Consider the following 60,948-nt stretch of genomic DNA (forward strand, 5'->3'; position numbering starts at 1 on the left):
TCTCATTTATTAGTTCATTTCAGTGTAAAGTATCATTTCCATAGTCAGTCCATGTGCATCCTAAAAATGATAATAGTTTGGCTTTGAGATTTCCTGCGGATCTGTGGCATGTGACCTTGGTAAAGTTGCGTTTAGTGTTTAAAAAAGTAAATTTATAATAAGCCAAATCTAGGAACTCTAGAGCTAAAGGGGCTAAGGATATTTTTTTATAATTCTCTTTTCCATAATTTTTGAGAAGCACTGAAGGTTAAATTTGCTTTGTATCCCCAACGTTACTTTTGTAAAAATTTAAAGTTATGAGAGATGTGAGCCCAGGTACTGATTTTAATTTTCCACCTTCCAATTTTCCTCATTGGGGGAGCGAGACAGTGCTGTTGAAATAGGTAAGATAGAGCAAAGTGCAAAATATTCACCTCTAGAGCACCGAATGGTTGGGCAGTTTCAGTGTAGTTCATTCTTCTGAAAAGGTGAGCCTTTGTTGTACTTTACAAGGTCTGTGGGATCCTGTTTTTGTTTTAAAGGAGTAGGAGAGGAACTAGCTTGTTGGAACTATTTCATAAATATCGAGTGCTTATCGAGAAGAGCCCATTAGCCAGTGAGTTGTTACTGAACTCAGCTCCACCTGTCCCGCCGCCGGAGCTCCGCAGCGTGGCTAACACGGTTCCGCGGCGTCCGGGACACCGCCGGCTCCGGGCGCAGCTGACTAGCCCACTCCCCGCCGCCCGCCGCCCCCACCTGCCGCCCCGCGCCGGGCCCCGCCCCCCCCCGCGCGGGCCAATAGGCGGAGCCCCGGGGGGCGTGGCGGGGTTGGGGCGTGGCCTCTGGGAGGGCGGAGCGGCTGCGGTCGGCGCGGTCGTGGCGGTAGCTGCTGGGGCGGCGGCGGCGGCGGGGCCCGGCGTCCGCGGGTCGTGGGGGATGGGGGCGGCGAGTTGGAGCCCGCGGCGGCGGCCGCGGCGGCGACCGTGAGTGCGGGGCGGGCGTCCGCTTCCGGAACGCGGGATGGAGCGCCGAGGTGAGTGCGGGGTCGTGTCGGAAGCCAGGGCGCTGGTGCCGTCCAGGGTCGGAGCGGCCCCGGCGCGGGGCTGGGGGCGGCTGCGGGCTGTGCGGGTGGTTGGTGGTTGGTGGTCGGGGGCCGGGGTCAGGGGTCTCGGGGGCAGTGTCCTCCGGGCGGGGTCGGACGAGGAGTGCCCGGGAGGTGCAGCAGCTGCTGCTGCTGCTGAAAGCCCACAGCGCGTCGCTCGGTCCGCGTGCGGTGCCGAGAAAACCCACTATTTTTTTTTTTTTTTGAGACCTTTTTAACCATCGCGGCAGATCCCCGACTGCAAAGCTTTCCCCCCGGATGCTCCTCCTCGCGCGGCAGCTGCGCCCGAATCCGCGCCCTTGACCCCCCGCGCCCGCCGCGCTCCCACCTGCCCGGCGGCTGCGCACGCTGCCCCTGGGCCCGTTCCCGAAATAGGGGAGGATATCCGCGGCGCGTCGTTTCCTGGTCCCTGTCTTTGGGGGCCGAGGAGGGAGCTTCCTTCCCCAGCCTCCGTGCTAATAGGTCTTTCCGATTCCGTTGCGGACCCGGCTGCTTGTTGTTTGTTTTCTTACTTAAGTCCCTGACGCAGGGAACCCAAGCCTGGGACGTTTGAAGTCGGAGCCGCAGACACTGCGCCTCTTGTGCACTGTGGATCTTTTTCCTTTTTTCTTTTTTTCCTTAACTCTCACCCCTCCCAGGTTCCCTTCTCCCGGGGACAGGACGGCTAGCGGGTAGCATCGGGGTGGGGGGATTGAGGGGGACCTCCAGCTCGGATCCTGGAACCCCTGCGTTGTCCGTGTGGGCATGTGGCACGGGGCGCGGTTTGGGAGCGCTGGCCTGCAGGAATGCTGGACTCCAGGCCCGCGTGGGAGGCCGCTGCCTCCTCGCGGCCACGTCTGTGTGGCGCGCTGCTGCCCAGGAATGAAATGTATGTGATCGCGTGCCCGCCTGCAGAAGTGGCAGTTATTGGAATACTCCGGTTCATTTTTCTACACGTCACCATTCCGTTTGCGTGGGTGGGTGGCACCAGTTTTTAAAAATAGAATCAAAGACAATCCTCCATACCCCTCTGAGTTTTTCTGATTTTTAAGATATTTTAAAAGTAGATTTTTTTTTTAAACCAAATTAGAAATTGGACTGACAAGAAGCAGATCTCTAAACATATCAACTTTTTTCCTGGAGGTAGAAATCATCAAAGTTAAAATTCGTACTCTTAGGTACGAATATTCGGGAGCAGTTTAGACTTCAGTGAGACAAGCCAGTGCCTGGAAGTGAAAATAATCCTATAATGATTCATCTGGGGAGGCAGGACACGGACATTTAGTTAACACAGGCTGCTTAAAGCCTAGGACAGGCGGTGTTTCTGGGTACCAGAAGACAATGGGAGGTGCTGTGCACATTCTGTTGCACCTCGTACTAGGAACATTGGATGGTACAGAAAGCAGTTTTGCAGATTGTTTGTTGCTACGTTATTTGGGAATTGATAAAATAGTTTGGTTGGAGTTGGAAGAGATAACTTGGTTAGAAGAGTTATTTCACAAATACTTTGCTTAGCTGTTTGCACAGTTCAAACTTCATTTGGAAACAAACTTGACACATAGTTACTCCAAGTAACTGAAATAGATGCATTTCTTTGTTTGAAGCATACAATATTTTGTCTTTTTTTAAATCAGTGACAGTGATCAGTTTTCTAATTACCAAACTAAAAGCATTAATAAGTGACCCTATAAAATAAGTTACATAAGTGGTAAAGTGAGGTTAATAATTGCCTTTTCAATTAGACTTGTAAAGGCTCTGAAGTGGACCGTTTTTGATGTGAGAAGACATTATTTTGGTATAATAACATGCTTAAAATATTGACCTAGATTAATTTGGAAATTCTCAAAATATTGACATCAGTTTATTTGAAAATTAATTTTAAGTTAATATAAAGTTAGTTTTAGCATAGAAATTAAGTTCTCAGAAGTACTTTGAAATTAAAAAGAATATTCAATAAATTAACTTTAAAAGCTGTTAAAGTATTGTGAGACTTTAATAAACAGAAGTAGGGAAGCAATAATAAAAATCTAACTTTGATTTTAGTTTTATATAATCTTACATTCACTCAACTTAATGTGCTTGATTAAAACTCTTTCGATTTTTGGTGGTGCACACATGGAATCCGGGACCTTCTGAGCCATATACCTGGAATAGTGACACATAGAAAAATGCCCTTTGATTTTTATTTTTGTGTGTGTGTATGTGCTGCTCAAGTGGGCATGCTTGGTTATTTTTTGAAAGGTACTTTTCTTGTAGAAATAGTTTTAAAAAGCAAACAAACGTTTGTTTTCAATCCCGAAATTTCAGTAAATAACCCAGAGTGAGCCAGCTTCACTTTTAAAACATTTCACAACTTCACGTATTTTGTAAGCCCATTATTGATTCATCAAACAGTTCTGAGTACTTCATCCCCTATATGCCAAATGCTGTACTGTGAATAGAGAATAAACCATTAGCAGACAGACTGGGTCTTGATTTCCTATAGGTTATCATCTAGATAGACATGAATAATCTATTTGAACTTTGATAAGTACAGTGATAAAAAGCATAAAATGCAGTAAAGCATCTAATAGGAGATTCTGTTGTATGGGGACAGGAGTGATCCGGGAAGTTTTCTTTGAGGTAATCTTTATGCTAAGATTAGAATGAAGAAGAAACGAAGGGGAAAGAAGTAGAAGAGGCAAATGGAACTTAGATGGAAACAATCTGTATCTCAAGCTTTAGGGTCATTTTGAGTATGAAACTAATTTGGTGGGTTATAACGAGAATTTTTTAAAAAATGAAATGGGACAGGATAGAAATCTGAATACATCGTCGCCTGGCTTCTAACCCAGAATCTGTTTTATGTTTAATAGATTCACATATATTGCACAGCAACATAGCAACATAGTTAACATTTATCCTGACTCATGATGTAAAATTATTTCCTGTGGGTCATAGTAAACAAATCCTCTTGGAATAGTGAGAAGGAGATGTGGATGGCGGGAGTGTTGAGAAGGAATTGTGATTCCAGGTGACATTGCCAAGGCAAGATAGGCCAGTTCTCTAGCTGAGCTTTGTGATGCACAATTGCTTCTTGCTGTTCCTTGCAAGTGTTTCCGCTGCCACATTTGGAATAGGGCAGGAATGGGTGTGGAAAGATCTTTAGATAATTAGTAAAAGCTTAGACCATAAATGATGGTAATTGAATGAATGTGATAGTAGACATAGACATTGATAGATGAGAGATCTGTGCATTAGGAAGCAAAAAATCTTCTGAAGTTGGGAGAGTTAGAGGAAATGGCAAATGATACAATGTTATATTTTACACAGGGTGTAGAAATGAGTGTTAGGTAAAAAATTTATACTGTTTTCACAGTCCTTAGTGATTGCATTTTAAAGGCACCCAGACTTTCAAGTTGAAATATTTGAAAAGTACTTTAATGATAATGCTGAGCTACTTTAATTCCTTCACTCTTTATCGTCATCATCATCATTATGTTTATGTTTATTCAAAGAGATCAGGACTTTTAAATCTGGATTGTGGAAAGATGAAAATGAAAAAGAAACAGGTTTCCTTGAGCACCAGCTGTGTGCCACCATCAGGTGGTGTTTTAGCATAACCTTTCTGTTTGGCCCCCTTTGTGATCCCTAGGTACTCAAGAGGGGGAGGGATAGGTGAGAACTGAGTAAAGGGGAGGCCCACAGCAGGAGACTATGGGGCCAACAGGTAGGATGGAGTGTGGGAGGGATTTTAGGAAGAAAACAGGTTGGAAGGGGGCCATGGCTGGGAAAAAAGTTGAGAAACACTGTTTTTAACATCTTTTAGTTTTGTGTTTGCAAGCAGTGGTACAGTGCACATGTGTAGAAAATCTTAAGCTTTTCTAATTAAACTCTAAATCTCATTAGTAAAGATTGTGGTTTTTACTATGCGCTTCTGAAATTACTGAAAACACTGCTCTAATAATCATGTATTTATGTGTTCAGTTAGAGATGTCAAATTAGTGACCCTCCTTAGAATTTGTTTTCAAGGAGAAAATATTCTGGGTGAAAGTGATGCCTTACAATATGTATGTGTGTGCCTGAAGGGTGTACTTTATAATTGAGAACTATAATTTGACTTACCTTATGTGCTGAACATTTCTATACATCGCCTCATTTAATACTGACAATAATCCAAAGGATTAGGTGTTGTCAGATTGTTATTTCCTTTTTATAAATGAGGATGCCAAAATGGGGAGAGGATTTAGTAGCAACTCTCTCATCCTCTTTCTCACAATAATTGGGGGTGGGAGGGCGGATTTTGAAAACAGGTCTTTTTGTTTTTGTTTTGTTTTTGAGCCTTACCTGGGGCTTACTCCTGCTTCTGCTGAGTTTCCCTTCTGCCCCCCAGCCTGCTTCTCTGGTGGGCACTTTTTCCTTTTCCTTTTCCTTTCTTTATTTAGAGGTACTGTGCCTTGCCAAACTGTTATTGAAAGGGTATCATGCACATCACTTTACCTCCTTTCAGCACCCAGTTCTTGTCCAAAGTGACCATTCCCCCTTCCATTGTCATGGTGTCACCTTCCCTGTCCTCACCTGCTACTTCCACTATGGCAGAGCTTCCTACTAAGGGCCAGTCCTCCTGGCCTTGGTTTCTCTTCTCTTGGGGCAATGTTCTTGTACTGTTTTTCCATATATCCCGCAAATGAGTGCTTTTCCATCATTCTCTGTCTATCCTTCCTCTGACTCATTTCACTCAGTATGATACTCTCCAGATCTATTCATGCATCAGCAAATTTTATGACTTCATCTTTTCTAACAGTTGCAGAGTATTCCATTGTGTAGATGTACCATAGGTTTTTTTTGTTGTTGTTGTTGTTTGTTTTTTGGGTCACACCCGGCGATGCCCAGGGGTTGTTACTCCTGGCTTCGCACTCAGGAATCACTCCTGGTGGTGCTCGGTGGACCATATGGGATGCTGGCAATCTAACCTGGGTCAGCCGCACGCGAGGCAATACCCGCTGTGCTATTGCTCCAGCCCCTTTTTATTTATTTATTTATTGTCCAGTCATCCTTTCTTGGGTGCTTAGGTTGTTTCCAGATTTTGGCTGCTGTGAATAGTGCTGTAATGAACATAGGAGTGCAGATGTTTTTTCTGCATTGTGCTTTTGGGTCCTTAGGATATATTTCCAGGTCAGGGATCACTCTTGGTGGGGCTCATGGGACCATATGTCGTGCAAGGGATTGAATCAGCAGTGTGCAAGTCTCCCTGTGCCCTACTCTCTGTCCTATCTCTCTGGTCCAACAAGTGTTTGTTTAAAGCTCATATTTTATTTATTTACTTATTTTTGCCTTTTGGGTCATATTTTATTTTTAGTTTTGAAAGTGATAGGCCCTTTCACTAAATGAGATTTCAGAACAATTTTTTTTAATTAAAAAATTGTGTATCGTAGGAATTACGAGGACATTGAGTGTGGATTTTTGTGGGAAGGCAAATCTGGGTTTAAGTACCAGTTCATCATATATCAGTTCAGAATTTATATTTAACCCCCAAATTTAATGTCCTCACTTGTGAAATGAAAATAATGGTTTGCATATCAAATAATTGTCTTTATTACTGATAATAAATGGAAATTGCTGTTATTAGTAGTACATTTGCTGATTTTTTTTTTTTTGTAAAACACTCACGTGGGTTAGGGCTGTTTGTGAAAAGCCTAGAATGTTTCCCCTAGTTGATGGAATTTTTGTGTTTTTCTCTCTCCCCCTCCTACTCCCCTTCGCCCTTTAATTTCAGTTTTTATGACTGCTCTGTGAAAGGATGATTGCTCACAAACAAAAAAAGACAAAGAAAAAACGTGTTTTGGTACCAGGCCAGCTTTCTACTGATGTTACAACTTCTGAAATGGGGCTCAAGTCTATAAATTCTAATACCATTTTTGATCCGGATTACATCAAGGAGTTGGTGAATGATATCAGGAAGTTCTCCCATATGTTGTTGTATTTAAAAGAAGCTATTCTTTCAGGTTGGTCAACTTTTTCTCTTAGCATTTTTACTGGGTAGTTTGTAAAATTTTAAATGTCAAATTTTAAATGTTGTCCTAACAACAAGTAAATGTGTACTTAATAGTTAAGGACAGGGTATTCTGTTTTACTTTGATTTTTTTTTTTCCTTTTTGGTCAAAAGTTTGATGTTTGTGGTGTAAACTTTACAATCAGATACAGTGTAATACATAAAAGATACTCTGGTAAGTGTAATGGAACAAAATATAAAAAATGAAAATCAGTCTTTGGCTCTTAGCAGCTGTACCCATTTGACAAAGGAAAATTTTATTTATTTAAAAAAGTTTTTATTTTTTATGAATCACTGGGAGGTACTGTTACAGATTTACAAACTTGTGTGATTATGTTCCAGTCATACAGTGGTCGAGTACCCATCTCTCCACCAGTACCCATTCTCCACCACCAATGTTCCCAGTATTCCCCCTGCCACCCTGCGCCCCCCCCCCCCCCCCCCGCCCACCTTTGTGCAGGCACATTCAGTTTTACTCTGTCTCGACAAAGGAAAATTTTAGATCAGTTGGATTTTCACTTGGTTAATGGTAACACAGTGTGTTGACTTTCATAAATGGAGTCATGCTTATAATTTGCATTCTTTCACATGGCTGCCTAGATTTAGTTTTTTACATTTTTTTCCTAAGGCAATCTAAAATTACTATATACAAGTAATTTTTTTTTCAATAATCAGACTTAATTTTTTCTGTTCTATAGCATCTTCTTAACTAAGGGATAATTATAACATTCATTCCCCATCTAGTTAGAAGTGGATAGTGGAAAATGTGATTTGATTGTCCAAAAGTAAAAAATTGCATATCTGAACTTCCTGATTTGATCTTGGTACCTAAGTCTTTAAACTTGAGTGTTTCTTAAGGCTAGAACAGTATACTGAGAAGGGTCCTTGCCATGCACATGCTGACCCGGGTTTGATCTGTGCTGACCTGGGTTTGATCTCTGGCACCACATATGGTCACCCATGCATTGCCAAGAGTGATCCTTGAATTCAGAGCCAGGAGTAAGCCCTAGATACTAGGAGCTAGATATGGCTCCAAAACAAACAAAACTAACAGCAACAAAAATAAATTTGATTGTCTTGTATATAACCAAATTTGATGGTAGTCATAAATATTAAAGATACAACTCCTATTCTTCTAAGACAAAGCATTTCATGACTAGTGTCATAATATAATTGGATGTAGAAAATGAAGACTTACAGTGTTAGATGAGCTAATATTTCATAGCTAATATTTCCTATGTTTGAAACTTAAATACTCATTTTCTGACCTACATTTTGAAAGTAGAAATAAAGACCATATCTTGTAAAATGCTTTTAAGGTTTTAAAATCAGTAGTTAGAAATATATTTAGAACTTAACTGTAATTTTGAAGTTAATGATCCGCTGATGTGAGGTTGAAATGCTCAATAAGTATACATTTGTTAGTGATGTAAACATTTTAATATTTAAGTTTTCTTTACACAAGACTGACTGTGTAAAGTTAGTCTCCTGTACTTCATATAGTCCCCGAGGCTGCAAGGAGTGATCCCTGAATGCAGAGCCAGGAGTAAGTGCTGAGCACAGCTAGGTATGACCCAGGCACCAAAATATTTTTTTCCCTTAAAGTGGCAATATATAGTTTATTCCTTTAAAGTTGAATATCTTAGTTGGATTCCTCATTATGCTTCATAGGTAGTTAAATAGCTATACTTTTATTTATTTTTTTATATTTTTGGTTATGAAGCCACACCCAGTAGTGGTCAGGGTCTATTTCTGGCTCTGTGTTCAGAACTCCCCCTGAGTCCTGGGGTGCACAGGGCACCATGTGTGGTGCAGGAATTTGAACAGGGTTGACTACACACAAGGCTAGTTAGTTCCTTGCCTCCTGTATGATCGATCCCAGCTTTAGAGAATACTTTTAGACAAATTTCATTTTCATTTCATCATCCTGTTATTCATCGATTGCCTCGAGCAGGCCCCAGTAACGTCCCTTTCATCCTAACCCTGAGATTATATTCAAGGCTCTTTAGGAGAATGAGACCCATCATTGTTACTGGTATTTGGCATATTTGGCACGCCACGGGGAGTTTGCCAGACTCTGCCCTGTGGGCAGGCTACATTCGATAGCCTGCAAGTTTTTAGACAAATTACTCATCATTTCTCTCCCTCAGTTTCTAAATTCTCTTAAAAAGGCATAAAAGTACTCACATCATTGTGTGATTATGAAGATTACTGTGTGTAAAACTTTTAGAATAAAGATATTTTGAATGTCCATTATTTCACCCCCCAAGTAGCTAGATAAATAAAACCGTATTTCAGGCTTTATTTTTATCCTAAAAATTCAGAAGTTATTATAGGAGGAAAAAAAAGAAGAGGAGGGAGGATTCTAGAGAGATGTTTTAAAACTCCGCCTCTCCCCTTTGTTTTCACTGCTTTCCCAGGGAGGTTAGACTGAATTAATAAGACTGAGTATTAAAATTACTGTCAATTTTTAAAATCTTGGAAAACACCATGCTTTTTCTCTTTATTTACTTATCTATTTCCATGAAGTGTTTGCAGTATAAACACTGTGGTATTGTGTTAATGCATGAGAACCAGAGAGCTCCTAATCTGTTTTCACTTGATAAGCAGAATGAAGCAGAAAATAAATTGCACAAATAAGTGAAAAAAGGCACAAATTCAGATTACCATATTCCAGAGATGGTAGATAAACCAGGTGGACTTTGGGATGTGGGATTTTTACTATTGTAGTTAACCGATGTTAAGACTTTGAACATCTTATTAATATACATGATACACTAGTATACTATAAATTAAATTTTGTTTTATTTATAATGTAGTCACCGTAACATTTTAAAACTGGATTGGGTATAGCATAGTGATAGAGCTAATTTATAGTCTCATCTGAGGTTTTATCAGTAAGTTATAATATATACTGATAACCTAGTCATTGACTCTTCTATTCATATACTTAGGAAAGTTTATAAATCTTTGTAATTAGAACTTTATTTGTCTTACTCCTGTGAATTTATAGATTTCAAAAGTATGTTCAGTTTATGAAAAATTGGAGTTACTGTTAAAAATTACAGAATCCCATTGTGTTTGTAAACAAAACATTTAGGGTGGGGAATGTGGATTTGGGCCATACCTGGCTGTGCTCAGGGATCACTCCTGGCAGTGCCTGGGGGACGGTATGGGTTGTCAAGAGACTAACCGGGTCAGCCTTGTGCAAGGCAAACACCCTATCTGCTGTACTATCACTGTGTCAAAACAGTTTTAACTGTTTTTGTTTATGGGCTATACTTATTACTGTTTACTCTGTTAGAAATCAAAACTAAGAAAATGAAATGTATTTAATAATTTTGAAATACGATTTCAACATACTTAATTTCCTTAACTCTGAAATAACCAGTATTGCTTTGATTTAATTGGCCTTTCACACCATTAGTATTTTACAGTTAATACACAGTAGTATTTTTCTTAGAGGTAAGGAACTGAGACACAGCATAGGCAGTTCAATCCAGTTCTCTCAGCCATGGAGTTGGGATTCAAATTTGGGAAATATGATTCTACAAGCTACACTTTTGTGGAACAATAGCACAGCGGGTAGGGCATGTGCCTTGCACACGACCGACCGACCGGGGTTTGATTCCTCCATCCCTCTCAGAGAATGCAGCAAGCTACCCAGAGTATCCCACCCGCATGGCAGAGCCTGGCAAGCTCCCTGTGGCGTATTAGATATTCCAAAAACAGTAACAAATCTCGCAATGGAGATGTTACTGGTGCCTGCTCGAGCAAATCGATGAACAGTGCTACACTTTTGACCAGCTGCTAAGTAGTATTGCTTTTGCTAAGTAAAACTACCCATCTAACAGCATAGTTTTTTTAAAAAAAACAGTGATCATTGCAGATAATAGATAACTGAATAAAATTTTCCCTAGAAATTAAAAGTTATAAATGACTTTTTAAATTATGAAAGCATTATATGTTTATGTGGGAATTCTAACAATATAATAGCTGTTGTTTTCGGTTATTGGACCATACCTTGTGGTGCTTAGGATTTACTCCTGGTTCTCTGCTCAGGGTTTACTCCTTGGGGGACCAGATATGGTGCAAGGGATTGAACCCAGGTCATTTTACCCTCTGTGCTGTTTCACAGGCTCATATATTCTAAAATTTTTTTTTTACAATTTTTTTTTTTTGCTTGCTTTTTGGGTCACACCTGGCGATGCACAGGGGTTACTCCTGGCTCTGCACTCAGGAGTTACTCCTGGCGGTGCTCAGGGGACCATATGGGATGCTGGGAATCGAACCTGGGTCGGCTGCGTGCAAGGCAAACGCCCTACTCGCTGTGCTATCTCTCCAGCCCCTATTCTAAAATTTTTAATTTAAAAGAAATTTACTTATTTACATATATTTATTTATTTGGGGGTCTTGGGGGACCACATCCAGTGGTGCTTACAGGCTAGTCTTGTCTCTGCTCAGGAGTGACTACTGGTGGTGCTCAGGAGACCATATGGGCTGCCAGGGATTTGAATTGAGATTACTAGGATTTAAGAATGCAAATCAAGTGTTTTTAATCCCTGTTATATTCCCTGGCATATGTGTGTGTGTGTGTATTTATATATATTCCCTGGCATATATATATATATAAACACTAACCCTGCCATATATATATATGGGGGGGTTAGTGTTTCTTCTTGGCACTGCTTGGCAGTTCAGGTACCTTGATCATGCAGAGCCTATGGTCCACCCCTTTGAGCTATCTATCTCTCTGCCCCTTCAACTCTTGGGCCTATAAGTACTTGTCAAGTAGATTGTAGGGTGTGCCATAATTATAATTTGATATTTTCCTCATGATTGAACGGGGTCACTGGGCTATTGGAAGAAAGATGGCACATATGAAGTGTCATTTGGATCATGTCAAATAAACATGATTTTACCACTCTTGATGATGACATAGCTCACCTCTGTTTAGCAGTAATTTTCAAGTATCTCTACTCCTTTTGTCCCCCTTTCCAAACTATATGCATGTAAGAAGTCACTAGGTATATGCTTCACCTGCTTGATAACAAAATTGTCTAAATTATACAAAACAGCTTTCTTATTTTCTCATTTAAAATTTATTCAGTTATTTGTATCACTATGGATTCATGAATACTTATGGTTCAGATTATGATCTAGTACTCCTTGCTTTATTGCTTAACTTGTTCCTACTGGGCTATTGGGAACCAAAGTAATTTCCTTTGTACCCTTGTCATAACATGTTTAATGTTTGTTTGTTTGTTTTAAAGATATTTCTGCTACTATAAGATACTCTTAACTGATCTTGTATTTTTGCCAATGCAAGATACTCTTAACTCATCTTGTATACTTTTTGCCTTAAGCCTAGACCCAGCCATTTCTTTTTTTCCTTTTTTCTTTTTTTTTGGTGGGGGGCGGTCAGACCTGGTGATGCTCAGGGGTTACTTCTGGCTCAGCATCGGTCTTTACTCCTGGTGTACTCAGGAAACCATGGGGTACCAGGAATCGAACTCAGTTCAGTCATGTGCAAGGCAAGCACCCTACCAGTTGTACTATTGCTGTGAGCCCCCAACCCAGCCATTTCTTTATAGAACGTTGGTTTATTTTATTGGTGAATGGTAAAAATAATCAAAATTAGGATGCTAGGTTTGTTAGTAGCATTTTAACTGTCATTTCTTTTAGAGTCTTTCAGCTAGTAGCAAAGACGTGCTGTTTGTATACACAGCTATCTAAATATTTCTATTTTAGACATCTACCACCTATGTCTGTTAAGCTAAACATGACTTTTTTACTAAAGTATTCAACCCCATTCATCGCCATTTTATGGCATCTTTTGCCTGTTTTTTTTTTATAAATTCTATTCCTAATGATGAGATTAGCTCATTTCCACCATAAAGTATCCATTTTCTTAATTGTTGAATGAAAATATATATGTGTGTAGATATATAACAGAATGCTAACCTAAACACTCACTAAAAATACTTTCTTGACTACTGTCTTAAGTGTAGGTGTTTTGTGTGTGTGTGTGTGTGTGTGTGTGTGTGTGTGTGTTTGCCTTTGGTATTTTAGATTCTACTTCATTCCAGAGTCACGTTTTCACCAGCATCTTTTTATTCCTCTGTACCCATTTTCCTATCATTAAAATCACTACCTGAACTGGGACCCAGAGCGATATAGTATAGCGGGTACGGCATTTGCCTTGCATGCAGCTGATCTGTGTTCAATCCTCATCATCTCATATAATCCCCCGAGCACAGCCAGGGGTAGTTCCTGAATGCAGAGTAACCCCTGAGCATCACTGGGTGTGGCCCCAAACCTAACCAAAACAAAAAGCTACCTGAATTATTCTTCTTTGCCTTTTCCTGGAATATCTACCTGGATAGGCCTGCTCATGTCCCACTTGCAGTTCCTCTTATCCACCATATTTTTCTCTCATAGTAATGTTGTTGATGGGATATTTAATGGATGGGTGATACAATATTACATTTTTCTGCTTTTATCCTATTGAGTTTTTCTAGTGATTATCTTTGAACATCGCCAATAAATTGGGCTATTAGCCCTTTTTTATATGTATGGCTTTCAAATATTTTATCCCATTCAGTAGGATACCTTTATTTTCACCTGTTTCTTTCGCAGTACATTTATCCCCACTGCCCCAAGGGCGTTGAGCTCAGAAATCACTGCTGGTGGGCTCTGGAGACCATTTGGGGTGCCAGGATTGAACCCAAGTCAGCTGTGTGCAAAGCAAGCTACTTTACCCATTGTACTATCTCTCTGATCCCAGCCACACACACGCTTTATAGTTGATATAATCTCATTTGTTTTTTGTTGATGTTGCCAATGGAGTTATGTCATTAATGTCACCTCTATTTTCCTGAGTGTATTTTATGGATTTTAATCTAATCTCAAGGTCTTTAATTCACTTCAAGCTGATTTATGTGTAGGGTGTGAGGTATAGATCCATTTTGTGTTTTTTTGCACATGGTAGTTCAATCTTCCCAACACCTTTTGTTCTGTTTTTTGGGGGTGGGTGGGCGGGGTAGGGGGTGGGGGGCTGGGGGTTGATTAGGGCCACACCTGGCAGTGCTCAGGCGCTACCCCTGGCTTTGTGCTTAGGAGTCACTCCTGGAGGTGATCAGGGGACCGTTCAATGCTGTAGCCGGTCCAGGTCATTTGCATTCAAGGCAAGTGCACTAACCCCTGTACTTAATGTCCATTCCCTTGTACTGTTTATTGAAGAGACTTGACTTGCTTTTATCTGTTCCTTTGTTATAGATTGGCGGAGTGTACATCTGAAGGCTTGTCTCTGGGTTCTCAATTTACTTCATTGTTCTGAGAGTTGGCCTTTTCTCTCCTTTAATGTGCCTAGTATGCTGGCATGCTTACCTAGGAGTAGCTCCCCCTTTTTCACTCGCCCAGTGTTTTGACTTGGATGACTACCTTATTTAAAGAGTAATAAAACTAATACATCCCTCTGATAATAAAACAATACATCCCTCTGATAATAAAACAATACATCCCTCTGATGAGGTATTAAGAAGTTGCGCAGATTTGATGTAGATTTGGGGACTGGGAAAGAACCCATCCTCACTTTAGAGAACACCACTGCTTCGTCCAGCTGCTTATGGCCAAGGGTCTGTCTTGTGCAAGGGAAGTGCTTTACCTGTTGTAGAATCTCACTGGCCTCACAGAATCAGCTTTAAAGTGGAAACTTAAATTGTTATGTTTAATACTGGTTAATATAGCTAACTTTGTAGGACTTGTAAGCACATATAAAGTTCAGTGAAAACTTTTAAGACAGGAGAAATTTTACTTCGAGGGAAATCTGAAAACCATATTTAGATTGAAAAAATTAAAAAGTACTCCAAATTGACCTAAAATGTGAGAAAATTTTGAATTTTTTAATGAATTAAAATAATGTAAGGGAAATAAATTGCGTGTAGATGGAATAGTAAAAACAAGAGAAACATAGTAGGCAGATAATTGAGGCGCTGGTATTTCTGCTTGGAATACGCTTCCAGATGTGGTGTTTTCATAATTTAGATTCAGAAACTTGGTTTTGGAAACATTAATTTTCTTTTCCGTTTAAGATTGTTTCAAAGAAGTCATTCATATACGGCTGGATGAACTTATCCGTGTTTTAAAGTCAGTAATGAATAAACACCAGAACCTCAATTCCGTTGAGCTCCAGAATGCTGCAGAAATGCTTGCCACGAAAGTGAAAGGTAAGAGATATATTTAAAGTGTGTTGGCATGGGCAGAAAAGATCCAAGTAATACCTTTTGGTCCATGATGATTATAGGGCCTTCCTTTCCCTGGCAGTGTATGACAGTGTGACAGTGTCACAGGAGTTACACAAACCTCAATATTTAAAATAGTCCTAATCACACCTAAAATTCTTGCTTTTAAAACTCAAAATTTCATTTAGCAGGATGCACTCTAATACTAATTGAAAGAAACAAGCGACTATAATGTATTATCTAATGACTACATTTAAAGATAGAATCAAACGGAGAAAAAGACTTGAACTGGCAACTTATTGTAGATTGAAAAAACAAGACTTGTAAAGTAAGGATATGTGTGTGGCATATACATATTTATATACATATATATTTATGTATTTACATCTATGGATACATAAATATATACATACATGCATATTTATTGATGTGTACCTTTTATATATATGCCACACTCATACATACATTCCAGTGCTGCAGTAATCATATTGGGACATTGTCCTCTCACGAAATGATTTACCAACCAGAAGTGTTACTGTGCTGAAGAACATAAAGAGGATTGAGAGTGAAGGGAGTCTTTGAGGATAGATGAGACGGAAGGCAGGAAGTTTAGTTAGGAGACTGTTTAGAATACCGGACTAGATACAGGTTGATTGGTCTAAGTAAGAGGCTGCGGTATTGTAGAGGTGGGGTGATGGTTGTTAGGAAAGAGGCTGTGATTATTAAATGTTTGACAGGTTTAATGATAGAGACCAAACTGAAGGTTGGAGTTGGAAGACCTAAAGAGTAACTGATGTGTGAAAATTATATAGAGTATTAAAAGAGAGAAAAGCATCTCAGTGCAGAATAAATAAAGAGAACCAAGTATGAAATCTCAGGAATAGAGAAAAGAGCGAAAACAAACCTACAACGACAGCAGCAAAATACTTGTAATACCTAAGACTTAGGTTGTTTTGGGAAAGAAGTCATGGAATTTAAAAAGTGCGAAGGCAAAGAAGAGCTCCTCAGAGGCGGGAGAGATAGCAGCAGACTAGAGTGTGTGCTCTGTGTACAAGAGGCCTGGGGAGGCCTCTGCTCCCCAGCCCTGGGAGGGATCACTGAGCACTGAACCAGAAATAGCACTGTAGCCTTCCCTACAGGAAAAAAAAAAAAAGAAGAAGAAAGAAAGAAAAAAGAAAAACTCCCGAACAAAACAAAACACCCCAAAAAGATGATCATCAGAACTCAAGGTTACTGCTGGTATGGCTCGAAGGTGAGGTATTATAGAAAGTGACTTGCTATATGTTGAGTAAGAAAAAGAAAGATTACTTAGCACAGCGGTAGGGCGTTTGCCTTGCACGCAGCCAACATGGCCGACCCGAGTTCGATTCCTCCGCCCCTCTTGGAGAGCCGGGCAAGCTACCGAGAGTATCTCGCCCGCACGGCAGAGCCTGGCAAGCTCCCCGTGACGTATTCGATATGCCAGACACAGTAACAATGAAGTCTCCAATGGAGACGTTACTGGGCCCGCTCGAGCAAATCGATGAACAATGGGAGGGCCTTTACCTTTACCTTTACCTTACTTGGTGGGGTGGGGTGGCAAGGTTACATGTCCTGAGTTTTCAAAGGTTGAGTTAGGAATTTACTGGGTGGCATCTGTAGGGGTGATGGAGGAGGCCGTGATACAGGAAACTTGAACGAGAACTCTGGATGTGAGGAACATCATGCTGTTGGTGATTACATATACTCAGAATTAGGGAGCGCAAAGAACAAATTTGAGAAATGAGGCTGAAACAGAGAAGTCTTGCCAATAAAACAAAATTCCATGTAATTTATAATATTCCTTTCTTCTGGAAATGGATTTGTGTGATTCTTTTTCCCTGTATTTGAAGCATTTTAAAAAATGTAGGTGGTTTAAATGGGAAAAATGAATAGCTTTTCTTGTGACTTAAAAACATTCTCAAGCTAGAGAGAGACTACGGCAGATTATACAGCTTACCTTGCACAATGCTGACCTGGACTTGATCCTTGGTACCCCAGGTGTACCCCTGCAACTACCGCCAGGAGTGAACCTTGGCCACAGGGCCAGGAGTAAGCCCTGGGTGTGCCCCCCCCACACACACACAAAACTTTTTAAAATAAGGAAATAAAAAGTACTTAGTAACAAGATTCATTTTTAAATAGATTGTTTATAAGTACCATTTAATTTAACTTAGGGAAATTTGTGTCTATAGATAGTAAAATTTCCATGCTTGGAAATCACGACCACAGCTCATTCAGTTGTTGTCAGTAGCTATTGTGTGCAGGATGTCCTGGGGAAGGAGTGAGCCTCTGGGTCATTGGTATTCACATTCCAGAAGCAAACTTGAAATAAGTAGCCTTTCAGCTCCCTTGAAGATCTCTTTTCTTTGAGATAAAGCAGTTTTTTGGATATTATTTCCTAACTATGACTGTCTTTGCCCTTGGGATTATTGTTATGATTTTGCGTTTGTTTTGGTGAAAATTAAAAGATTACTTTGTTGTTGGTTGACTGTTTCAGTAAGACTCCATGAGACTACAAGACTTTAAAGATTTTGTTTTCCTTAGTGTAAGTTTGTTTTTAAATTAAGACCTTTCCCCCTACTCTTATTGTTGAAGTGACCTAAAAATACCTTTGATACCCCAGTGCAAAATATGCAGCTGACTGACCTGAAAAATTAAGGTCAGATCAGAGGTTATTTAATTCTTCTATTTTAGTAATATAAAACTCTGGAAAACTAATGGGGAGGTAAGTAGGAGCAGTTTAAAAGTATTCATTTGGTGCAGTCTAAGTGTTTTGTGCATAATGTTTTAATGGGTTTTTTTTGTTTGTTTGTTTTTTGCTTTTTGGGTCACACCCAGAGATGCACAGAGGTTACTCCTGGCTCTGCACTCAGGAATCCCCACTGGCAGGGCTCAGGGGACCCGATGGGATGCTGGGAATTGAACCCGGGGGTTGGCCGCGTGCAAGGTGAACGCCCCACCCGCTGTGCTATTGCTCCAGCCCCTGTTTAATGTTTTTAAAAGACTTACAAAGACACATTTTTTGAATTTCTTTAAAGATGAAAATATAAAAAATAATAGGATCAGGAGAACTCTCAGGAATATGGAGATTATTTTGTCTCAATCCTTTGGGTGTAGATACAAAACAGTGGTGAACTTGCTTTTGGAGGTCTGTTTACAAGTATACCAAGCTTGAGAAAAAAGTAACTTTAGAATCCAAGTAACCTTTAGAAAAGCTCCGAGGTGCAAATTGTGTTGTGTTGCAGCTGGTCTGAATGCATGAAATCTTATTCATCTCCTGTACACTAAAGTGAAATTATTATAGTTGACTCTTCTTAAGTGTGGAATTTACCTTTCCGTATCTTTAAAAGAAAAATTTTTAGCTTTCCTCCACTCATTCTAATTTTGATTTGTATTTCCTGTGTCTCTTCTTGTTTCCAAGCAGGAAGTTCAATCTGACAAAATATTTGCAATATGGTCAGGGAGATACAGCCTATTTTTGAAAGAGATAAAGGCATCTTTAGCTTTCATAATTTGTTGTATATTTAGTTATATATATTTCCCTTATTAATGTGTATTTTGGGCAGTCATTATAATATCTATTAAAAGAGCCCTTGTGTAGATTTTTTATCATGGTATTTAGCCCAGTAATTAACATTTGGCAAGTTAAAAACAATTTAATTATGCGTCCCAAACTGTTGAGGTCTTGTTTGTTCTTTGTGTTTTGAAATAGCTTTTCAATAGTCGGTGCATTACTATGATTCATAATCAGATGGCACAAGAGTTCACTGGTGAAAGGCCTTTCTTACTTCAGGTTCTTTGCTGTTATTCTTTTCCCTAGATAAGCAAAAGCTCTTATTGTTGTACTTTCCAGCGCTATATCAAGTACTATACACAAGTACTGTACACAAGTACTATACACAAGTACTATAATGTGATCTCTTTTACACCTTCTTCTACAAAAGCTAGTACTTTCCCTGCATACTGAGTTATTGGCATGGTGTTTTCTGATTCTTTTATTAGGTTTTTCAAAGGTACATAAATATCCATTATATTGATAATCCAGTAATTTCTTTAACCAGTTCACTACTAATAGATCCTTAGATTGATGCTTTTATTTTACTTTCAGTTTTTTTCTGGAAGCTGCACAGGAATATCTGATGAATTGTTTTCTCTTTCTTTTTGGTTGAAGGTCCCAGCCCACGAAGCTCCAGGGTCACTCCTGGCAGTGTTCAGGGAACCGTTTGTGACTCCTGCATACAAAGCTTGTACTCTTACCTCTTGAGCTCTCTTTGGCCCAAGTTGGCTTTTCTAGATTTTAAAGGCTGTCTATACGTCTTGCCTCAGGGCTCTGTCATACATTTTTTTTTCCTCTCTTTTATCCATTGTCTTTTGAATGAGGGTCCCTGTTAAGTTAACTCAGTTAGCTCAGGATATCATTAATGTAATCACCTCTGAGAAGTCACATTCACAAGTTTCAAGGGATAAAGATAAGGACTTCCCGAAGAGGCCCTTTTAAGTTTACCATATCTTAGTGTGATTCTGTGGTCTCTGGATCCAGAAAGCTTCAGTTCAAATCTTGGTTTTAGCTTAATACCAGGTGACTTAAGAACTCATCTTTGCTGCAGTTTTTTTATTTGTATGATAGAGAAATCTCTGTTCACCTTATTTGTTTCAGTATCATCTACTGTTTTAATATAACTCCAGATTTTTTTTTTTCAAAAACAGCAGTGATTTGAAAATTTTTTTCTCAGAGTGGGCAGTTATTCTATCCTTCACGACACTAACTTTTGTTTACTAGTCTGCAGCTACGTTCATCTGAAAACTCAGCTGGGATGAGAAAATGTGCAAGCTGGTCTCGCTGAATGTGCAAGCTGGTCTCGCTGATACTCCCGGTCTTGTTCATAGCAGAAGTTCACAAATACTTCTAAAATTAGTTACAACTGTTGTTGTTTGTATCAGGAACATTTAAGGGATCTGATAAAAGGCATAGACTTGTTTCTATGCAGCCTCAATACTATAAAACTAGGGTTTCATACTTAATTAATCTCTGCATTAGGAATCCGTGTTTCTCATCCATCATTTTCCACCTTAGTTGCTCTTTGGAATCACCTGGCTTTTTTTTTAAGCTATTTTAATTTACTAGAGTGTCTCAAAGAATAGCAAAATTACATACAGCAAATATAGCATTGTGAATAGTAAAAGCTGTTGGCATGGTTTTTGTAACAAATATCTGTGGTTCACGCGATCAGTGAAATCTGAATTTTTGGTGGTGGGACTCATGCTTTGTTTTTAAAACTCCCTAGGTTAGTTCTGGTATGTAGTCAAACTTAAAAGCAGCTCTGTTTTAAGTAAAGGATGGCTTTCTCTCCTTTTGGTTTTTCTATCTTCCCTTTCTTGGTAAGGACCCTTGCACGGAGGTTAGGATGTAAGGAATTAGTTGTTCTAAAACTCAAACTAAATGGAATGGGTAACTTAAAGTGTCAATCAAATTCATATTTTACTTAATAAAATGTAACTGAGCTCTTAACAAATATACATATAGAACAGTTAAATATTTTTCACTTACGTTGCACAGTTAGCTTTAACCAAGTGTAAAATGTTAAAATACTTGTATGGTAAATAAAAGGTAGTTATGTATCAATTATCTCAGAACTCAAGATCCAATAAAGAATAAAACTACAATAATGGAAGTTTAAATTTTCTAAATGATTAGATTTTTCTGTATATATGCATTGTACAAGGTTTTATGTTATGTCAAATGAATATGATTTCAGTTCTTGATAATTCCTGTGAAAATTTTACTCCGTGTTGACTTTCATGAGCCATATTGTGTTTGCTGGTTTTTCTAATGCCATCAACTACTAATAAGAGAAAAAAGTAGAGTGCTCTTAATGAGAAAGGTCTGGTATAACATGGACTCTGTGAGTCTGAGATGATTGATTCACACTGAGTCATGTTTTAGATGTGTCAGATTTATAATGCATGGAGTAGTCAGTTTGGAATGCCCACTACTTTAGTGAATACTTTTTTGTTTTTTCTTTTGTTTTGGTTTTGGGGCCGTACCCAGCTGTGCTTAGGGCTTACTCCTGGCTCTGTTCAGGAATCATCCCCTTCAGTCTTGGGGAACCATATGGAATGTCAGGGACTATACCTGGGCCGCCACATACAAGACAAGCACCCTACTGTCACTGTTCTATTGCTCCAGCCCTAGTGCTTTGCTTTCTTTAAAAATAGAAAAAAATGAACATCTTAATACATTTTTTCATATTACTTTTCAGTTTCTGAATCTTCTGCTTCTAAAAGCAGTTGTGAATCTTTTAGAGGAATAAATGATTATTTAAAAATAGTTTATTTTCCCTCTCAATGGAGCGATAGCACAGCGGTAGGGCGTTTGCCTTGCACGCAGCCAACATGGCTGACCCGAGTTCGATTCCTCCGCCCCTCTCGGAGAGCCCCGCAAGCTACCGAGAGTATCTCGCCCGCACGGCAGAGCCTGGCAAGCTCCCCGTGACGTATTCGATATGCCAGACACAGTAACAACAAAGTCTCCAATGGAGACGTTACTGGGCCCTCTCGAGCAAATCGATGAACAACGGGAGGGCCTTTACTTTTACTTTTACCCTCTCATTTATTATCACTAATATTTTATTTTAGCTGTGAACTTCACTGAAGTTAATGAAGAAAACAAAAATGATCTCTTCAGAGAAGTGTTCTCTTCCATAGAAACCTTGGCTTTTACCTTTGGGAATATGTAAGTAGAGGAACTGTCATAAAGTAGTATAGGCTTAGATGTTTTAGTTGAGAGTATATCAATCACATAATCCAGTAGATATATAAAAATAAAATATTAACTATTACAAAAAAAACCCTCTGGAAAAGCTGCATTCTGTTAATCTAATGCTATGTTTGATGGTGGCTTTATAGCGTTTTAGAAGCAACATTTGCAAGTACTGTGTTTGTAGTTTTATGACTGTATAAGCTAGGAGTTTATTTCTTAAGTTCTTTTGTTTGTTTGGGGGCCACACCTGACACTGCTCAGGGCTTCCTCCTGGCTCTGCACTTGGGGAGCACTCCTGGCCCGCACATGATGCTGGGTGGGCTGCGTGCAAGGCAAACTTTCTATCTACTGTACTCTCTCTCCATCCCCTCTCAGGTTCTTAATTTATTTTAATTTCTAAATGATAACATTGACTGTAAAGCCTGTAACAGCAATATAATGACACATTTTTATTTCTATTCTTTTTTTTTTTTTTAATTCTGGATAGTCTTACAAACTTCCTCATGGGAGATGTAGGCAATGACTCATTACTGCGACTGCCCGTTTCCCGAGAAAATAAGGTAAGCCAAGTTTGGGTGAAACCACATACTTAAATATTTTTAATCTAATATTTCAGGGATTTTTTTTTCCCTACCAGGGATTGATAGCTTTTGAGTTTGTGATAAAACTGTAGTTTATATACTTTATTAAATATGTAGCATATATTCATTTATAAGATTAACTGATAATATAACATGGTCAATTTCTGCGACAAAAAAATATATTAAAGTGCAACTGTCATTTTATTGATTTAAGTTTTTCTTCCTAGTTGTGCACTTGAAGACTGGTGGAAACTTAGAAAAGTAGTGTGGTAGTCTTTTAGCATATCCTACAGTTTGTTACTACTTACAAACAAGACTGTAGTTCTTAATTCTCCGGAAGTGCATTCTTATAAGATTATCAGAGAATTGGGATTTTGATTCTGAGTTGGAAGATAAATGCTATGAAATAATAGGACATCAAGAGTGCATAAAGAATCTTAGTAGGCGCTGGAGCAGTAGTACAGCAGGTAGGGTACTTTCCTTGCATGTAGTCTACGTGTGTTCAATCCCTGGCATCCCATATGATCTCCTGGGCACCACCAGGAGTGATTCTTGAGTACAGAGCCAGGAATGAGCCCTGATCATTGCCAGGTATGGCCCAAAAGCCAAAAAAGTGTAATAATATTTATATTTGATTAAAAAATTTCACCAAATGCTAGATATTTAAACAGCTGCACTAGAGAAGTTCATAGCTCAGTTGCTGCTTTATTGGAAAGTGCAGATACAGAACATTTCCATCATAAATTCACTGAACATTTTAGTAGACTTTTCAGAAACATGCTTGTTATATAATAAAATGGTAAAATATGTTTGGAAGAAAAATAAGTACTTTTATTGCTTCTATAATTTCTTGACTATTTTTGAGGTGTGCCAAATTTAAGTTTTGGGTGGACTCACTGGTGTTAGCTAATGATGTTAGTAAACAATGAGGTTATTCATTCTTGTGCTTTGAGAACTCCTGTTGTAAAAAGCTATATAATTCTTATAAAATGTTCTGGCATTTAAACAGACTTTTCTGGTCCTTTGAATTCTAAATACTTGGAATTCTTTAGCCAGAATTATGTCAGAGTAACAAATTAAGAGTGAAGAATTTCTAGTGAAACAGATTGGTTATCTGCTCTAATCTTAACTTTGTTTTCTTCCATTTTTAAGTCTTTTGAAAATGTTTCTGTGGAATCAGTCGACTCATCCAATGAAAAAGGTAATGCTTTGAGGTCTTTAAAATTTTGGAGAAGCTTTTTGCTTCTTTTTTTTTTTCTTCTTTCAGTTACTATTGGTTTATTTAATCTCTTCTGCTTAGTGACCTAATGTATTGATTTTCAACATAAAATTACATATAAAATTTTAGTTGTAAAACTTGAAGAAAATTCTGTCAGAGTAGATATAATGAGACTGAGCAAGAATTATATAGGACTTTATAATTTGATGAATAGTAAAATACTAGATTTGAAAAAACATTAGAATTTGAAACCATTTTTGACTGTAATTTTAGATGTTATTTGTATTTTTTTAACCAGTTTTTAAACAAAGAATACCTTAGGGTTTGAATGCTTCTTTGTTTAATTATAGGAACTAATTAAATAATTATTTTGTGGTGCCAAGGATTAAACCTTATTTAATAATATGCCTGCCTTTATATTTTGTTTGCAGGAAATTTTTCTCCTATAGAACTAGACAGTGTGCTGTTAAAGAACACTGACTCTATAGAGTTGGCTTTGTCATATGCTAAAACCTGGTCAAAGTATACGAAGAACATAGTCTCGTGGGTTGAAAAAAAGCTTAACTTGGGTGAGTGGTTCCTTTGGTCATTTAATTAAATTTGGAATATAAAGAACTAAATTAGTTGTATTTAATTTTCTATGTACTATAAAAATATGAATCCAAGTAAATAGCTATTTCACTGTAGTGAATAACATTAACTTTTCTTCTTGAAATAGGATGACTTTTAAATGTACTTACTGAACGATACTGTGGTGTAACTACTGAATTTGTGCGTGTGTGTGTGTGTGTGTGTGTGTGTGTGTGTGTGTGTGTGTGTGTGTTTTGTCTTAAGACAAAATTATTTAACCACTAAGGAAAATCATAGGGCTGGAGCGATAGCACAGCGTTAGGGTGTTTGCCTTGCACGACCGGCTGACTGACCGGCTGACTAACCCTGGTTCAATTCCTCCACCCCTCTTGGAGAGCCCGGCAAGCTACTGAGAGTATCTCGCCCCCATGGCAAAGCCTGGCAAACTACCCGTGATGTATTCGATATGCCAAACACAGTAACAACAAGTCTCACAATGGAGACGTTACTGGGCCCGCTCGAGCAAATCGATGAACAACGAGAGGATAGTGACAGTGACAGTGAAGGAAAATCATACTCTACTGTATAAAAAAGTACAATCCTATGTAAACTGATATAAAGCCACTATAGTTATAGGACAGAACACAGTAGAAACATAGAGAACATCTTAGTAGCTTCATTCTTCCCAGTGTTTTACAGCTGACAAAATGCTTTCACATTTATTATCTCATTTATTCTTTACCCAAACCCAGCAAGGTGAGTAGGATGAGTCATTTCCCAACTTCTTAAAGTTGAAGCAAACAAAACAAGTAATTGGTCTAAGGTCAGAGAACAGATTTGCCTAGGATCACATTATAGGAGCTAGAAAAGTATAGAATTTACCCAAAGCCTTTGATTTTTTTTTTCAAACCTCTAATTTTTCTACCACATTATTTGCATTTAACCGTGCCCATTCGAATGATCTGGATTGTTTGATGATAGGACAATACACATGTCCAGGTCTCAAACTCTAGAGAGGTGAGGTCTTGACGAGTGTATTTTGAAAGTTTAATTGGAATTAATCCCTGATTAAGAATTACAAAGATTTCTACCATGCTTCAGACTGATTTTTGCAATTATTTAATTTTTTTCTGTAGTGTTCAGGATTGAGTCTAAGATCTCACACATGTTGCCAGACTCTGACACTGAGCTGATTCTGATGTTTGTGATCACTTTTGGGGACGAAAGTTAATTTTACCTTCTGATACCTTTTTTGACTTTCTCAGAGTTTGAGTCCACTAGAAATATCGTCAAGTTGGCAGAGGCAACTAGGACTAACATTGGGCTACAGGTAAGTGTTTAGTGAACTCTTCGAGTTCTACCAAAATTATGCAGAACAGCTCTGGGTAATATCTTGGTGAAATTGAAAAAAATGCAGCACTGGAAGGAGATCAATGCTAATATTTTATTGCAAATTAAGATTCTTTTAATTTTACAAAAAAAGCCACCCCCCAAACAGTAAACTTGCCTATTTAATTTAGTGTTGTTTTCTTAACTGCTAGTTTTGCTACATAATTCTGTAGTTCATTGTAATTTTGTTTTCATTTTCTCATAGTTATATTTGTGATTAGTCTTTTATTGGGGGGGAGTTTAAACTTAGAATTTCTCTTTTAAAGAAATTAGGTGGGAATCTAGTACTATTTCTATTGACATTTTCTATTTTAAATTTTAGGAGTTTATGCCACTGCAGTCTCTATTTACCAATGCTCTTTTGAATGATATAGAAAGTAGTCAGCAGTTACAGCAAACAATTTCAGCTCTCCAAGCCAACAAATTTGTGCAGGTGAAAAATTAATACATGCAATATACACTTTTTGAAATAACAGCTTGCCATTAGAAAGCAACCTTTATTTTTTTCTTTCTACCCTTGGCAGCCTCTACTTGGGAGGAAAAATGAAATGGAGAAACAAAGGAAAGAATTAAAAGAACTTTGGAAACAGGAACAGAATAAAATGGTTTGTATTATAATGGAGTTTCATTTACTTGTTTGTGAACACCTAAAGTCATCTGCAGTATAGAAGCATCTCCCCCCCCCCCCCCCCCCCCCGGAAGATGGCATTCCTTACTCTGTGATAGTCTTTCTAAATTGTTCTTAACTTCTTGCTGAATATTTTAGAGAGATTTACATATACAAAACTTACACATTTATTGTTCTCTATTTAATCCTCTTTGTGTGTAGCTGGAAACGGAGACAGCTCTTAAGAAGGCAAAATTGTTATGCATGCAACGACAGGATGAGTATGAAAAAGCAAAATCGTCCATGTTTCGTGCAGAAGAGGATCTTTGTTCAAATAGTGGTGGAATAGTGAAAAATCTCAACAAGCAGTTAGAGAAAAAGCGAAGGCTGGAAGAAGAGGCTCTTCAGAAAGTAATGATCTTTTCTTTGCAAGTCGAATTAGCTATGATCTGCCAGAGCGTTAGTTCTAAGACTTCAGTACTGGAATCTCTCAAAAGATTGTAGGACCAGCCTGCTGGACTCCAACCTTAGAGTTAGTATATCTAGGATAGGGCCCAGCCAGCTTGTGTTTTAAACAGGTTCCTAGGTGGTGCTGCTCCTGCTGACCCAATTTTGAGACTCCCCCATGCTAAGAAACTTTTTCTTTGGTTTATTTATGAAAGAAGTATCTTAGAGAAGGCAGTCTAATATTTTAAACTTGCTTGTTAAAAAAGTTCACCATGTAGATACCACATTTTGTGCATTAATTCTAGTACCTAAGTTAAAGCTTCGGTTAATTATCAGGACAACACCTGGCTGTGCTCAAGGAACCCACAGGGTTGTTCCCAGCCTTTGGGTGTGTGAAGACCTATGCCAGGGCTCAAACTCGGGCCTCACACATGCGCTAATGCTAAATGTTAATGCTAATGCAAGGCTAATGCCTTACCACTTGAGAACTTTTCCAGGCCCGAAGCTTTTTGTGTTTCATTAAATAAGATTTGGTTTTAGACATGTAAACTAGGCTTGAGAGATGGTATGGGGTTAAAGTTCTTGCCTTGACACTGATTGATTCCTGTGGCATGGATGGTTCCAGAAAATCAAAGCCCTGAGCAAAGCTGAGTGTGACCCCAGAAGAAACCCCCCCCCAAAAATGGTGTACAATTAGAAAATGATAAATACAAATAGGAACAAAGATTTTATAGTAGATAATATACTAAATGTAAGTCATAATATGGATACCCTTGAATTGCTGACCAAGGCAATTGTGTATAGAAATACTTAAAACAGAGTATTTGGCATTTTCATGCATAAAGATTTTCAGTTATTTCAACTGAGTTTTTCAACAATTATTATTATTTGTTGTTGTTGCTGTTTGTATGTATTTTTTTTGTTTTGGTGCTCCACCCAGCAGAGCTCAGGGGTTATTTCCGCCTCTGTGCTCTTGTATGATTCCTGGCAATGCCCCAGGGACCATATGGGATGCTGGAGATCAGCCCGGGTTGGCCACATGCGAGACAAACACCCTACCTGCTGTACTATCGCTCTAGCCCAGAGTATTTGTTACCTGCTGTACTATCGCTCTAGCCCAGAGTATTTGTTTTAAAATAAAGTTAGTGTTTTTTTTTTCTTTTGTCCTGAAGGTGGAAGAAGCAAATGAATTATACAAAGTTTGTGTGACTAATGTTGAAGAAAGACGAAATGATCTGGAAAATACCAAAAGAGAAATTTTAGCACAACTTCGGAAACTTGTTTTCCAGTGTGATCTTACCCTTAAAGCTGTAAGTCATTTCTTCAGTTTTTGAAGGCAAGAAGCTAAAAAAGAGTGTGTATTTACAGGAGAGAGACACCTGATAAGTGATTCTCTGTGATTTAGTTTCAACAATTGAACATTTGCACTGCTTTTGCTTTAGGGCAGAGCTGCTATGAGTATTCATTTATGGTTTTATGTAAATTTGGGGACTGGTGAGAGAGTACAGTGGGGAGGGTGTGTGCCTTGCACATAGCTCACCCAAGTTTAATCCACCAGCATCCCATACTGTCCCTTATATACCACCAGGAGTGAGCACTGCTGGGTGTGACCCCAAAATAAACAAAAACCAGTATTGGTCGGGGTTTATTTCTTGCATGTGGATGTTGTATTAAAATTAAAGCCATGGAATTTCAGTTTGTGATGGTGACTGAATGCATGACAACTAAAAGGTCAGTCTTAATTGAAAGATAAATTGTTGACCTTGCCAGAGACCAGGGAACATGGTATGCCATCCAAGGCCAGGTGACAGAACAGGTTTGGTCAGCAGAAGCAGGATTGAGGGGAAAGCCGAATACAATGCCTTTATTAGGACTCAGGAGGAAAGCAAGTTAGGGGAGGATGAGTAGTTTAGGATTGACAGGTTTGAATTGTTCCATTTAACTTTGGAGTAAAATGATGATCTGTAGTTCCAGCCCTGGAAATAGTAGAGGGCAGAGGAAATACTAGTTTATTGTGTGTGAGATAGAGATAATGAGAGTTGAAGTTAATATGAAAGTTGTTCTCCCTAAGTTGGAACATTGAAGGCCCAAAACATTTACTAAAAGCTTTGTAAATCATGGTACTTACATTTTCAAAAAAGTGAGTTTGTAAAAGAAGCAGGATGGGGAGGGTGGGTGTTAAGGGTACCTTGACAGTGGTGGAGGGACACTGATGCCTAAAACTAGCATTAACAATGTTATAAATAACTGTTCCTAAAGATTAGAAAGAGGGAAAAAAAAAGATGTGCTTCCTAAGAATTGCCCAGCCTTGGGAAGAGAATCACTCTCTGACCTAGAGAACCTTCTAAAGGTGTTCAAATGTAAAACATACAAAATAAAAAATGTGATTTATAAACATTTTTTATACATTTTTATATATTGTCTTCATTTGCTAGGGTGCTTGCCTTGCATGAGGCCAACTCATATTCAATCCCCAGCACCTTTATTGTCCACTGAGCACTGGCAATAGTGATCTCTGAGCAGAACCAGGAGTAAACCTTGAGCATTGCTGTATGTGGCCCAAAACCAAAATTTTTAGTTGGGATTGTGTTAAATCCTAGATCAGAATGGGAGAACTGGACTATATACCTGCTATATGGTGGCAGGAATAATTTGTATGTGAGGATCTCAGACTGAGCTACCAGGATCAATCACTTTGTTTGCACGCGAGTAGCATTGGGGGTTACACTCAAAGTTGCACAGGGCAGGCACTTCAGCCACTGAAGACCACATGTGGGTCCAAGTAGGTAGCAAATTGAATAGCTATAGAATACAGATTGGGTTTTTTTTTTTCTAAGTGAGAGCCATGTTCGCTTAAATTCATTTTCTCTGATTTTCTTTCTGTTCTTCTGACTGAAGCAGAATAGGATTTTTGGTGACTTAATTTTGAATACCTGATCTCCTGGTCCTGAAAAAAGCAGTGGGGGGTTATTTATTTATTTATTTATTTATTTATTTATTTTTGCTTTTTTGGTCACACCCTGCTATGCACAGGGGTTTCTCCTGGCTCTGCACTCAGGAATTACCCCTGGCGGTGCTCAGGGGACCATATGGGATGCTGGGAATCGAACCCGGGTCAGTCGTGTGCAAGGCATACACCCTACCCGCTGTGAGATTGCTCCTGCCCTATTCAGAATTGACTTGGAACTTGAAGTATTGAAATGTTTATTTGTAATCATAGTTATCTGACTAAGTGGGAGGAAGGAGAAACAGCAGGAGGCAGGCCAGCCATACCTCCCAAACCAGTGACCTTCAAAGGAAGGGAGAAGCTAGATAGAACAGGAGTTTCGTTTTAAAGAGCATTGAAACAGCATCTATGTTTTAAGAAAGTGGATGGAAAACTCATATTGGACAAAAACTAAAATTTTAGATGAATGCCTGTTTATATGGGAGCAGCTTTTCCTCATTCACTTGTTAATCATGGAAAATTCTATACCAAAACCCCAAGGGATATTTGCAGTAATCCACACAACTGTGGAGTAATAAAATTGGATTTAGATAATGAAAAGTTGTGTCCTAGTCGTTGAATAGAAAATACCAGAGAATGTGCAGAATTGTAGGATGGATTTGACTAATGACACTTTCTAATTAATATTAATTTGTTTTTTTCCCCTTTATGAAGCATTGCTATAGATGGGGACCTAGAAGAAAAAAAACTTAAGTCTCTGGACAGAGAGATAGGAGACATGATACCTTTTTTTTTTTCCTTTTCTCTTTTTGGGTCACACCCATCGATGTTCAGGGATCACTCCTGGCTATGCGCTCAGGAATTACTTCTGGTGGTGCTCGGGGAATCATGGGATGCAAGGGATTGAGTCCCGGTTGGTCACATGCAAAGCAAACACCCTACCCTGTGTTCTATTGCTCCAGTCCACATGATGTTTTTTTGAGGTACAGGAGTACCATCCTACGTAAGATGTCCAACAAATCTTATAGGAGCTCCCCAGAGGCAGCTCACTCTATATTTAAGATAGAGAAAAGTGGGTGACTTAGGATGAAGAGATAAAAAAAATCTGGATTATCAGTATTTATTAGTGCTTAAGTCTTAATTATTAATAAATTCTTAGACATTCAGCATATCAAAGAGTTGTCCTAATATACTCAGTCTACCTTCAGTTATTAGTGTTTAACTAGGTTCATTAAGTTTTAAATATTAAAATATTCAGTTACTTTTAGGATTGTGAGAATAAATTTATTTTACCATTAACTGGAGAATTTTCTGATTGTAACTGGTTGATGAATTTAAACTTTACCATACACAGTTTGAATTTCTTTTAGTTTTGGAAGCTAAGATAAAAATAAGCTATTCAGTTATGTGTACTTTTCAAGTATTATTTATTCTGAATCTTAGTTATCTTTGGAAAATGCCTGTCTGCCTCTATCCCAGTGTTCAACATATACCATCCAGTATATCAAGGGAGATAAAAAGGAAACATAAGCAAGCAATCTTTGAAATAACACTGGTACCATTAATCAAGTTGAAATTTGACATTTATTCATAGCCCTTCCCTTAAATACATTCCCTACGCAGGAGCCTGAGTGGCACTTTAAAAAAATAAATAAAAAATAAATACATCAGACTCTGGTTTCACTATAGCTCTCCTTTTAAAAACTCTTTGTGCTTATTGACTGGAGCAGTAGTACAGAAGGTAGGATGCTTGCACATGCTGACCCAGATTTGATCTCCGGCATCCCATATGATCAGTTATCACCCAGGCACTGCCAGGAGTAATCCCTGAGCATCACTGGGTGTGGCCCCAAAGCCAAAACAAACCATCAAACAAACTCAGGGTGGTGGGTGGGGGAAAGATACTTGATACTCTGTGCCTAAATCCAAATTGCTACTGTGGTTTAGACTCGGACTTCTTCAACTTTTTTTTTTTTTGACTCAGTTACCCCTAGAAAATGCAACATGGTAAGCTCTGCCAGAAATCCGAAATAATCCCTGTGATTCATTATGTGGTTGATTTTTGGTTTTGGGGTTTTTTTCTTTTGGCTTTTTGGGTCATACCCGGCGATGTGTAGGGGCTACTCCCAGCTCTGCACTCAGGAATTACTCCTGGCGGGGCTTGGGGAACCATATGGGATGCCAGGGATCGAATCCAAGTCTTTGTGCAAGGCAAATGTCCTACCCACTGTACTATCATTCCAGCCCATGTAGTTGATTTTTTTTTTCTTTTTGGGTCACACCCTGTGATGCACAGGGGTTACTCCTGGCTCTGCACTCAGGAATTACTCCTGGCGGTGCTCGGGGGACCATATGGGATGCTGGGAATCGAACCCGGATCACCTGTGTGCAAAGCAAATGCCCTACCAGCTGTGGTATCTCCCCAGCCACCTAGGTGGTTGATTTTGAATTAATTTTTGATCATGTGATTCAAAAACTTTTTCCTATTACCAAATTTTTCATATTCCCACATTTAGTTATGTGACTAGATTACTGCTTCCCTTTCATGATTTTATCTTAAATCAAAGTTCCATTTTGGGCCTTCAAAGAAGTACACGGGAGCTGCTTCTGGTGGTGCTGGGGTAGGGTAGTGGAGAGGATCAAACTTAGGATCTGACACTCTTCAGTAATACATCCCTTTGAGCTATCTTCCTAGCCCTCATTTGTTCTTGATTGACAAGTTCTTTCTCACTCACTTTAAGTGGGATCTTTGCCCTGCCTCTTCCCTTTTGCCTGGACTGATCTCCTGGAAGCCTCTCCTTTGGGTTTTTCATGAAGTCTCAGTTTCAGTATTACTTCCTTGAAGATGCGTTCACTAACGCACCATGTCAAAATAGTTCCATAAACGCATGCCTAGTCACAATCCAACATTTTTGTTTTGTTTTGGAGCTCTGTTGTTTAGGGCTTACTACTGGCTCTGCACTCAGATTAATTCATAATCAGTCACATAAAGGATCATAGGGATATTTCTGATTTCTGATCGTGGTGGGCTTGAAGGAACCATATGGGGTACCAGGGATTGAACCTGGGTTGACCACATGCAAGACAAATGCCCTACACTCCAGCCCCTCCCATCACTTTTGATACTGTCTAAAAAACTTAGGACCGTTTCTAGTTGCGTGAGGACTATATAGTGCCAGGGATTGAACCTGGGCCTGCCATACGCAAGGCTTGCTTCCCACTCCTGAGCCCCTTCCCTGAACCACAGTACTACAGTACTCAAATTACTTTTGAGGGGGCTAGGGAGAGAGTATAGCTGGTAAGCACTTGCCTTGGACATGGTTGACATGGTTTCAGTCTTCAGCACCATTATGGTTCTCCCAAGCCCTCTAGGAGTGATCCCGGAGTGCAGAGCCAGGAGTTAGCTCTGGGAGCCACCAGGTGTGTCCCCTCAAAAAGTAACTTACTACTTTCGGAAGATAGTTCAGAGAGCTGAAGCCCATGCCTGCTGGAGTCCCGTGGTTCCCAAGCACCAATGGTATGGTCCCCCCCTCCCCTTGCTCTTAACCTCATTTTGTATTTTATTTGCTCTTTTTGTTTGGGAGCCACACCCAGCAGTGCCCAGGGCTTATTCTTTGTTCTGCATTCAGGAATCCCTCCTGGAGTGCTTGGGGGAACCATATACAGTGCTAGGGATTGAACTCGGATCAGCCACATGCAAGAAGTTGCCTTACCCTGTGTACTATGGCTGCAGCCGTGACCTTGTGTTGATTAGGCCACAGAATATGTTCCTAATATTTGTTGTCTGCCTCACTTTGCAGTCTTTTTCTCAGTGCTGTCACTGAAATGTATATATTTTCTGGCGGGGGCAGGGGTTGTCACACCCAGCAATACTTAGCGGTTACACTCCTGGGTCTGCACTCAGGAATTACTCCTGGTGGTTCCCCTGGGAGTCATACGAGATGCCAGGGATAGAACCCGAGTCGACCACATGCAAGGCAAACCCCTCCCCGCTGTGCTATTGCTCCGGCCCCAGTGAATGTATACTTAGAATTCCGTGCCTCACTGGTTGCTCTGCCTCTTGTCCCTATGCTCGTAGGTGACAGTGAACCTGTTCCAGATGCAGCAGCAGCAGGTCTCCTCCCTCGCAGGCAGGTTGCAGACTCTGTGTGACAGTGCCAAACTCTATGATCCAGGCCAGGAGTACAGTGAGTTTGTGAAGGCCACAAGTTCAACTGAAGAAGAGAAAGTTGATGGGTAAGAATTAATTTATAGGTATAACTCTTTCAAGAGAAAATAAATATTTATTGCTAAGTTTCTATCTGGTATAAAGTATCTTTCCTAACATTTTTAGAATTGACTGTAAAATTGTCTGGATTTTTTTTTTCAATATTATGTAGGTTTAATTCACTTAAGAGTAGAGTGTTGTCATTTTTACAGATTTTGAGTTCTTTTTAAGAAAGGCTGGAGAAGGGCTGAAGAAATAGCACAGCGGGTAGGGCGTTTGCCTTGCATGCGGCCGACCCAGGTTCAATTCCCAGCACCCCATGTGGTCCCCTGAGCACCGCCAAGAGTAACTCCTGAGTGCAGAGCCAGGAGTAACCCCTGTGCATCGCCAGGTATGACCCAAAAAGCAAAAAAAAAAAAAGGAAAGAAAGGCTGAAGAAAAAGTGTAGGAGGTAAGGCACTTGTACTGGATGTGGCAGCCGTGACTGGTTTTAATACCCATCACATATGAGCCCTTGAGCACTGCCAGGTTGGCCCCCAAAACTCCCCACCTGCCAGAAAGGCAAATCATGGTCTGTTTTGTGTGTATATAAATTTAAATTACGTGTTGTTAAACTAGAAAGATGTTTTGGGGAGGGAGATTGGAGCAATAGTAGTACAGCTGTAGGATACTTACCTTTCATATGGCAGACCCAGGTTTGACCCTTGGCATCCCAGATGGTCCCCTGAACGTAGCCAGTAGTGATTAGTGATTTTTGAGTACAGAGCTGGAAGTAAACCCTGAGCACCACCATGTATGGCCCAAAAAGAAAGGTGTTTTTTTGCGAGAATGTTAAAGGTTTTGGGGTACGGGGAGTAAGGTTTGTTTGTTGCAAGACAGTTGCCCTACCCACTGTACTATCTCTCCAGCCCCTTGTACTAGAAATTTAGGCAGGAAATTAACTAATTTTGTATTTTTTAATTTTGTATTCTTTTCTCTGTTAAGTACATATAGTGAATAGGCTTTTCAAAAAGTGGTTGTAGCAGATAATTCAGCATTTAATTTATATTTGCTACTTTTGATGAAAATAGAATAATAGATTATTATTCTTCTTAGTGATGAGTTTCTTTGGGTTTTTCTTAGGCATGTAAATAAGCAGTCAACAGGTAGCCCCCAAACCTCTGGGTATGGACCATCTGACTCGTTAGAGGACGTTGTTCGCCTTCCTGACAGTTCTAGTAAGATGGAAGAAGACAGATGTTCTAACAGTGTGGACATGACAGGTAGTTTTTCATGTTAAATAAAGTTTTTCATGTTAAATTTGTGTGAGGTATCATTTAAATACAATTCTACATGAATTGCAGTTGTGGAATTAAAAATCAAACTTGAAGTATCTTTTTTTTTTTAGCTCTTATTCATAGTTGCAAATGCTGTGCCTGTCTTAAAGTTGATTGTTCATTTCAAAGAAAATTGATGTATGCTAGAGAAATAGTATTCGGGGTAGGCATTGGCCTTGCATGTAGCCAATTCTGGTTCAGTCCCTAGCATCACCAGGTAGTGACCTGTGAATGTCACAGGCTTTGGCCCAAAAGCAAACAAAAAAGCTGTATCAATGACTTGAATAGAATTTATTTGTCTCATTTTATATAATGCCAGTATTTTGCTTTGCAGCAATTCGTTTAAGTTTGACTTTTTATTTTTTTAAAGGTCCTTCTTTCACAAGGTCGTGGACATTTGGGATGTTCAGTGACTCTGAGAGCACGGGGGGAAGCAGTGAATCTCGATCTCTGGATTCAGAATCTATAAGTCCAGGTACCTTAGTATTTTAGTTTAGCAGTGAAAAATATAAAGTATTCTTTGGGGGGCTTTTTCACTATCTGATATTTATAATAAACTGTTTCCTAAATTAGAGAGTACATACATAGATAATTTAAAGAAAAAATATTTACTCATAGATATTTTACTATTTATATTTTATTACTCGAACTCGGGTCGGCCATGTTGGCTGCGTGCAAGACAAACGCCCTGCTGGAGCGATAGCACAGCGGTAGGGCGTTTGCCTTGCACGCAGCCAACATGGCCGACCCGAGTTCGATTCCTCCACCCCTCTCGGAGAGCCTAGCAAGCTACCGAGAGTATCTCGCCCACATGGCAGAGCCTGGCAAGCTACCTGTGATGTATTTCGATATGCCAAACATAGTAACAACGAAGTCTCCAATGGAGACGTTACTGGACCCGCTCGAGCAAATCGATGAACAACGGGAGGGCCTTTACTTTACATTACATTTTATTACTCATCTGAAAAATAGTCTGTTGGGGGCTGGAGTAATCGCACAGTGAGTAGGGCATTTGCCTTGCATGTGGCTGACCTGGGTTCGATTCCCAGCATCCCATATGATTCCCTGAGCACCACCAGGGGTAATTCCTGAGTGCAGAGCCAGGCCCTGTGCATTGCTGGTGTGACCCCAAAAAAAGCAAAAAAAAAAAATTGGTAGTGCAGATAACCTTGATACTTCCCCAGAATAAGTTATTGTCTTGTTTTATGTAAAATTTCTTAGTTACTACCTGTATCTAGTTGAACTTGTGTAGTTGAACTTGTCTAGTTTTCTTCTTCTGAATGTTGTACAAAAGGAATCCTACTACTTTTTGTGACTTTTGTGGAATTAAAAAATCCATATTAATATAAGCAGCCATCTCTACTGTAATAATATATTTCATATTATAATACATGTATTATAATAATACATCTCCTGTGTAATAATATATTTGTAAACATGACTATCTTCCTTTGGCTTGTTTTAAGTTAATTACTATAAAAATAGTATAGTATATATCAGTTCTTACACTTATGATTACTTAACCTTATTAAGTTTTTTGCAAATGTACTTTAAGGTGCTTTGAAATAGTCTTCTTAGGCAGAGTTGATATTTCAAACTCTCCCATAACAGTAGATAGTACAGCAAGTCAAGCACTTACCTTGCATGTTTCCAAACTGGGTTCAGTCCTCGGCACCACATATGGTCCTCCAAGCCCTTCCAGGAGTGACCCCCAAACACAGCTGAATGTGGCCCCAGAACAAAACAAAGAAGATAACTTGCCTCCATAGATTATACCATATAGGAGAAGTAAGTAGCACTCTATATTCTTTTATTAGGCATTCTTTCTTCTCTACTCTTCCACCAAAGAATCTTCTGGTCCTTTACTTCCTATGTTTCTCGTCTTCTCCTAGGTTCTTGATGCAATGGGGGATACTTAGAGGAATTAATCTACCTCCAGGGCATTTATTTTAGTATTCCATATAATACAGAAAATGTATTAATTTGAACAATTCCCTTGATTTAAAACTAGAACAGCTACCCTGCAGCTCTGGGGTTTGTAGTCTTACTTTGTGTTCTCTCCATCCAAATTTAAGAACAGAAACAGATTTCTACATGATAGCTAATAGGATGACTAGTAAAAGGTAAAGGTAAAGGCCCTCCCGTTGATCGTCGATTTGCTCGAGTGGGCCCAGTAACGTCTACATTGGAGACTTTGTTGTTACTGTGTCTGGCATATCAAATACTCTCGGTAGCTTGCCAGGCTCTCCGAGAGGGGCGGAAGAATCGAACTCGGGTTGGCCATGTTGGCCGCTTGTAAGGCGAACGCCCTACCTGCTGTGCTATCGCTCCAGCCTGACTAGTATTACTCAAAATATGTGATTATGTATTTCTGAATTTCCACAGTGAACATGTAATTAATTATATTCACAATTTTCTTTTAGGAGACTTTCATCGGAAACTTCCACGAACTCCATCCAGTGGTACCATGTCTTCTGCAGATGATTTAGATGAAAGAGAACCTCCTTCCCCTTCAGAAGCTGGTATTTCACTCACCTTAATCAAATGCCCAATAAACCCATATATAAGTAGAACTGCTTTATACTAGGGGAAAAATGTACAGCAGTGGTTTTCAGCCTTTTACACTTGAAGACAGTATGCTTCTTGAGGACAAGGAAAATTGTAGATGTTGGAGGATTTAAAGAAGGCCATTAATTTAAAGTTTTAAAATAGATTGATATAAATTAGTTTTGTTTATTTGAGATTGCCAGATAACTACTTTGCATATCATTTCCTAAAATAATACGGAGTATTTGGCCTGGTAGAGTATAATTTTATAATGAATAACCTTATTATTCAGATAGTACCAACAACTAGCTCATACAGGTAATTTTCTTTGACACTTTTTAAGGGACATTTTCTAGGAATGTAATGCCACTTTTGTACACCCTCCCAGCTCTGTAAAGAGCATATTAATAGCAACATAAACTTGCCAATTCTGAATACATTATACCTTGGCTATTTTAGAAATGTCCTCTTGGTTTAGTGGTGACTTTATTAGTAAAAAGTAACTAAAATATTTGATGAATGTGCTTTATAAGAAATCTAAAAATAGATGGTTATTTTGATGTTGAGACTCAGTATATATTTTTTTATATATGTGTGTGTGTGTGAATGATTGCAGTGTTTGTATGTAAAATTTTCTATTAGTTCATACTTCTTATGTATTATTTCACTTCTGTTTTAAGGACCTAATTCCCTTGGAGCATTTAAGAAAACATTGATGTCAAAGGCAGCTCTAACTCACAAATTTCGCAAATTGAGATCCCCCACGAAATGTAGAGATTGTGAAGGCATTGTGGTATTTCAGGGTGTTGAATGTGAAGAGGTAAGATCTCCCTGGAATTTACCTTTTCATGGTTTTTTGATTTGTACTTTTGCAAATGTGTTTTTAGAAATAGAACCGCAGTATCCCTTCTATTTTGTATTTTATTTAGCTCTTAAATACATTTCAAGCACCAGAAAAAAAATCTTTTTCAAGTAAATTCTCATTTTCTTGTAGTGTCTCCTTGTTTGTCACCGAAAGTGTTTGGAGAATTTAGTCATCATTTGTGGCCATCAGAAACTTCTGGGGAAAACACACTTATTTGGAGCAGAATTCACCCAAATTGCCAAAAAGGAACCAGATGGCATTCCATTTATACTCAAAATGTGTGCCTCAGAGATAGAAAGTCGAGCATTGTGTCTGCAGGTACATTGGGACTCTTAAGAAAATTAAATTAACTTGTATCTTGTTTAAGAAGTGAAGGAAAACAGTGCTCTCATATGGAACTGAAGTTATTCAGACTTACTTGGAAAATATTGCCTCGCTTGGCCCTAATTTTTTCCTTATATACTAATGAAATTTGATGTAGACATATCAAATATATTTAGATGTCTGCCTTTAACTGAACATTTGTATTCATGCAAAATTTTCCTCCTTTCTTTTCAAGGGAATTTATCGTGTATGTGGAAACAAAATAAAAACTGATAAACTGTGCCAAGCTTTGGAAAGTGGTATGCATTTGGTAGACATTTCAGAATTCAGTTCTCATGACATCTGTGACGTCTTGAAATTGTATCTCCGACAGGTAAAGTTTTTACCTTGTTAACCTACAATTAAGTAGAAAATGAGAAGAACATTGGGGTTTTGCTGATAACACAATGTACAATATCACAGTGTTGCTGATACCTGTACATATATATGTACAGTAAAAGTATTAGAATATACTCATTTCTCATTACCTAGGTTAAGGAAATAGACCATTACTGTACCAAATAGAAAGCCTTATTTTGTGTGCTGGATAATATTTTGTATGCCCCTCATTACCTGTGATCTTTCCTTATCAGTGTTCTTAGCTCCTTCTCTTTCCTTAATAGTTTGAATACATGTATGTTTATTAATGATGATGTATCATTAAGTTTCAGAAAATTGTGGAAAACATGAACTTAGCCACGTAGGGACAGACGATTCATACTGATAGATGAAGGATTAATTAAGTAGAATGGTGTCTGAGTTATAGCCAGGCTTTACCTTCATTGAGATCTTTAAATGGCTTGTGTGACTGTTCAGCAGGCAGGGTCATAAACGAACCCTGGGAATTCATCTTCGAGGCATTATGTTGCCCCATCAGTGGAGCGCTAGAGGAGCAGAAGGGAGTGGCTTTTCCATAGTTTTTTTTCTTCCTGTGCTCCCTGCAGTTTTACAGGAGTAAGTCCACAGAAAGCACTTTTAGGTGGGTGTGAAGTAAGTGGCTCTTGTGGCTTTAGGGCACAGCTCTTGTGGGTGATGCAGGAACAATGAGTGTGCTGTCTTGGTGAACCACAAACAAAAAATACCTCAGGCAAAACCCAGCTGCTTTCTGTTGTGAGGTGAGACTGAAGAGCCGGTTTTGAAGGGCCTCCTGACAGGGAACCTCAACAGAATCCTTCGGGAGTTCTGTTGCTCCGCTTGGGTCCTTTTTGTTAGAGTGAATAGTTATTAACCCAGGACCCCTCTTCATCACCTCTTTCACTTTTGTGTGAGAACACCTGTCTTCTGTACCAGATCCTCCTGGTTTTGATATATTCTCCTGTTTTCATCGTGTTCATTCCTGGACTGTTTGTGGAATAAAAGTAAATAAATTTGAGAAGCCACATTGCTGACTCAGAAGGCTAGAGGCATGCTTCGCCTCTGGGAGCCCCGGGTCAATCGCTGCTACTGCTTGATACCATTTGTGCCACCAGACATACCCCAGGCAACACTGTGACCCAAAAACGGAGGAAAAAAATAACAGTGAATATTTGAAGACTTTCCTGTAAATATTTTCTAAGTTTTTGAATGGGAATGGAAGAATGTGGATGGTTTGGAAGGTTATAAAATAGTCTATTGTATAAATGATTTCTATTTGAAATTTTAAAGGTAGTTTTTTTGTTCTCTGAAGTCTGATATCCTTAATGTGTGAATGTCTGTGGTCTGTTACTTTCTCTCTGAAAGCTCATAGAATCTTTCACCTACTTCAGAGTTTCACAGTGATTTCCTTGAGTGGGATTATTTTTATCTGCTGTTTGGGGGCATTCTATAGGCGCTCTCAGTTGAGTTATTTGTCCTTTAGTTCTTGGAACTATTGTTTTATTAATCATTTATTCCTCAATTTTCTTCTGGGAATTTATTATTTAGATGATTGATAACTTACTCTGATTATCCTTTTGAGTTCCTTTTTAAATTTTTGTTTCAACATTTTCCAAGTACTTTTTTTAGTTTTATCTTCCACTTCTGCTTTGTTTCATTTTGATTTTGGGCCATATCCAGTGGTGCCCACGGCTCCAGGCTCTGCATTCAGAGGTCACTCCTGGCAGGCTCTGGGAACCATATGGGGTGCCAGATATTGAACTGAGTCAGCCCCATGCAAGTCAAGAGCCCTACCCCTGTACTATGTCTCCAGCCCTCTATGGACCGTTTGATTTTAGAGAAAATGTTTGCATTTATAAGAACTCCTTTTCATTTTTGCTTTTGGGTCACACCCAGTAGTGTTCAGGACTTTGTTCTGGCTCTTGCACTTGGGGATCATCCCTGGTGGGGCTGGAGGGGACCATGTGCAATGCTGAGATTGAACTAGAGTCGGCTACATGCAAGGCAAGTGTCCCACCCGCTGTACTATCTCTCTGGCCTCTTTCTGTTCCTTTTATGGAATTTTTTTTTCTTCCCTGAATGCAGTGTTTTATCTGGAGGATATTGATAACTTTTGTTTTCTAAAGAAAACTTCCCTTTCTCTCTTAAAAAAATAAAAAAAGGTTTTTTTCCTAAATTATCCTCTAGCTTTGGCAGTGGAAATATGAGCTTCATGTATAAATACTGAATTTTCTAGTAACCACTGAAGAAACAAGTAAAGTTAATATTTAACACACTGAGGGGGGGGGGCTGGAGAGAGAGCACAGCGGATAGGGCGTTGGCCTTGCACGCAGCTGACCCGGGTTTGATTCCCAGCATCCTATATGGTCCCCTGAGCACGGCCAGGAGTAACTCTTGAGAGCAGAGCCAGGAGTAACCCCTGTGCATCGCCAGGTGTGACCCAAAAAGCAAAAAAAAAAAAAAAAAATTTAACACACCGAACATATATAAATATCTATAGTTAATATTTTTAAATTATTAGTGATTGTTTTTCCTTGTATTTGGCCCCTAGTCTTTGAAATCCAGTTTGCATTTTTTATTGCAAATTTGTGCCAGTTTGGGCTGGCCCGTTGCCAGTGCACAGTCACCCTCTCAGGTCATGGTTACCACAATGCCAGCACAATTTTAGACCTTCAGGTTTTTTTTTTTTCTGCCTATTTTGATTATCCTTCACGAAAGTCTTCTTAAAATGAAAGAACTAAGAGTTGAAATCTCTGAGGTCTCTTGAACATATGAAGGCTTTGAAGATTTTAACATGTACTCCGTATGATCCAGATGGGCTCTTGGAAACTGTGACGTGTCTGTCTAGGTCTGTGCTCTGGGACTGGTCTGATAGTCCAGAAAAGGGTGTGAGAAATCTGGAGGGAACAAAGGCTCCCAGCATCTCTGCATTCAGCCTGATTTGAGATTACTGTTTTTCGGCCTTTTTGCTTCTGAGGATTGATGACAATCTGTGGGCCAGTGGTTGAAACTTCTGTTTTATGTTTATTTGCATTGCCCTTATAGAGACTGTTTTATATTGGCCAGAAAAGTTCCCAAGTCTGAGTAATAAATTACTCAGAAACATACAGTGAATCTGTGAGCGTCTAGAGATTGGGAGGGTGGGGGGAAAAGGAATTGGGCCATACTGGGAGGTGCTCCCTGGCTCACTGTTCAATGAGTAGTTTCCGAATCTCAGTGTCCTGTTTATCAAAACTCATTCTTTGCAGTGCTCAGAGGACCATATATGATGTTAGGGATGAACTCAGGCCGGCCTCATAGAAGGAAAGTGCTTTATTAACACCTGTGCTATCTCTTCAGCCCAGATCTAAAGGTTTAGTGTTTTGAGATAGCTGTCTTTTCCAGGGTCAGAGGGTATAGTTTTGGCAACCTGGGTCTCCTTAAGCACCTGCAAATCAGGTTGGTTCTCAGTTTGGGAGTTCAATTTTCTCAGGAAAGCTAAGTCAGCACTTGTTCCTCTGCTTCTTGATTTGTGACTTGTTGCTTTTGTCCTCATCTCTAGTCTCCTAGTCCTGTGGAATTACTTGTATTTCAGTGGGGTTTCAGGAGAGAAAAATCTGGGACACATGTTGGATCTGCCATGTTAGCCTAGGATTTTGATGATGCTATTACTGTACATGTTTCCAAATCTCAGTGCCCTCTTCATCAAAACTCGTAACAGGGACTGGAGAGGTAGTGAAGCGCGTGCCTTGAGTGCAGCCAGCCCTGGTTTGATCCCCATTTGGTCCCCCTTGCATGCTGAAAGCCCCTGGGCACCCCTTCGTGTCGCCCTGGAAGGCCCCCAGCACTGCCAGGGTAGGGGTAATGCCTTGGCAGTGCAGAGCCCAAGCAGCACCACATCCTCAGGACCTCGCTCCAACCACCAGCGCAGTTGGCTGAGCATCCCCAGGAGTGGCCCCGGAGCCTCCTGAGCACCTCTGGGGAATTTGTACCTTCCCAAAAATAACTGAGATGAGCTCTAATAGTTTGTTCACTTTATGTATTTTGCCACAAAAATTTTGTCTTAGGGACTGGAGTGATAGCACAGCGGGTAGGGCGTTTGCCTTGCACGCAGCCAACATGGCTGACACAGGTTCGATTCCCAGCATCCCATATGGTCCCCCGAGCACTGCCAGGAGTAATTCCTGAGTGCATGAGCCAGGCGTAACCCCTGAGCATCACCGGGTGTGACCAGAAAGCAAAAAAAAAAAAATTGTCTAAATATTAAGTCTCTTTCAATAGAGACAAAACAACGGCCAGGATCCAGAGATTATCACAACAAGCTCCCGGGAGAGCGCAAGGCAGAGTCTCCTACCCTGTGCCTGACTATCCTCGCCAGGGCCCAACAGCCGAAGACCTCCAGGCCCCAGCCAAGGCCTTACTGGGGCCACTCTCCACACACTTGGATAAGCCTCAGGCATAACAGAACTGGCAGAGGAACCCAGGTGTGTGGGACCCGGCGCTGAGATCTCCAAGCCTGCACGGTTTGGGACTGGACCTGTCAGTACCTAGATAGTTAACACCCTCCCATTGCCGTGTAACCCCAACAACGGCCAGGATCCAGAGATTATCACAACAAGCTCCCGGGAGACTATTTATTTACTTTTCTCTAAATTTTCAGGATACCTTAAATATCCAACCCGCACGGCAGAGCCTGGCAAGCTATCCGTGGTCTATGCCAAATAGACTAAATTGATATGCCAAATCCAGTAATAAATGGATCTCATTTCCCTAACCCTGAATATGCAGAGTCGAGAAGGATATGGAAGGAGAGGCTGATAAAATACCAAGGCAGAAATAGACTGCCAAAACGCAGAAAAACAAAAATGATTGTCTGTACTTTCAATGCTCATACGCTGGCATCTGCTGCATCCATTGAAGATCTTATGGTACAAGCGCGAAAGATCAAGTACGACATCATTGGTCTGACCGAAACGAGAAGACATCAATCACATCATGCCGTTTTCGACACTGGAGAAGAACTGTTCCTTGGAACATGTGATAAAAGAGGCGTCAGTGGTGTCGGTATCCTTGTCAACACAAACTTAGTCACGAGCATTGATTCATTCGAATGCCTAACAACCCGAATCGGACGATTACACTTGAATAAATGTGACTCATTACCGGCAGTTTCTATCTTTGTTGTCTATGCACCAACATCCAGTTATGGTGAAAGAGAAACTGAGAAATTCTACATGGAGCTGGAGAAGTTCTATAAAGAAGATCACACCTTCTACAAGATCATTGTCGGTGATTTTAATGCCAAGATAGGACCAAGAAGATCAGTCGATGAACTCCACATCGGGACCCATGGCCTGGAATGGAACGAACAGGGTGACAGACTGTCTGAGTTCATCATGTCAACCAAAACCTTCCATGGTAACTCACAGTTCCAAAAGGCTGAATCTAAACGTTGGACATGGGAGTCTCCCGATGGACGGTTCCACAATGAAATAGACCACATCATATTCAATCGGCGGTTTTGCCTAACCGATGTTGCTGTTGTCCCAAAATTCCAAACGGGATCAGACCACCGTCTTCTTCGTGCAAAATTCTACCTCACAGAACGAGGAGAAAAGAATGCAAGGTTTAAGAAGAGAACTCCCAGAACAACCACCAACTGGGAGCTCTTTGGCTCTGTTGCGGCAACATGGGAAGATGCCATCATTGACAACATTGATGAGGAATACGATCGAATGATTCAGCACCTCCATAATTGTGTGAGGAATGCCAAGAGAGAGATAACCACAAAAAACCGCCTTTCTTCGAAAACTCTTGAACTTATTCGCCAACGTGGCTTGGCACATGCCTCAGGCAACCACAAGCAAACATCCGAACTGGCAAAACAGTACAGAAAAGCCATCAAGGATGACCTCAAAAACAGGAGAGCAGCAGTACTGGTAGATGTGGTAGAAGCTGGGAAAAGCATTCGTAATGCCCGCCTGTCCTTCACCAACTACAAAACCAAGTTGACTGCCCTCCGACATCATGATGGATCTATCACATCTTCCAGAAGGACAATGGAGAAGATTATTCATGACTTCTACTCAGATCTCTTTAATAGCCACGTCCACTTGCCCACATACCACATGATGGATATGTCGTTCCCAATGTTCTCCCTTCCGAAATCCAATATGCCACCTCGTTGGTAAAGAAACAAAGAGCACCTGGCCCAGACAAGATCAGACCTGAACACCTGAAGAACTTACCATCAATACTCATCAATACATTGGCTCGGTTCTTCACACGCTACCTATCTGAATGCAAGGTTCCATCCCAATGGAAAACCAGCAGGACTGTACTACTATACAAGAAAGGAGACATCCACGACATTGGCAACTATCGCCCAATCTGCCTATTGTCTGTCATCTACAAACTATTCACTCGAGTCATCCTGAATAGGATTAGCAGAACACTAGATGAAGGACAACCATGTGAACAAGCTGGATTCCGAAAAGGATTCAGTACCATCGACCATATCCACACGATTACTAAGCTCATTGAGGTATCTCGGGAGTTCAAGATGCCGCTCTGTCTAACGTTCATTGATTTAAAGAAGGCCTTTGATTCTGTTGAGACGGAAGCGGTCATGGAAGCCCTAGCCAATCAGGGCGTACAGACTCAATACATCAGGATCCGTCGTGAGCTCTATTGCAGATTCACTACCAAGATCTCACCATTCTACAAAAAAGTAATCATCCATATCAAGAGAGGGGTTCGGCAGGGTGATACCATTTCACCAAAACCCTCGAGAACATCATGCGACAACTGGAATGGGAAAGCATGGGAGTGAAGATAGATGGTCGGCAACTACACCACCTCCGCTTTGCTGATGACATCGTTCTAATAACACCAAACATCAGCCAAGCAGCACAAATGCTGAACGACTTTGACCATGAATGTGGAAAGGTCGGACTACAGCTGAATCTTACGAAGACAATGTTTATGAGAAACAGCCTTGTTCCTGACGCTCCATTCGCTCTCAACGGAACCACCATCTCCGAATGCAACAGTTATATATACCTAGGTCGAGAAATTAACATGATGAATGACCTGGCACCTGAGTTGCGCAGGAGGAAGAGAGCGGCTTGGAATGCCTTCAAGAGCATTGAAGAAATAACTAAAAGGACAAAGAACCTCCAGCTACGAGCACATCTCTTTGATTCCACTGTTCTTCCTGCATTAACATATGCCTCAGAGACCTGGACCCTGCGAAAACAGGATGAGAACACTATTCGGGTCTCTCAAAGAGGAATCGAAAGAGCTATGCTTGGAATATCACGATTCACTCAAATGAGAGATAGAATCCGGAGTTCTGATCTTCGTCAAAGCTCAAGAATCAGGGACGCTGTCTCATTTGCCAAGACATCAAAAATCAGATGGGCTGGACATGTAATGAGGTTTACAGACAACCGCTGGACTAGAGCCATTACTGATTGGATTCCACGGGACATCAAAAGATCACGTGGACGCCCACCTACAAGATGGTCAGACTTCTTCGTCGAGACCCTAAATGATCAGTTTGAGGCCCTGCATGTTCCTAGAACAAACAGATACCATTGGGCTACGCTAGCACGCAACCGGGATGAATGGAGACATTACTGGCACCCGCTCAAATAAATCGATGAATAACGGGGATTAAGTGATTAAGTGGTCTCTTTAGTCACATTTTACAGAAATCAGTTAAGGGAGACAAAATGCTTTTGAATAGGGTCCAGAGTGATAGTACAGTGGGTTGGGTGCTTGCCTTGGATGCAACTGACCCAGGTTTATCCCCAGCTTCCCATATATGCCAGGAGTGATCCCTCAGCACAGAGTAAAGAGTAAACCCTGAGAGCACTGATGTGTGGCCCCCCCAAAAAAACAGAAGTGCTTTTGAATAGCGCTAAATTTTACAGTGATTCATCCTAAATTTATGGAATATAAATCAGTCAGGGACGGAAACTTGGATCAGATCTAATATCACTGCTCATTCTGTCTCAAGAATATTATGGGACCAAGATACTTACATGGGATGCTGTGCACCATCCTTACAGTTTTAGAGAGTAGCCTTCATTTTCCTTATATGCCATGTGGGAAATCTGTACCTCTGGGAGAGTTTAGCAGTCTCCTTTCAGATCCCAGAGTGGTAGAGTTAAAAATTGATTTTAAGGCTTTGCAACAGACAGATGCAGATACCTACTTCTCCACAAATAGTTCATAATATTAGCTAACTAGTGCCACTGTTGAGCAAGTGGAAACAGGAAAACTAGTTTTGATATTTGACAGATGTTGGTGGAATGCCCTATGACTGCTGGACAAAGGAATTTGACCAATTTAAATTGAATTTAAAATTTGGATGTCAGTTTATTTTTTCTGAGCCAGAATGTCTGAAGTTAATCTTTATTGTTTCGTTTTTGTTTATTTGTTTGGGGGCCACATTGTGTGTTGCTCAAGGGTTACTCCTGACCCTGTGCTCAGGAATTACTACTGGCTGGGCTCAGGGGACCATATAGGATGCTGGGGTCAAACCTGGGTTAGCCGCATGCAAGGCCAGCACCTTACCTGCTGACCCACTGTACTATTTCTCCAGCCCAAGCTGTAGGACTGTAGCTCTGTCCTCCAGTTGTTCATTGATTTGCTCAAGCGGGCCCAGTAACGTTTCCATTGTGAGACTTCTTACTTGTTTGGCATATTGAATATGTTATGGGTAGCTTGCCAGGCTTTGCTGTGCAGGAGAGATACTCTCGGTAGCTTGTCGGGCTCTCCGAGAGAGGCAGAGGAATTGAACCCTGGCCAACTGGGTCAGCCGTGTGCAAGGCAAACGCCCTACCTGCTGTGCTATTGCTCCAGCCCAAGCTAATCTTTATTTTTTGTCTTAAGTAAAGCACTGGTCCCTACAGCATTTGTTCTGTCTCTCCACTGTCACTGTCCTCCCATTGTTTGATTTACTCGAGTAGGCCCAGTAACATCTCCATTGTGACACTTGTTACTATGTTTGGCATATCGAATATGTCACGGGTAGCTTGCCAGGCTTTGCCAGATGGCGAGATAATCTTGGTAGCTTGCTGGGCTCTCCGAGAGGGGCGGAAGAATCGAACTCCAGTCGGCCATGTTGGCTGCTTGCAAGGCAAACGCCCTACCTGCTGTGCTATCGAAACCTATAAAATTCAGAATATAAGCTTCTTCTAATGTACTTTGCTCATTTTTCTGGGCTTTAAGTAAGACCATTGAAGATTGTGCAAATATGTATATTTCCAAACATCCAAACATGACTTGACTTTACATCTTGATAATCTAAGAAATAAAGTTATCCAGTAGCAGTTTAGTTGATTATTTTTATGGGATGGGGAAGAGACTGGGTTGGGCCTCCTGTGCTAAGGGTTGCTTTTACTTACTTGAGCACCTGACAGTGCTCAGGACTTATCCCTGGCTTTTTGCTCAGAGATCACTCCTGCTGGTGCTCAGGAGACTGTATGTTATGTCAGAGAGCATACTCATTTGGATCACTGAGTGATGTGCAAGGCCAGCGCCCTGCCCAGCATATTATTACTCCAGTGCCTAAGGACTGCTTTTAGTAGTACTGGCCAAAGGGTGGTTCTGTACTCAGGCTAGTTGATGCAGTGCAGCTTGAGCTCTGCAGTGCCAGGATCACCCAGGCCACCAGTTTCCTACTCCTCCAGGAATGTAGCCTGTGGTGCTTGGGGATCCTCCAAGGCTATCCCTGGTTCAAGGGTCTTTGCAGTGCCAGGAATCAAATTCCAGTCCTCTACAATACACTCAAACCCTGTGAGCTATCTCCCAGCCTCATTTCAGTTGATGGTTTTTTTGTGTGATTTTTTTTTTGGTTTGTTTGGGGTTTTTTTTAGGGTCACACCCAACAATGCTCAGGGCTTACTCTTGACTCTGCACTCAGGAACTATTCCTGATGGTGCTTGGGGGGCCATATGGGATGCCAGAGATCAAGCCCAGGTGACCACATCCCCACTGTACTATAGCTCCGGCTCCCTAGTTTATTGTTAATGAGGGGGAATAAAATGGATAGAATGAAATCCTAATGTAATTTTGTTTCTTTAGCTCCCAGAACCGTTTATTTTATTCCGATTGTACAAGGAATTTATAGACCTTGCAAAAGAGATCCATCGTGTAAATGAAGAGCAGGAGACAAAAAAAGGTGTCTCTGAGGACAGAAAATGGTCAAGCACTTGTATAGAAATAAACCGAATTCTTCTAAAAAGCAAGGACCTCCTAAGACAATTGCCAGCATCAAATTTTAACAGTCTTCATTTCCTTCTAGCACATCTTAAACGGTAAGAACTTTTTTGTTTTGCTTGTTTTGGGGCCACACCTGACTGTGCTCAGGACTTATTCCTGGCTCTGAGGTCTCCTGTTAGGAATCAGGGACCATGTGGAATCCAAGGGGACCTGTGAATCCAACCCAGGTCAGGTGTGTGCACAGGAAGAGCCCTACCTGCTGTACTGTCACTGTGCCCCTCGGTAAGAACTTAAAGAGGAACATCCACTAGACTATTCTGGGTTTTTGGTTGTTTTTTCTTTTTTCTTTTTGGGTCACTTCTGGCGATGCACAGGGGTTACACATTCGATTCCCAGCATCTTGGCTCATGTACTTAGGAATTATTCCTGGTGGTGTCTGGGGGCACCATTGGGATGCTGGGAATCGAATGTGGGCAAACGCCCTACCTGTTGTGCTGTTGCTCCATCCCGAGTTTTGGTTTCTTAAGCTGTGAATACAACATAAAATTTGCCATCTTGACCATTTTATGATTACAGTTCACTTAGTGTTAAGTCCCTCACGTTGTTGTATGGGTTTCAGAATGAACACTTTAGGCACCCTAGAGATATTACTGGGTTTAAGGTGCTTATCTTGTCATGGGGCTAATGATAGTTCCATCCCAGATACCTCAAAAGTTTTCCCAGTTCCACCAGGAGTCATCTCTGAGCCCTGATGGGTGTGATCCAACCTGCACAAAGAAACATTTAAAATAAACACTTTTTTATTTGGGCAGGAAGATATGAATACATAGCTCCCTGCAGCCAACATCTTTCCTCAGCTGCCTCCTATGGATGAGCCTCTGGATAGGGAGAAAGAAGGATGAAAAATGAAAGGTTTCTGTCATCTTTTTGTGCTCGTTAGTTTGGGAGCAGACACAAAAATTCATGCAGCACAGCATCATTCTTTTTCTTACAGAGCTGTGCTCGGTGCATAGAGGAAGAAGCAGGGGAGGAAAGGTGATGAATTTGTGGGTAACCTGGAGCCAAACTTAAAAGAACCAAGTAGTGACTTTGTGACAGAAAATATACAGAAGGAACATTCCAGGCAGAGTATAAGCGACATGGAAACGTAAATGTACATGTGGGCTTATTTGGCTAGGAAATAGTGAGCAGTAGCAGGAACTGAGCTTGCTGAGCTGGATAAAGCTGATGGCTGATAAAATCTTACTTGGTAGATTCTTTCTTTTGTACACACCACTAAATAATTTTGAGCCAGGACTGTAATATGCCCAGAATTGCCTATTTTATCTTTTCCAGAATTGCCTATTTTATCTTTTCTGGCAGTAGAGTGGGTAGTATTCAGAGGAGAGCGCCTGTACTACAGTGTAGAACTTCTTGAATAGTCAGAGAAATAAAAGGGAATGAGAGGTCGAGGTCAGGCCATCGCAGTGGAAGTCGCAAGTGAAGAGATCTTTGAGAGAACAGGTCAGCTGGGCTTAAAGACTTTCTGTGGCCAGTGAGAGAAATTAACAATAATGTATGTTTCCAGCAGAAATGATCTGGGAGGATATACTATACATAATAAGATGAGAGCAGTTTTTAGGGTTATTTCCAAATTTCTGTGGCAAAGCCACAATAGTTCCTTATACTTATATTTTATACTGAAATTGTAAAACCCAATTAGATGTAGTTAAAATTCATCATGTGATTTTCCTAGATTTCTGTCACCCATTTTCCTGAGCCCTTCCCAATTCATAGTGAACTAAGGTCAGAGAAGTTTAATTAGATCTCAAATAACTTCGTATGTTTTGCTTCACAGGGTTGTAGATCATTCAGAAGAAAATAAGATGAACTCCAAAAACCTGGGGGTCATCTTTGGACCAAGTCTCATTAGGCCTCGGCCCACCACTGCCCCTGTCACCATCTCCTCTCTTGCTGAATATTCTAATCAAGCACGACTGGTCGAATTCCTTATTACTTACTCACTGAAGATCTTCGATGGGTCTCTGCAGCCGCAGGATGTTGTGTGTAGTCCTGGGGTTGTTGTACCTCACGCTGATCAGAGTTGCTCTCCAAAGCCTCTGTTATCACCGGAAGAGAGAGAATCAGAACATTCCATGAAGCCACTGTTTTTCTCTTCAAAGGAAGTGAGTTTTAACCTTTATGGACTTGTACACCACTTGGTGATATTTATATAATAAAATAGAAATCCTTAAAATGTTCTTTTGGGGTGCATTTTGCTTCTTCAAGTTTAAAAATTCTCTTCCATCAACAGGATATCCGTACTTCAGTCAGTGAGAGTAAAAATTTGGAACCAGTGACATTATTTGAGGAGTCAGAACGCAAGCAAAATGTATTAGAAAAGCATGATACATCTTTCATTGGTGAGTAGCCATGTAACATGTGACCATGTCAAGTTTGCTGACTTAAAACTGCAGACAAAGTGGTTAAATGTCTAAGTGAGTGGAGTTGAGAAAAGTCAAAGTAGTAAGTTTCTGTAGTGATCTGAAACATACAGTGAATTACTTTGTTTAAAAAAAAGACCTTTGTTAGCACACAGATCTTTAGTCAATTCAAGTTGCCTTTTGGTATATATAGCATTTAAAGAATATATGTTTTTATAGTCCTCTTGGCATCTTAGGAACCTGAGTTGTATTACAGCAGGTAGGACATTTGCTTTGCACACAGTTGATCCAGGTTCAATCCTGGCACCTCTGTATGGTTCCCAAAACCCAAGCCCCACCAGGAGTGATTCTTGAATGCTGAGCTAGGAGTAAGCCCTCAGTACCACCATGTGTAAAAAAACAAAAAGCAAAAAAACCAAAAGATCTTTTTTTTTTTTTTTAATGTAGGAGTACTGCTATTTATTCAGCCACTGATTTGATTAAATTGGGCATGAACTCCACCTTAACTTTTTTGGGTTTTTTTTTCATTTTTTATAATTTTATTTATTGAATCACCATGAAAGCAGTTACAAAGCTTTCGGGTTTAAGTCTCGGTCATACAATGAAACACCTGTACCTTCACCAGTGCCCATTCTCCACCCCCAAAAACCCCAGTATACCCCCCAAAACCCCTGTATACCCAGTATACATCCCACACCCTCCCCATTACCTGTGGGGCAGATGATTTCCACATTACTCTCTCTCTACTTTGATCACATTCAATATTTTGACACCAGACCCACCATTATTATTTGGGATTTTACCCCAGCACTCAGATCTGCTGAAAAGGCAACAGTAGACAATTTGTTTTCTATTTCTGGTTATGAATAACATAGGAAGTCGTGCGACTGCAGTAGTGACCGCATGATTTTGAAATTCCGAAATTTTAACAAATCTGGAGGGATTTCGCCAAAACCTGCTGGGTTCCAAGATTTGTTCCTGAGTCTCTGGGATCATGGCTGTTAAGCAACTTGATCAGGAGCCAGAGAGGCCATTCGTGGGTGGTGACTCGGGGTCTAGCTGGAATAGGGAGGAAAGGGCCATCTCCACTCCCATCCCTTGAGGCCCCACGTGTCTCTTCACTGTGGGCACAAACCTGACTGTCCAGTGGCCTCTGGAGGATGGCGGTCACTGGGCCGCCAGGGGGAAAAGGCCAAGGCACGAAACCTATTCCCACCTGGGGTGACCAAGCTCCAGTAACCTACTGCAGGGACTGGATGCATTTCTGCCAAAAGTTGTTGGGTTTCCAGATTTGTTTCTGAGTCTCTGGGATCATGGCCGTTAAGCAGTTTGATCAGGAACCGGAGAGGCCATGCCTCCAAGTATATAGCTGAGCCAGAGGTGGTTTGTGGGTGTGTCTCCCACATACCTAACTTTTGGCCGTTTACTTTCTTAGTAAACTTTGCCCCAAGTTTTTGGGGTCTGGCCAAAGGCACAGCAGCAATTTTGGGGTATTTGGAAGTCTGAAAGTGCCATCAGGCCACTGATGCATTCGCCTCACAGGTACAGACTGACTTGCTGGCAGCACCATACCCCCAAGATCTTGTTTTTAAGTGTTTATTGTATACCTCTAGATATATTACTGTAGGTCATTCTGGGCTTGTTTCTGTTCAGATCATTGGGCTGCACTTAGCATATATGTGATTATGATTCTATTTTGGCAGGTGAAGACTTGTAGTGAGGTGGCCTTGCTTAGTATAAATGGGCAGAAGCAGAACTGAAAGCCTGACCACGATGAGTTGTGTCCCTTAGGATGCTCCTTTTTTTGGCAGGGGGTGAGGGGGTGCCACACCTGGCAGTGCTCAGGGCTTAACTTTTGACACTGCACTCGGGTCACTCCTGACAGGCTCAGGGAACCATATGGAGTACCAGGGATATAGCATGGGTTGGCCATGTGCAAGGCAAGCCCCCTACCCACTGTACTATCTCTGTGGTCCCTCTTAGAATGGTCATTAATTGTGGGAAGGACCGGGGGAACCAAGACAAGGCAGTGATGCCCTGACAGCCCAGGGATAGGTTAGCAGGCAGGCAGGCGGTTTCTGATGACATGGTGCTGACAGTATCTGCCTATTGAAATTGTCGTGGACAGCTCATCTAATAACAAATAGTTACTATTACACAGTTCATAAAAAAAATGTGCTTGAACAGTATTTTTGTTTTCTTTTGGTTTCGGGGCCATACCTGGTAGTGCTTAGGGCTTACTCTCAGCTCTGTACTCAGGGATCATTCCAGCAGATTTGGGAGATCATGTGGGGTGCCAGGGATCGAACCTGAATCAATTCTAACATTTTTCAGGGATATAGCATGGGTTGGCCATGTGCAAGGCAAGCCCCCTACCCACTGTACTATATCTCTCTGGTCCCTCTTAGAATGGTCATTAATTGTGGGAAGGATCAGGGGAACCAAGACAAGGCAGTGATGCCCTGACAGCCTAGGGAGAGGTCAGCAGGCAGGCAGGCATTTTTCACCAACTGCACCTTTAGTACTCTGAATATTTTTTTTCTTCCCAGAAAACAGTATAACATGGAAAAACTGTGTTGAACCTCTGGGTTGGCTGTTCATCTATAACTCTTTCATGTTCTCTCTTTTTTTTTTTAGACTCCGTGCATTTGCTTGCAGATGAGGAGCCTGAATCAGCAGCACAAAAGATGGAAACAGTCTGTAAAATGTCCAAACAACTCCCTCTGAAATCTGATAGGGAAATAAACTCGGTTGGGAGGCATATTCCAAGGACCAAGATGAGACCTGTAAGTTTGCCTGTAGATAGACTACTACTCCTTTCAAACCCTCCTAACGAGAGAAATGGAAGAAATGTAAATTCAGAAAAGTTTTCCAAGATTCCTACCGTTGAAGGAATTCCTGCCTCTCAAGGATTTAATAGAAAAGATACCCCTACTATTTTTTGTTCCAACTTTGATGACTTCGACCTACAGAGTCAACCAAAACTCTGGGAAAGAGAATCTGAACAAAACGACCCAGTTGCAAAGACTCCGATGGCTTTGTCCAGCTCCCTCCAGGAAAGAGGAGTGATGAGCATCAGGCTCAGTGGGGACCATCCTGTCAGTGCTCCCCAGCCCAGCAAGCCAGGCATGGAGCCTGTCAGGTCAGCAAAACAAGTGTCTGAAAGACGCGCCTCCGATTCCTGCCCCGTGGCTGCCATCAGAGCCCCCAGAACACTGCAGCCTCAGCACTGGACAACATTTTACAAACCACATGCTCCCACTGGCACTGCGAGAGTTGGGGAGGAGAAACCTGTGACTGCAGCAGTGCCTCCTGGCACAGCTCCCGCTGCCCAGGGCCAGGTGCTGAGACTAGTTCCAGACTCTGAAAACACATCCATTTGTTCTGTGCAGCCGCTTAGTAAACCTAAAGAGAACTCGGAGGACCATAACTTGCCTGATGCTCACCCACCCTGTCAGAGACCAAGACTAAAACGAATGCAGCAATTTGAAGACCTTGAAGATGAAGTTCCACAGTTTGTGTAGGGCTGTCAAAATCCAGCTTTTCTTCTGTTGTTTTGTGGTATTATCTTTGTTTTGTAAAAATGTTTTGATGGGAAGGTCCCTTTTGTATAGGATTGCAGGATCATGGATTTTGCTTGCTGTCATTCATTGTATTGTATGGTCTTATCCATGGTAGAATGTTTTGATAGGGCTGAAACGGTGCCTTCCTGGAAAATTATCTTTAAATCTGTATTTTTGAAGTTGTGAATAAATAGGTGGAGTCATTTTTTTAAAGAGTTTAGTTGATTGCCCTCCCTAAAATGGTCCATTTAAATGCATCCCTAATATATGATATAGTGCTCAACTAATAGGTGCAATTGGGAAAAAGCAACTTTATTTTTTGAAGTGAAAATAAGTATTTATGAAAAAGAATGTTTCTGAATGCAAGTGCCTGAAAGACCTTTGTTTGGTATTATTGTTTTTTTTTTCCCCACAAGTTTTTAGCACAGCTTTGACCATCTGTGCTTTAATAGTATGTATATAATCTGTTGTTTTTTTTTTAATTTGGCTAGCAATTCACTTTTTAATGTTCGCATTTTGTCCAAAAGACTTGCAAATACATATGTAACTGCATTTCAGTTACCTGTTTTTACATGTGGTAGTTGAATTGTACAAAGAAAATGCACTTAAGCTGTTTCTAAAATATGTGGCTCAGTTATGTCTTATTTGACTTTAGGTAGTTGTAATACATTTAATAATTTTTTTTACCCCTGCAACTTGTTCTACACAAATTTTATAAGATGGTCCAAAATGTTTTAAATTCAATACATTTCCTCTTGATTTTTTCTGCATTTTTAAAGCTATACTTTTTGTATAAAATATTTTCATTTATGAATAATTTTATGTGCATCTTCTACCTGTACCTTTATCTTAACCTGGACTTTAACCACTGACAATGTATGTTTCATCTGAATCATGCAAAGATTTATTTAAGTGGATTCTAAAAGTATAGTTCATAGGTCTCTTTGGAATTTGATAAAGAATATTTGGATCTATTTCATTTGTAAAATTCCCAATGTTTAGAACTAAAGCAGTTCTTTCATTTTTTTCTGGGTCCAGTCATTGTGCCTAAAATAGGATATAAAAGGGACAAAAATTAAACAGCCTCTTTATGTACGTGTGAATTCAATTTGTAGTAAATACTTTTGTATGACCTTGTTATACTTGATAAAAAGAAATATATATATATTAACCTGTTAAATTATTTCACATTCTTATGACTTCTCTAAAGTTACTGCCTCTTAAGTATGTGAGATGCAAAGGTTTATTTAACCATTGGTTTAGTGGTCAACACTCAGGCTCATACACCTTTGACTACGACATAGAATGAATGTAGCTCTGTGTGACATTATGGACTGGGGAGAAATAAACAATCTGCCGTTTTGTGCTCTGTTCTTCTTTTCAGTCCTCATTCTACACAATAGAAAAGAACTGTATTGATAAGAAAGTCTGAAGAGGAAGTAAGGTCTAACATTTGTTGAGTTCTGTGTGCTACATACGCCGCTTAGTTCTTGTATCAATTGTTTCAGGATCATAGCAATCTCTAAGGTGTTCTCTGTGAGAAGAAGAATGAGGCTTATAGTTAATTGATGTGCGGCAGGTCCTGTAGATACAATAGTTAGATCTAAGTCAGATTGTGATGGTCAGTTTTTGTTGCTGTTGTATGTGGTACTGGAGTGAAATTAAGTGGCTCACATAATGCAAACCATTCCGCTGACCCACTAAGTCATATCCCAGATCCTGATGGCAAGGTCTCTTAGCAACTGTGCTATTACTGTGTAATGCTAGGGAATGTTTAGCAATAGTGTTTAGCCAAAAAAAAAAAAAGAAAAAAACACTTTATGTTTTTCCTGTTGTGGTAAATATGCATAGCCTAAAGTTTACCTTTGACAGCTTAGAAAATATATTTTTTTAAAAAATTCCTTCAGATTTTCTTTTAATGAGACAACTCAAATAATGCCATCATCTTATCAGCTCGCTTCTCTATCTCCCTCAAGCTTTATGTGTTAGAGTTTGAGTTTGGCTTTTGGATCTGGAGCTCTCTGGCATTTCACCCAGCGTAAGCCATCAGGGAACAAATGCTTTCTTTATGCAAATACCTCCCAAGAAGCTATTACTGCTTCCTACAGTATGCAGTATCACGCTGTCCAGTAATGCAGTCTCCAGTCACCATGGAGTATATCTGTGGCACATGAAAGGGAGCTGAGAGTCCAGATAGAACAGCATGTAGGGTGTTTGTATTGCATGTGGTTGGCCCAGGTTTGATCCTGGAACCAAGCCTTCCAAAAATGGCCCCTGACAAGGCATGTGAAGGGGCTGGTCATTACTCCATAGGCTTGTTTCACGTTCTTTTTTTTTTTCTTTTTGGGTCACACCTGGAGGTGCACAAGGGTTACTCCTGGCTTTGCACTCAGAAATTTCTCCTGGCAGTGTTCAGGGGACCATATGGGATGCTGGGAATCGAACCCTGACCGGCTGTGTGCAAGGCAAACGCCCTACCCACCGTGCTGTCACTCCAGCCCTTGTTTCACATTCTGAGGACATAATTTGATTTTGTGAATATTTTAAATTACCCTGATTAGGCAATATATTCTTATAAAGCTGCTACGAAGATACGCATTTTGTGAGGACTTCTTGACTGGAGCAGTAGTTTTGGGGTTTTTTTAATGAAAATTTTTGTGTTTTAAAATAATTATTTTACCTTCCACTTCTCTTCATCCTTGTAGTGAGGGGCTATGTGCGCATGCCTGGTTGTGGTACTTGCACAGTCAACTTGCAGGGATTACCAAGGTGTGTATCCTTTTCAGTTGTGCTTATATGCATTCTCACCAGGGGTCACACTCTTGTTGACACGAGTTATGATTGTGTTTGCTGGTGGTTATAGTACTAATGTGCGTCAGAGGTTGCACCCTTTTTGTGTTTCCATCTTGCCATGATTTGGCCAGAAATTGTTTATGGTGCTTTAAATAGTGTATGTGTGTGTGTGTGTGTGTGTGTGTGTGTGTGTGGTGTGTAGAATTGCCAGTTCAAACAGCAAAGCTGACAGAATGATGCAGCCCAAGTGGGACAACGGGGATTTTAACTCATGATCATACACTTGCAAGGCAGGTGCTCTAAGCCAACCACTATGTGTCCATGCCCAGAGCCGTCAGTTTCTACCCTAGTCCATGGACAGGTAGCAGTTCACAGGAGTTAAGAAAGCTGAGAATCATTGGACCTAGAAATTTCAGAAGCAAATATAATCATAACTACTTCTGCTTGTGATTTAAAATACTATAGCTGCACTATTCCTATTTAAAACAGTGGTACTTGACAGTGTTTGTACAACTATGAAAATGTCTCTGAATGACCTCAGCTGCATTTTTGTAGAAAGGTATAGTCAGTGTAATTCTTTTGAGTTTTTCTTTACCAACAAATTTATTTTGATGTGTTGATTATGTATGTTGACAATACAGTAACTTCTAGAGTTCAGCAGACTTGCCACATTAATAGATATGCAGATACCAGTTGTATTTCTGGATATATCAGCAACTAATTAAAAGTTTTTAGAAAGATGTCTAAGTAGCATAAATTCAAAATAAGAACAGTAGCAAGGGCTGTAGCTCAGTAATAGAGTGCTTTCTGTGTCTGAGACTAGATTCCATCCCTGGCATTCACCCCCTCTAGCAAAAAAAGAAAAAAGAATATACAGGTGCTTGAGAAACTTTTATATTATATCAAGGAATATTTAGGGCGATCCTAAATAAGGGGAGTATTCTATGGTAGGGCTGGAGCGATAGCACAGCAGTAGGGCGTTTGCCTTGCACGCAGCCAACATGGCCAACCTGAGTTCGATTCTTCCACCCCTCTCGGAGAGCCCGGCAAGCTACCAAGAGTATCGAGCCCGCACGGCAGAGCCTGGCAAGCTCCCCGTGACATATTCGATATGCCAGACGCAGTAACAACAAAGTCTCCAATGGAGATGTTACAGGGCCCGCTCGAGCAAATCGATGATCAACGGGAGGGCCTTTACTTTTACTTTACTTTATTCTATGGTGTGCACAACCTCAGTACTAGAAATTCCAGTTAACATTTATAGATTTGATATATTCACCCAATAAGAGGTAATTGCAGACATGAAGTCCCTCTACTTTCTAAATAGTGATACTTCCTTAAACAAGCACATGCCTACATAATCACAATATGGCATTGAAAATCAGGGAATTAAGATAGACATGCATTCTACAAATCATGTTGAAATTTTTCTGATTAATCCACTAATGATCCTTCCTCATCCCGTATTGTCCTGACTCTTATCTCTTAACTTGCAAATTTATTTATTTATTTACGTTACTGGCACCCGAGTAAATCGATGAATAATGGGGATTAAGTGATTAAGTGATTAAATGATTTACTTATTTATTTATTGAATCACTGTGGGAAAAGTTACAAAGCTTTCAGGTTTAAGTCACGGTCATGCAAATATCAAACACATTTCCCTTTACCAATACTTATTTTTCACCACAAAGAACCCCAATAACCACCCCCCCAACCCACCCAATGCCTGTGAGGCAGATGAATTCTAGTTAACACTCTTATCTACTTTGATTAGATTCATTGTTTCGACAAAAGATGCACCATTATTATTTAGAGTTTACACCCCCAAATCAGACATGCTGAAAAGGCATTGTGAAATAATTTGTTTTCTACAGCTGGTCACAAGAATCAAATGATGTAGCGCGGCCGCGATTTCTGGTATTTTATTTATTAAGCCTGGAAGTATTTCTGCTGAGAGTCAGATAATTATGAGATTGGTTTCTGTGCTCTGGAGCCATGGCCGTGCTGGAGAGCCGCTTGTGGGGGGCAACTCCTGACCTTGGTAGGGCGTGAAGGACAAGCCGGGAACGCCCCCCTTCCCATGAGGTTTCAGTCTCCCCATCACGACCGGCTCATACCTGGCTTTCCATAAAGCTCCAAAGTGGCTGCCATCTTTCTTTCCAAAGGGAAAAAGGCAGAAGGAAGCAACACCCTTTCCCCTCCGGGCAGGCATGGTAGCGTGGATTAACGTATAGTCCATTCACTTTTCTGCTGCAAGCTGCCGGGCTCTGCATTAAGTCCTTGTGCTGCAAATTTTTTTTTTTTAAATCTTTTATCACTAAGACACTAAGTATTTTGTAGAATGTCTCTCAATTAGGGTCACCTAATTTTTCCTCATTAAATTTTGTTTACATCAGAAATACCTCAGAAATGATTCTGTGTTCTCAC

The 60,948-nt window shown here is 40.3% G+C and overlaps 1 protein-coding gene across 1 annotated transcript; it reads left to right on the forward strand.

Annotated features, from left to right (window-relative positions):
• Positions 1-878: 878 nt before the first annotated feature.
• On the forward strand, positions 879-56,792 carry ARHGAP29 (Rho GTPase activating protein 29). Its single transcript, XM_056123106.1, has 23 exons — positions 879-1,012; positions 6,816-7,044; positions 15,185-15,319; positions 21,992-22,088; positions 22,603-22,675; positions 23,849-23,897; positions 24,347-24,484; positions 25,751-25,815; positions 26,197-26,307; positions 26,399-26,479; positions 26,704-26,892; positions 28,101-28,238; positions 33,954-34,111; positions 35,205-35,344; positions 35,769-35,873; positions 37,822-37,920; positions 38,626-38,765; positions 38,940-39,128; positions 39,370-39,507; positions 49,602-49,834; positions 51,577-51,904; positions 52,033-52,141; positions 54,800-56,792. The coding sequence occupies exons 2-23, from the start codon at positions 6,840-6,842 to the stop codon at positions 55,684-55,686; spliced, it is 3,807 nt and encodes a 1,268-aa protein (XP_055979081.1). The 5' UTR covers positions 879-1,012; positions 6,816-6,839; the 3' UTR covers positions 55,687-56,792.
• Positions 56,793-60,948: the final 4,156 nt, after the last annotated feature.

The sequence above is a fragment of the Sorex fumeus genome, unplaced genomic scaffold (assembly GCF_029834395.1).
Source record: "Sorex fumeus unplaced genomic scaffold, SorFum_2.1 ptg000047l, whole genome shotgun sequence".
Classification (NCBI taxonomy): Eukaryota; Metazoa; Chordata; class Mammalia; order Eulipotyphla; family Soricidae; genus Sorex; species Sorex fumeus.

What these genes read in the sequence shown, in the direction of transcription:
- ARHGAP29 (XM_056123106.1), top strand. Translation starts at nt 6,840, where the DNA reads ATGATTGCTCACAAACAAAAAAAGACAAAGAAAAAACGTGTTTTGGTA. An exon ending in GCTTGCCACGAAAGTGAAAG is followed by an intron (nt 15,320 to 21,991) that starts GTAAGAGATATA and finishes ATTTTATTTTAG; the next exon opens with CTGTGAACTTCACTGAAGTT. An exon ending in GCTTTTACCTTTGGGAATAT is followed by an intron (nt 22,089 to 22,602) that starts GTAAGTAGAGGA and finishes AATTCTGGATAG; the next exon opens with TCTTACAAACTTCCTCATGG.